The 72,089-nt window shown below is 39.5% G+C and overlaps 1 protein-coding gene across 2 annotated transcripts; it reads right to left on the bottom strand.

The window, feature by feature from the left end:
• Window positions 1-15,036: 15,036 nt before the first annotated feature.
• LOC105035459 (histidine--tRNA ligase, cytoplasmic) lies at window positions 15,037-67,558 on the bottom strand. Of its 2 annotated transcripts, XM_010911024.4 has the most exons (7): window positions 65,959-67,535; window positions 64,990-65,169; window positions 25,542-25,799; window positions 25,165-25,299; window positions 24,281-24,562; window positions 17,400-17,540; window positions 15,037-15,879 (listed from the first exon to the last, which is right to left on the bottom strand). In XM_010911024.4, the coding sequence occupies exons 1-7, from the start codon at window positions 67,393-67,395 to the stop codon at window positions 15,577-15,579; spliced, it is 2,736 nt and encodes a 911-aa protein (XP_010909326.1). In that variant the 5' UTR covers window positions 67,396-67,535; the 3' UTR covers window positions 15,037-15,576. The 2 variants fall into 2 exon arrangements, with proteins under 2 accessions (XP_010909326.1, XP_029117793.1); XM_029261960.2 differs by lacking the exon at window positions 25,165-25,299 and having other exon boundaries at window positions 65,959-67,558.
• Window positions 67,559-72,089: the final 4,531 nt, after the last annotated feature.

Below are 72,089 nucleotides of genomic sequence, written 5' to 3'. Positions count from 1 at the left end.
TTCATGCCCACAGCTCATCTGAGATGTCATTTGACTGAAAGATTGAATTACATAGTAACTTACCATTGAAAGATATTTTGATAATTTTTTATCAAAATTTTAAATCTTTCAGATAGTCATAACATATTGCTAGACATTAATCTTGACTTGTAGACTCATCAAAATTAAAAGAGTTTAATTCTAAAATTAATTAAGAAGAGTCCTAGTTGATTGGGACTCTTTCGGTGACCTAATCTGATCGGATTAGAGTTACGTTGAAAGTCTTGGTCTACTGCTGGCTAGATTTGAAACTCAATGGGTCACACACTTTGAGATTTAATCTTGATCTGATTTAATTAGTTTGATATAAATTCTAAGGGTTAATTTTATATGCTAGCACATTATATTAATCCAAGTTCCTAAATTGGTTTAGATCAAGTGTTTGAGCTAACCTAGACCAGTTGTCTTTGACCTAATAGGATTGGGTCTATCTTGATTGGATTCTTATCCAACTTGAAATAGTTTCAAGTAGAGAAAGACTCCTCTATGCCCACTAGATGCCATGCCAAAAAATAAATGCCGTCCCACTCATTTTAGCATGTGAAGATGAAGAGTCCTTCTTCATGAAGACTCTTATCTTAACTCATTGCCTTAAATGATCAATCAAAATTCCTATGATTTGTTGCCAATTTAAGTTGGGATTTTTATGACACGTAGAAGAGGGAGAGTCCTTCTGTGTGAAGGCTCTCTTTCACCATAATTCCACATGGTGAATTTATTCACCACGTGAGAAAGTGGAGTGCCAAAGGTTGGTGCCCCTTGGTCCCATCTCACATCTCTTGGTCCCTTATATATATGGGATGTCCCATATGGCCCATGTGCTGGGATTTTTGATTGAAACTAGAGATAAGTGGTGGGTAAATCAGAGAAAAATTCTAGAAAAAATTTAAGAAAAAGGCAAAGAGAAATTGAGTGGCAAAAGTTGTAAGAAGGGTGATGAGAAAATTAGCAAGTCTTACTAGTGTGCCCTAGGGTTTGGTTTTTCCATATGTTGGAGCCAAAAATCAAATCCTAAGTTATGAGACATCTGAAGAGTGTCTTCTTGGCATGATCCTAATGGCAAGTTTGGAGGCGACTGGGCTTTGACGTGATCGTTCCTTGAGTTTGAAGCCAGCAGTATTTTTTAGAAGACAAGGCTGCGGTGGTACACCGGTTAGGAAGGATCTTGGCCAACTTTCATGTGGATCACCATTTAGGACTTCTACTTTGGAGTCTCATAGAGATCACCAATGTGCCATATTGTCATTTTAGTGAAAGTAAAAATTCTATCCCTTTTTGCAAGCTTGTTTTGTTTTGATCGACATCGACAAGGTGATTCTAGGATTTGGGTTTCGGTTTGATAGGTTTGGTTTTAAATTTTTAAAACTTATTTTTTGCTACGTGGTCGGAACCCAATATTAGTGCTGTGTAAGTCGTTGGGCTTATCTTCTTGTCGTCAGTCGGATTCCAACCTTGAGGTCAAGAAATACTGATCCGGGGGTTGGATAAAAGTCGATGACATAACGTCCCTTAGCCTTTGCCTCTTTGATCTCTCTCTAAACTCCAAGATAGTTTTGTTGGGTCATCAATAAGTGCTCAATTATAATCCAAGGAGGTAAAGTTGGATCGGATGGCAGATAACCACCGCAATATTTAACCCCCCACTTCAGGTGAAGGAAGTGGTTAGTTCCATGGTTGGTCATCGGTTACTGATCCGACCTTCCTCCTCAGAGTATTGATTCTGCAGTATCTAGTGGAGGAAACTTGGGGCTTCATTGATATGTCGCTTCACCATTCTCGTCATAATTATGAAGGAAGGGAGTTCAAGGTATCGCAACATAATGGTTCAAAAGAGAATTGGGGAATGCTTCCAGGCTCATCAATGTCTGCCACATGTCAGACATCGTAGGCCCTGTATTGCGCCTTATGGATCGACCCATGTGGTTCACTCTAAGAGTCATGTGATGAAGAGTTGTGCAATTTGATGGCCTTAATGTGCATGATTTTTAATGCTTGTAGTCCCCAAAATAGTTTTCTGATGAAAGGAGCCCTCGGGGCACCTTTCTCCGAAAGGCCTAACTTCTAGAGCCATTGGGGTGAAACATTTGGCATGCCACCTGGACAGTGAAGGGATACGTCCCCACCCCTAAAAATGTAGGGAAGGAGCTGTTGTTTGTGCTCCAGTCTATTTTCCTCAGTTCTCATGATGTCATCATTGCGGTCTCCCACTAGGGGCACCACGATCGTTGGCATCTACTGCACCATGAGGGATTTTCCCCCACCCTCTAGTCACCTGCAAGGTGTCCGGAAGAGATGAGCCTACTGATGTTCTAACATGGCATGGGAGGGATCAGGTAGGGTTGAAAATGGGCCAGACTGGGTCCGGCCAGACCCCTATCTGAGCCCAGTCCAAAATATTCTTTTAGGCTTTAGGTCAGGCTTAAGCCTACAAATCGCACCCAAGCCAAGCCCAAGCCCGATCCAAACTCAATCAGGCCGACCCAAATTACTTTAAGGAAGATCATCGAATGCATCATTAAAAAAAGTGCTAGAATTCTCTAGACGAACTGCACTACAGAATCATGATTCATGATGACAAACCATGGAGCATACTATGGTACAAACAATCAAGAACCCCTTTATGAATTGTTTTTTTTCATATTTAGACTAGAGTTCCACGAGATTTGAAAGAAAGAAAAAACAAAAGAAAATTATAACACGATAATGATGCTGGAGCATTATGGGTTCGTAAGGATCCGAGGATGGAAAGAAAGGTAGATATATTTTTTTTGAGTTTTAGCCTTCAAAACATCGAGAATGTTGGTGGATAGGCCATCACCAGCCCCATCTCCCACATATTATTCATCACCACGAGTCCCATCCCCACCCCACACAAAAATGAAATAAAAAGTATCCAAAAATCCACCATCTTTGTCGCCTCTCATATCATATGATCATCCCCAATTGCTAGCCTTATCCTCCCCTCTTATCTGCTCTACCATGGTCGGCAGTGCCACCATGACCTCTTTGATCAAGAGAGGTTCTTTGATCTTACCCTCCTCCACGTCCAGACTCTTGGATCTGGCCTTGAAGGCTATGTAGATCAAGACCACCATAGGAGTAGCAAGGAGGACAGAGAGGATGGCCGCAAAGATGCGAGACACAACAGCACCGTGGTTGCTGGTGAGGTCGTAGGCAACGAAGTAGACCGCGATGACCACTGCCATTGTGTTTATCGCCCTGAAGTACTTAGTCTTGGTCTTGTCCTCCACCGTTGGTGCACCAGTGGAGGACTCATGGAGGAAGAACATGGTGGTGGTGCAAATAGTGGTGTGGACCATGCCAAGTACGAGGAGGAAGGTTATCGGATCGTTGTCGAAGAGGGTGGATAAGAGGTCGGTGAAGATGGCGGTGCTTAGACCCATGTAGCCCTTCAAGATCCCTAACATCGGCCCTTGACTCCAATAGGAAGAGGGATTTTAGTCACCCTAATATTCGGATGGACATGGACTAATTAACAGGCCAAATTAATAAGGGAAGAGGGATTTTAATTACCTTGATGTTCACCTTGATGGAAAGAGGGATTTTATTCAAATTCATGAGTCTTGACTCATCCTAAGTGGCTAAACCCACTTGAGTAGGAATCAGACTCAGACCGAATATTCGGGCTATTAATTAGACCAAAATTTGGGCTCAGGCCCGATCCAAGCTCATCCTAAGTGGCTAAACCCACTTGAGTAGGAATCAGACTCGGGTCAAATATTCGGGCTATTAATTAGACTAAAATTTGGGCTCAAGCTCGAGCTCGAGCTTGGATCGGGCCTGAGCCAAGCTAAAGATATATTCGAGCCCATACAAGTGGGCTCTATAATTAGGCCCAAGTCTAGCCTAAATTATTTTGAGCCTAGTCCAAAATCCGATCCAATGTCAGGCCAGCCCAAGCCCAGTTCCAACCCTAGTATCAAGAAATCATCACCACTCTGGCTATGAACCATGACCGACCTTAGCCTGAGGAAGCTATTGAAGTATGAACATCCTTTGCTAGAGCTAATTGTTGATTTTCTATTATTAAACTCCTTTGCCCTGGTGCAGGCTCGATCAAGGATGCAGCAACCTACATCAATCGATGGTCAAGACGTGGAGTGAGCAACCTTTTAGGGTCCTTCTCAGTATTATGCTCTATAGAAAGATCTTAAACCTTTTTAGGGGACAATCTTTGACCTCCTAAGTAGGCTTCCTGGTCTGTCAAGGAATATCTGGGAGATGGATGGGTCCCTTGGGGGATGGGAAGCCGATGATGCCATCCCCAATATCCTTTGATACGAACTAATGACCACTAAGGAAATTTTCTTAAGATGGATGTCGCCAGGGGCTCTATTGAACAAGGTCCAACCTTGCCACCAAGCCTACGCCCAAGGACGTTGACCGAACTTGTAGTTTTTACCTTCTTTCTCATTGTAACAAGCTTTCTTTGAATGAAACAGATTTGTAATGAACTTTCTTTGAATGAAATAAAATAATTTTTTTTACCATCTTATGTGCTGAACAACCTTAGTTTTTCATTCATTTATCCCATGTGATCATTGGCTCAGTCAACCAACCGAGCTAATAGCGAAGTAGGAATTCTCAATTCAGGCCTAGGTTCGAGGCCATTATGTCTAAAGTTACAGTACCCAAGGTCAATCCTATTGTGATATCACCTCGCTCTGATACCAATTGTTGTGTAAGATCCGATACCACTCATTGAAGTAAGAAAAAAAATAATAAAATAAAAAATACACAATCAAGTATGTGGAATAGTCCAAGTGCTGCCTCCATAGGGCATGCAAGCTTCACTATGAGAAAGAAACAATACAAGAGGAGAACATCCACTCTCAACTCTCTGTATATCAACTTCTCTCAACTGCTCTGTCTGATGCTCTACTCTGCCCTTGATCCCCTATCGGTGCTCTGTAGTGTCTGCTCTGCCCGCTACATGCACTCAACGCCCATCGAACTCCTCTCGACTGCTGTCTGAGCCTCCAACGGTTGATGCCTCTTCTCTTTGCTTGCCAGACTCCTCACGGCTGCACTCTGTGACTACATGACCCTCTGGGCTGCACTCTCTACCAACTGCCTCAGCCCCTCTCAACTGTCTCAATGTCTCTATTCACCCACAGTGCTGTTTAAAGTCCCAAAACCACGTTCAGATTGGAATCAGAGTCTTAATCGAAGTCCACAATTCATCCTGATCGTTCGATCTTCATCGCGACTCACTCTAGCCGCTCGATCATGCCTCTGCTGCACCCTGTCGTGCTTGATCAAGTCCTCCCAGGTGTCCGATCGAGACTGCAAATGATGACGATCGTCCAATCATGCACCAAACCTCAAGAAATATGGAGAAACCACCTTCAGTCCATGGTGGATCGTAAGAAGCACCTGAGAAACACTCTCGCAATCCATGGCTCCAACCATGGACCATCGGTCTGTGATGGACCGTCGGTTCGCGATGGATTGAGGTACCCAGCACCCACTCACTGGCTGGGCCAACCAGCGTGCGCCCGTGCGCATCCGCATTGGGCCGCACACCCATTGCCGGCCCACATGCTGCCGCATGCGTTCGCTCCTCCGCTAGCCTCCGCCGGCCCATGGTCCCATCTGCCATCTGTGGGCCCTACTAGCCCACCTCCTCACCTTTTTTCGTACGTAGTTTCTTCGTCTGGGCTCTGTTTGGACTGTACTTGGGCTCATTGGACTCCATTCGTCATCATGGACTTTGTTATGGGCTCCTTATAGCTTGAATCTTGAGGTATTTTCCTCAACAAATCTAAAGTTGCAATATCCAAAGGTAGTTCGAAGCTGGTACTTTGCAATAAATTTTACCTCTACCAAGTCAATAACGTTCTCTCCCTGACGACCAATGTATGCTTGGAAGGACACTGATGAGGGTTTGTCTAAGGTCGATGCAAAGTTGTTTTATGGCAATATCCTTGTAAGTTGCTATTGTCATCCTTGGCCTCCACTCGACTCGTCCGAGGATGAGGAGCGTCAGTTGGTTAGGTCTCAAGAGTTTTTAGTATCTATCCAAGGTCAAGAATCTTAGTAATTCTTCTCGATAATTATCCAAGGTTGAGAATCTAAGTAGTAATTCTTCTCAGTAATTATCTAAAGTTGAGAATTCGAGTAGTTATCTCAATGCACAAGATGATCTCACCATTTTGGGGAAAAGAGTAATCTCATCATTATTTTGACCTTGATTTTTGGTATATCTTCAACGAGTTGTCTTTTCAATTGTGCAACATTTATTATTATCTTGAAAAGGAATACTTGGATGTTTTGTCATTTTGTAAGCTGATGCATAGTCGTTGATAGCACCAAAAATAACTCTACTCACTACGTAGGTAGGATGAGTCGAGATCGTATCCTCAGGGACCTTGGGCTAAGTTGAAATTGTAAAATAAAAGAAAGAAGCGTTGTTTTGATTTAAAAAATAAATTATCTTAAAATTGATGTAATTAAAAAATAAAGAGCTCGGGAGTTTTGAATTAATTTTGCACTAGTAGAGTTGTATCTCTTTTTTTTTAATTAAATAGATGCGATTAATCTTAGGAAAAATACCTATCTTTCTTCAACACACCCCGTACCCATAGATCACAGTGCATCTTCGAAAAGTACTAGTAAACAACTCTTCTTTCTTCGACACGTCCCGTACCCGTAGATCACGACGCATCTCCGAAAAGTAAAAGTTGGTCCTAATATTAATCTAACAGGAAAGCATAAATAAAAGCATATGAAAGAGAGCAAATAAAGAACTCATGACGATTTAAATGAAAAGTATAATCTTTATTGCATATAAAGAAATACAAGAAAGTTTAGAACAATAAACCCACTCTATGTCATTATAAAATTTCTTCTCCACTCTCGAGACTGCTAGCCTAGCTGCTCATGGAGTAGTCCCTTTCTCTTCCTCTATGCAATGCTCTAGAAGGATTTCTGGGATGATCCTCAAATGGGAGTACAATAGCCTTTTTATAGATGTTACGAGGGAGGAGTTTTATATGGTTTTCAGATGTGGGACTAAAGAAAATACTAAGGACTAAAAGATGGATGGATGAGATGGAAAGATCACAAGCAGATAAAGAAAATACAAATTCTTCCTCTTGAAGTATTTCCAAGTATTATATTTTTTCCTTTAATTTTTAGATCCATCTGCTATCATGAGCGTCCGTCTGTTCGTCACTGTGTCCGCCAGCACAAACTCCCCGCGAATCCGCATTGCCGCGCGCCCGCACTGCCGTGCGCCCGTTAGCTGTTAGGCTTTTTGATTACAAAAAAAAAAATTATTTCTTTAAAATGATGCCTATATCCTTTTTGGGTTCCTTGCATAGTATCTTCATTTTCTATAATACCGTATGCATCCTTCTTTTATTTTAATTTTATTTTAAGTCTAATTTTCTTCAAACTTGAGTCTTTTTGATCTGCGAATCGGACTCTTTGTATCGGCGATCCCTTTCCTGTAAAACATAAAAAGAAGCATCAAATTTTTAATAAATAAAATAAATTAAATATAATTTTTTACTTTAAATGATTTAAATTAAGTGTTTATCATAAGCCATGCAATAATAATATCAAGTAGAACAAAGCATCATACCACTTTTATTTTGACCAACTAAGTGATCTGCACGATTGCTCTCGAATTGACTGCAATCCTCCATGTGTCAGAATATTATTGGCATTAGACTATTCCCATGGATTAGCCTTATCTGGCATCATCACAGGATCGGTGCGATGAAGAGTCGAAAAACCCATCGGTGTAGATTTGTGCAATATGTCGACATTCGATGGAGAAGAAGGAAATCAGGGTTTCAATCATAGCCATTCAAGTAGAGTATATATAGTGGTCTCCCTTTTTCCGCCTTACTCTTTTTTTTTCTCTGTGAAAGTCCTTTTGTTGCAGTCGAGAAGGAGCTTCCATTCTTCCATTTCTTCCAATCCCATCATTCCTACAACTCTTTCCTAGGTGTTTTTTTATCTTCTAGAGAGTATTTTCTCTTTCTCCCTTCTTTTTTCATTTTTACACTTCTCCTTTGCAATTTCCCCTTCATTTCCCCCTTATCTTTGCTTGTTTCTTGCCTCTCTACTCCATTTTCCTTTTCCTTTCATTTCTTTCTCTTTTGTTCTAATCTCAAGCCTTGAGAATGGGTTCGAAGGTGAGAGCTGCCTGAAGGATCAGGGCTCTCAATCCCCTCACCAGAGGGATATACCTCAAGATCTTCCTCAATCTTCAACCAAAGCAGGTTCTTCATCCCAGCATATAGACTCCCGTGCTCAGAGGTTGGAAAGTCCAATCTTTGAGCAGGTCTTAGGTCCTAAAAAAGAATATATGCTAACTGAATCTGATGTAGAGTGACTCTGGGATCAGTATCACATCCCAAGTCAATATTAGTTATCAATCCTTGATCTAAAAGGTTGGGTGATTGGTAGGCTCGATGTCGAGATACCTCTTCAGCATTAGTTGCTAACCAAACAGAATTTGTAGAATATCGAACTGAGTCCGGTTAACTCCCTGGGTATCAGTTTAGTTCTATCTCTTTTTATTTTTCTTATTGCATCTGCCCTTTTGTGTTTTGTGACTAACTTTCTTGCTTAGCTTTGTAGTCATAAGGCCCTCCATCGAGATGATTTAGGATGCCGCAAAGAAGAGGTTGAAGTCCTCCCGAGGAGATTCTTCTTGGGGGACTTCAATCTCTAAGAAGCAGAGGAGTGAAGTCAGGAGCCTTCCAGCACATGGGACAACTCCTAAACTGACTAGAGTCACTTCACCTCCATCGGTTCTAAGGTCTGGGGCTTCAAGCTTAGTTCCAACCAATGTCGAGGGTGATTTTGTGGTTGTCATAGCTGCTCCCACCAAAGTAGTTGTGCCAACACCTACTCCACTAGCATCTTCAAAACTAGGCTCATCCCAAACTCTTGCTTTGCCTCTCTAGCATTCATCCACACTGAAGTTTTCTATTACACCTGTTGGTCCATCATTGGGCGAGATTCTAGGAAAGATGCCCCAAACTTCTACAGAGCCTACCAATCACACTCCTTGGGATTCATCCGAGGAAGGTTTTATCACTTTGGGAATGAGAGTCCGGACCAATGACTCTACTCTCTACAATGATCAACTCACTCAGGAGTTAATGAAGATAACCCTATTGCTAGCCGACTGGTTGGAAAGAAAAGCTCATCCTTTGGATGAGATTATGTCTTTTGATTGTGCATTGCTTTTTGGAGTAAGTTTGCTTCACTTTTCCCCTTTTCTTTTTGTCAACATCCTGATCTCTTAACTTAGTCATTCTTCTTCACTCTTTTTCAATTGATGCATGACATAACAATAATTAATGAAGATATTCCAATTGAACACTTTCCATTTATGATCAAAGGAGAAGATTATTCTTTTTACCAAACATATGCGGATCAAATCATGATTTTATAATAAGAACAAGAAATCTTTCTCGATCAATCCCTTTGCCCCTCATTCTTCGAGAATCAGAAAGATCTCTTTCGAGTTTGAATTTGTTCATTTGGAATCTGGGCTCTTCTATCTTCTACTTAATTTTTTTTATTTACTTTTTTTTTGCTTTATTCTTTATATCATTTCGATTTTCTTTCCCTCTTTTTTCTTTTTATTCCTTTCCATCATTCCTTAAGTCCCATAGGTTTGTTGATCCTGTAGAATTTGACCCATTTTCTCATAAGTAAATCTTTTGTCTCATGGTAGCCTGCTCCAGCCCCCTAACGAAATTTTCGTTATTGGGTTAGCCATACACTTCACATATTTCTAGCGATTCACATGGCATCATTAAATGATACAAGTCTTGGATAAGAATCTACAACACACTAGAATGCCCTTGTTGACGATCTTTTATTCCGACAGCATCTAAGGTTCCTCGAACAATGTGATATCTCACACTGTGTAAATCCTTAATCCTTCCTCCTCTTACTAATACTACAGAATGTTCTTGTAAATTATGACCAATACCAGGTATATAAGCAGTGATTTCAAATCCAGAGGTTAATCATACTCTGACAACTTTATGTAAGATAAAATTTGATTTTTTGGAGGTGATAGTGAAAAAGTTGACAGATAAGTCACCATTACTGTCACTCTACAGAACCGTACATAAGATTTTTACCTCATATGGCTCCTTGTTCAATTCTTTCAAAGTAATTGTATCCTTTTCTTCGTTCAAGAATCTCCTCCCTTCTTCTACTCCGTCCCGAAGAGTAACTAAGGACTAACCAATTTCAGCCAACTTAGTCACTCTTTGGAGGAAAGGGCCCAGGCTATTAAAGCTTGGGCCGAAGTCACCAAATGACTCCTTAAGGCTATAGAGGAGCAAGAGGTGAAGAAGACTAAAGAAAGGGCTTAGCTTGATGTCGAGCTCACTACCAGTCGGAAGAGAATAGCTATGCTCGAGGTCCAGCTAGTGAAGGAAAAGAAGACCATTGTCGAGCTTGAGAAAGAGCTCGATCTCTGTGAGCCAATTATTACAGCCCTAAAGGAAAAGTGGGTCAAAGCTAAGGAAGCTACCAAGACTACCAAGGAGAGGGCAGCTACTACTAAAGCCTCTACTTAGGTGCTGTTGCTCGAGCGATCTCTGACTTCAAGAATTCTTAAGATTTTTATTGAGAAAGTCACTAAGGGATTAGTGGAGGCTCATCAAATTGGCTTCAAAGATTACAATGCTCAAGTTGCTCAGCTGTATCCCGAAGTTGACTTGAGCAAACTTGGAGCCAAAGATGAAGTAGAAGAGGAACATGGGGCAACTTCAGAGCAACTACAGGTGGAGCCTGAGGCCTTTAGGGATGCTGAAGAACTCTCAACTATCCCTTATGCCGAGGTGGTTGCTTCTGCCATTATTGAGGCTTAGTCTTTTATACTTTTCCTCTACTTTTCTTTTGGACTTTGTAATGACAAGAGCTTATATTGAAACTTTCATTAATGAAAAGCTTACCTTTTGATCGAAATATTCTTCTTTCTTCAATTTTCTTCACTGATCACTTTCTTACATAGCCGACCTCTTATTTCTTTTGCAGGCATCCAATCGATTACGATCAACTCAGAGCCTCTATGGAAAAGAAGGTTTGGGAAGCTGATACTTGGGCAAGGGCTATCGAGGAAGAGGCGGTCGAAGAGATAAGGAGAATAGTAGAAGAAGTTAAAGGGACGATCAAGAAGATAGCTTAGATTGAGATCGAGCTCCTAGCTATTATAGAAAATCCAATCTTTTTCGCATATCCAATTGAAATGGCAAAATCAGCAGAAAAGAAGCTCGGGAAGAACTTCGAAGATGTGATCAAGTAAAGAGGTCAGCAATGAAAGAGCTCACTAAGGCCTTCGAGGATATGATTAAGGTGGACAGGTCGATCGTGGAGGAACTCAAGGAGAAGGTTAGGCTGGTCGAGGAGCATGCCATCGTAGAGAGGACCAAAACACTAGGTGAAGCCATAGAAACTTCTTTATGGGCTTACGACCTTGATTTCTATGAGTGCAAGGCCGTAGTCTGGCAACTTTCTTCCATGGCCAACATCAACCTTTTGACTCCTTGGATGTTAGCGAGGGCAGCCGATTTCCAATGAAGCTCCTCCAAGAGTTGAAGATGTCACCACCTTTGAAGTCTAGGCCCACATCTTTGTGTTTTCACTGTCCTTATTTTTGCTTTTTTTTGTTTCTGGTATTCCTCCAAGCTTGTAAGAATAGCTTAATTCAACAATGAAGGTTTCACTTTCGCTTTCATTTGAAGCTTGTTAGAAATTTCTGGTTGAGTCAAATTATTTCTAAGTCATGTGGCTGACATTTCTTCGAATAGCTTTTACAATTATAGAGATTTGTAGTCAAGTAGATATCAAGATCAATTCACAAAAAATTCAGTATCAAAGTTGGGCTTATCAATTTTTCACAATAGAAATTGAACATATTTCTTTAGTCGGGTATCGACCGACTATCATTTCTAATATTGTGATAAGATATCAACTGATTATTATTTTTAATATTATAGTAGATATCAATCGACCTATTTAATCAGTTTTTCACCAAATATTATGCCATATCTTATTGGTCGAGTTATTGTTGCTCAATTAGGCAACCTTTTCCATAGTCGATTTCCATTGAAAAAAAGCTATGCATAAATAAAATATTTCATTACATAATTAATTTAAAACAAAACTTATTGGTGATATATCCATAGATTTTTGGCATTCCAAGTATGAAAAATTTGAGAGCTATCAAGATTTTCAAGCTGGTATGCTCCCAGTCTGAGTACATCCTTGATACTATAAGGACCTTCCCAATTTGAAAATAATTTTTTTGCTTCATCGATTTGAAAATTTTAGCTTATCTTAAGATGAGATCTCCTTGGCAAAAAACATTAGCTTTAACCTGAGCATTGTAGTAATAAGTCACCCATCATCAATATTTCACCATTCTCAACTAAGCTCATTTCAAATTTTCTTTAATCAAGTCGAGGTCAATGCATCGCCGTTCTGAATTACTTGGCTCTTCATAATATTCCACTCTTGTTGATGGAAAGTCAATTTCTACAGTACTATTACTTCTATTCTAAATGCTAGGTTGAACGAAGTCTCTCCAGTTGGGATCTAAGTAGTTCGATAAGCCCATAAGACATTATACAACTCCACCTAGTCCTTTAGCTTGATTCAACCTTATTTTTAGACCCTGTAGAATGGTTCTATTCATTACCTCAGCTTTTTTGTTTAATTATGGCTTCTTTGTTTAATTATGGATGCCTACCAAGGTAAGCATGTGGGTAATATGAAGTTCTTCACAAAATTTTTTGAATTTCGGATTGTCGAATTGTCGTTCCTTATCAATGACAATAACTCATGACAATCCAAATCGATAAATGATTGATTTCTAAAAGAAATCTCTGACCTTCTTCTCGATAATTTGAGCAAAAGGCTCTACCTCTATTTATTTGGTGAAGTAATCAATTGCCACGATGAGAAACTTTCGTTGTCTAGTTGCCTATGGAAATGGACCGAGAATATCAATTCTTCACTGAGCAAAAGGCCATGGTGCTATGATCGGAGTTGATTGACTTACAGGATACCATTGGATATTTGCATATCTTTAGCATTAATCACATTTTTGAACTAAATCCATTGCATTCGGCTGCATAGTAGGTCAATAATATCCTGATCATAGTATTTTATAGGCCAATGATCTAGCCTCCAGATGATTCCCGCAGATATCTTGATGCAGTTCTTGAAGAACACAATCGGGCTCGAAAAGCCAAAGATATTTAAGTAAAGGCAAAAAAAACTATAATTTTCTTTCTAAGAACACATAACGAGATGCCACTCATTTTAATTATCGTGCTTCTGAAAGGTTGTCAGGAAGAACTCCATTCGCTAAATAATCGATGATAGGATCAATCCAACTTATTTCCCACTCGATTGGTAGAACTTTTTCCACATTGTTGATGCATGGTTTCACAAGATTATACATACCTTCTCTAGCCCATCATATCCTGAGGTGGTGAGATGGGATAGAGCATCTGCTTAGGTATTCTTTTATCAAGGAATGTGAATAATCTTAAAATAATCAAAGACCGATTTCAAGACTTATAGCTTTTGAAGATACCTTGATATAATAAGATCCCAGGCCTCGAATTCACTCTGGACTTATCCAATCACCAGCTGTAAGTCGATAAAAGCTTTTAATCTTCTTATCCCAAGTTCTTTAGCCACCTATAAACCTATACACTAAGATTGTTAGTCATGGATATCAGTTGTAGATAGTGCCCACATGCCAAAAATTATTGGGAGAGTTCAAGAGTCACCCACATAACTGAGTAGGCTAGCGACCTGAGATTGAAATAAAGCTGAAGCCCTATATTGAGTGTATCAGCACCCGCATAAAGCGTTGCGCTTAACTCCTTGTCGTTGATTGGATCCCAACCTTAAGATCGATAAATGCCAATCTACGGATTAGAAATCAATGACATAACATCGCTTAGCCCAACCTCTTGAATCTCTCCATAGTTTCTAAAGTAGTCTCGTCGGATCACCAATAAATACTCGATTACAATCGGCGAAGGTAAGATTTGGTTGGATGGAAGATAACCTCCACATCCATTCCTACACATAGGATTTTAATATAATAGATCATCCAGCCCGTTCCTTATCCCTATTTAACCTGCCCAACCTAGCCTGATCCAAGCAAGGCCATCATTAATCTGACCCTACCTAAAACCCAATTCAAGTTATCTTGGGGTTGTGTTGGGCTGAACAAATTCCAAGATGAGGCCAAGTTGAGCTAGGATTGAGACAGATTCATTGGGTTAGGACAGCACTCAACCTGACCCAACCCATCTGAGCTAGAGTCGTATCCAAGATTACTCTTTGAATATGGTTATTTGGTAGGATAAACTTGAGCAAGTATTTTTTTTTTAGTTGGATTACTACAGTTTATTCATGAACCTACTAACAGAGCTGAGCACCACAACAGGTTTCTAAAATAAGCAATTTGCATGTCATTAGCATAAGCTATTAACACCATCATTACATTGGTCCAATTGTTGATTTCTAATCAATATGATATTTATATTTATCAGAAACTGCCCAAGAGACCAGTTTATGGCTCCAAGGTTATACAAGAATATAATTTCCATTTCAGTAATTAATTTGAGTCCAATACTATTATATGGATAGTAAAAGATTTGAACACAACATCGTATGATTTCCCCTTTCCCCCTCTAGTGCCATCATTCCATGTCATGAAACATTCCTGGAAATTGTTGATGGGTCCACGTCTGTTGGCTAAATATCTATATGACATCACAAAGGGAGAGAATTAGCCAACCACATGGCTGGCTTTAATGTCCACAACCCACCGCAACCATAAAGTGAGGGAGTGGGGCATCAAAGAAGAGACCCTGTACTTGAGAGAGAGAGGCCCTGTATATCAAAACTTCAAAAGAAAGATGGAGAAAAACAAAATGCAGGAATGTATCCGCCAGCAACTTAATATTGCCTTAGAAGGATCTAATCTACCAGCATGCTATTATTGAACAGCATAAGATATCCTCACATACAGATTGCGACTCAAGAATGCGCTTCAACAATACCAAGGGGCGAGCAAAGTAAATGTCACTTTTAGCTCTAATAGAAACTTCATTCCAGATAAATGAAAACTTCTACCTTTAAATGCCTGTTACCTGGTCGACGGTAAAAAGAAACGAGATGACTGATGCCACCCCATACAAGGGAAAAACCCGAAAGGCACAATGAACGATAAAGTTGGAAAACAGAACCTGTCACCAATATAAAGCAATTTAGATATCTCAGGCTCAGGATAAAATGACCAGCTGACTATCGAACAAATTTGCCTGTCCGCTACCAACTCATAGGTTTGCCAAGGTTTAGCTTTTGCTCTGCCATGACACCAGCCTGCTTGAATTCAGTCATGTCTTTCCTCTTGGTGTTGTTATGGAATCGAGTTGGATCCATGCATTAAGTGAGCACATATTCAGTACTTTAGAACTTGAATGTATGCTATTGCTGGCACTTCTAAACAATGTGGAGCCTTCTTTGAAGCTCTTCAACAACTTTTTTCCTTGGAACCTCCTCCTCTTGGTTGGCTTCGATGTTCTTCAATTTAACAACACCCTTGTTTAGTTCTGATTCACCAACAATCACCATCCATGGGATGCCAGATTGCTTCGCACGATTAATATGATTCATCACCCTTTTGGTGAGCCCAAATTCTGCTTTTATTTTGGCATCCCATAGTTCACTCACTAGCCCTGCAGCCAAGATGAGATCCTTCCCTAGAATGGCCACCAAAACCTGTGTCTCAGTAGCACGAATCACCTGCAAAACAACGTACAGATAATTGAACCAGCAAATATACATGGCATATCAACATGAAGATATGCACTGTTAAATCTGACAAAGGAACTATTTAACTTTTGGATACTGCCTACCAATAACATTCAAGAGAATTAGATAAAATTAAGATTGTTCTTAGTAAGATAAGGGGTGTCAGCCAAGCTAATTTTACCTGGAATGGTATATAACAGGTCTATCTTATTCGGGTCAAACTGGACGTACCCAAAGGATAACAATTCTATCAGGAAGCTGGAATAAACTCTTCTCCAGTTTATCCCACCTCCAGTTATCTACTTCATTTTTGGCACTTCTTATAATAGTGTTGGTCAAATCTGTTAGACTAAGTGATCCCTTACCGTCTTTTACCTCAAGAAAGGACTCCAACAAAACAGAATTCTGGTTTCTTTTAGGAATAATTATACCAAGTTACCAACATGGCACAGGAATAGATGTACACCAGGGTTAGTTATTCCTCAAACCAAATGAGGTCTGACACAAAGAAGACTTGATGGTGTTCTCACAACTCATAAAGAACGGTACATATGCCACAAAGGTTCATAAAAAGTAAATCATATTCACAACAAGATAGATGCTTACGATTGTTTTAGCTATATCTTTATGAATCCTTCATTGATTTGTTCCAACTAAAGGCAATCTTTTCTTGTCTATACAATTTCCATTTGAATTTTCTCAGATCTTCCCCTCCACTTATCCACAAATATAAGCTCCTCTTTTTTATGGGAGCATATTACAATACCATCTCAACTTTGTCTCTTCTTTTTGGGTCAATCATAAGCTTATGTACTGAACTCCTAATAATGGTATTTGTTCCACATAAAACATTTTGGGTAGCCGTCACTCAAACAAAAAGGACCGGAGTGGGGCTAAAGGTGTTATGGCTACTGAGTCAGAATGGATCTAGAGCAGGTAAAGCCAAATCTAAGGCCAAGAAAACACACACCCATCTCTACAATCACCTTTTCAAAACATATGATGCAATCATTACAAATTCAGGATTCATACAATTAAGTACAAAACAAAGCCAAACTTAATTAACCTGCATGATCTCAGTGTGACCAAAACATCAGATCTCAACATGACCTTGGTAGCAGTTATACAGAAGACGTAACTTATTTAATTTGATTAGTGTTTGCAAAGCCACTTTCACTATCAAATTAGCTTATCTCAAGTAATTCCTGCCTTCAGATATTCATCTATATGCACTCATCTTTATTAAAACAAGGAACCCATAGGAGGGTTGATCCCAAGGAATCAAAAGCAAAAGCAAAACGATTCTTTCTTAAATGGCATGGGTAGAGAAAGTGCTTTTGTATGCACAATAGAATGACCACACTCAAGCATAATCTGTTATTGCATATTATGTATAGGTTTTAGATGCGCATTTAGGACAACTAAAAAGGTACCGTGTATATAAAATGACTTATTACCTCCTACAAAAACTGATAAGCTAAGCATTTATAAGAAAATATAATAACCACTACCTGGTTTCTATCTTTTTCAAGTTGCTCCATTATTGCAAAGACCCTTTCAATCCCCAGGCTAACACCAACTGCAGGGACCTGCTTTCCACTGAACATCCCTACTAGGTTGTCATATCGGCCCCCAGCAGCAATTGAACCAACCTAGAATGCACATTAGTTAGTGAAGGATTTGAATGCTTATTTTTTGGTACCATAAAAACAGATCATCTTGTAGAAAAATTAAATTTATGACTTAAACCATCAATTACAGAAAACTTTTCAGAATGACAACATATTACATCTGTGGAATAAGTTGGGAATAACAATTATAAGATCAACTTAATATAATAACTGAGAAATACTTCACTGTATGTATTTTGTACAAGATCCTTTAAAGTAGCATGTGGTCCGAAGACAGCAAGATATCCATTCGTGCAGAAGAACACAAAATACTCCTGTGTATTTGCAGTAGACCAATAGTTCAAGAATATTCCTCGCTGTCAATTTATAAAATACAAATCTAAGTTTTAAGAGGCCAAAAAGAGAATCAAATTTGTTCGGCTGATGTGCAAATAATATTTGTGCAGACATCTACAATTGACCAACAAAAAAAGGTCAAAACTAGAGGTGTGCAAAAAACCGGCCGAATTGTGAACCCAACCTGAACTGGTGTTTTCAGTTCAATATAAATTGGCATTTTTTCTAAAATCCGGTTTGGGGTTGGTTTGCGAAAGATTTGAACTGAAAAAATTGGATTTGATTTCAGTTCGAGTTTTCAAAAAAACCAATTCAAAACAAACCGAACCAACCTTTGTATGAAACTGGCCTAGGTTCTCCCATATAAACCAGCCCCGGCTTTAGAAAAAATCACACATCCTCTCTCTCTCATAGTTCCCATCCCCTGCTCTCTCTTGCTTCCTTGAGATCGGATTCCGAACCCTAGCCCACCCTGAACTCTCCCAAATCCTGAAATTTCCCTCCTAAAATCCACAAATTCCACTTCCAAATCTGTCCCCTCCCATCTCTCCCTCCCCTCTCCAGCCATAATTCGATCTTCCCCCTTTCTTTCCCCCAAGATTTCTCACGGTCAGTCTCCCAACTGAATCCAAGGCAAAATGTCATCACTGAGCCAAGAGCTAGTGTTCCTCATACTCCAATTCCTGGATGAGAAGTTTCAAGGAATCTCCAGCTTGTTTTTCTTTCTCACAGTTGGCTGGTGGTTTTCTTCTTCTTTGGAAGTAATGGCCGTGAAGTTGTTCTTCTCTCTCTCTTTCTTCTTTTCATTCTTCTCTCTGGATTTTGTTCTTCATGGTATTCGGTCCAATGAATAAAAAAGCGCACGCCTAAGGCACTAGGCGCATGGTGCGTGATGCCTAGCGCTTAATAAGCCAGGCGAGGCGATTTGCCTCAGACGCACTTGAGGCGCCCTAGGCATGCACCTAGCTGGTTCATGTAAGGCGCTCAATAAGCGCGCCTAAGTGAATTCAATCCCAATAGGACTTTTCAGCTATTAGGTTAAAAATTTTAGTGAAACAAGGAATGTACAGGTGGTTAGGTTAAGAGCTTTAATTATCTAGGGACTCTAGAGTGGGCTGCCACTGCCTCTTCATTTAACTAAAAAACAAACTCAAAAACCAAAGTGTCTAGCTCTATTTAAATTTTAAACTACTCTTAATCAAAAAGAAGTTCACATCTTATAAAATTCTCCTTTAGTAAGGAAACCAGAGAAACAAAGTGTTTAACCAGTGAACGTGAAAAACACAACTGCACAAGGACTCTCAAACTCTCTCCCTGCTTGCTGTCTGGTACTTCCTAATCCGATCCCTCCCTCTCTCCCTCTATCTCATCCACTCTCATGCCATGCCTATTCTTGTCTCTCTCTTTTATTTTTCTTTTCCTGTCATGCTCATGCTCATGTAACTGTTCATTTACATGCAGCATGGCTTCTGAAAACATTAGAAAAGATCCAGGATGGAAATATGGCTATTTGACATATCCTAAAAACAAAAACAATGTCACCTGTAACTTTTGCAGCAAAGAAGATAAAGGTGGAATCTACAGGCTGAAACAACATTTACTTGGAGGTTTTAGGAATATCATAGCATGCCGAAAATGCTTTAAACATGTGAAAGTAGAAATTAGAGAGTTTATGCAAAAGAAAAAAGACGAAAAGGATGATTTAAATTTGCTGCCTGACCATGATGATGTTATTTTGGAAGATGAGGAAAAAGAAACCCCATGATTGATCCTCATGAAAAGAGAATTGCAGATGTGAGAAACAAGGGCAAGACAACATGGTCCTATAGATGCTTTTTGCAATATCAGAAGAGAAGGAACAAGTGGAAAGAAAGAAAAGGGAAAGCAGACCACTATCAATGATGCATATAAGAAAGAGCTGAGAGAAAAAGCCTATGCAGACCTAGCAAGATGGATGTATGAAGCTGCAATTCCCTTTGAGGCTGTGAAACTAGATAGTTTCAGAGTTGCAGTTGAGTCCATTGGATGATATGGGGTGGGCATGAAACCTCCAACTGCTTATGAAGTTTGGATTCCTCTCATAAAAAAAGAGGTAGCTCACATTGATGAGATAATGAAGAGTCATAAAGAGAAATGGGCAAGAACTGGATGTATTATCATGTCTGATGGTTGGCAAGATAGGAGTCAAAGAACATTGATAAACTTTTTGGTCAATTGTTCAAAAGAAAGTATGTTTATTGAATCTGTTGATGCATCTAACTACATGAAGACTGTAGAAAACTTATTCAAATTACTTGATAGGATGGTCCAAAATGTTGGAGTTGAGAATGTCGTACAAGTAATAACTGACAATGCAGCAAGTTATGGATTGGCTGGTAAGTTTGCTGAAAGTATTTTTCTTTATAATTATCCTATTACTATATTTATATTAGTCATTTGTTAATAATAAGTTTGATATTGAAACTTGTGTTATTAGGATGACTTTTGAAGGCAAGGTAACCCACATTATATTGGACACCTTGCACTGCCCATTGTGTGGATTTGATGCTAGAAGACATTGGAAAGCTTCCTTCCATTGCAACAACTATCAAAAGGGCAATTGAATTGACTGGGTACATTTATAACCGTTCTAGTGTCTTGAATATGATGAGAAAGTACATCGGCCAAAGAACTTGCTAAGACCAGCAAAAACTAAGCTTGCTACTTCATTCCTCACACTATCAAGCATACACAGGCAACATGACAATTTAAGAAAAATGTTTACATTTGCAGAATGATCAACTAGTAAATAGGCAAAGGAGCAAGTGAGAAAAAAGGCATGTCTTCATTTTGTAATGATATTCTTTATGCCCTTAAAGTGTCAAGTCCCCTTGTTTGTGTGCTTTGTTTAGTTGATTCTGAAAAACAACCTGCTATGGGCTACATATATGAGGCCATGGATCGGGCTAAGGAAGCAGTTGCAAAGTCATTCCACTATAAGGAGGATAAATATAGTGAGGTCTTTAAGATCATTGATACTAGGTGAAATTGCCAACTACATCAGCCTTTACATACAACAGACATTACTTGAATCCTGAGTATTATTATGATAACCACCAAATTGAGCAAGATGAAGAGGTAAAGGATGGGCTGTATAAATGCATTGCATGGCTGGTTCCAAATCTTGGTGATCAAGATAAGATTGGTGAAGAGCTTTCAAAGTACCAAAATGCTGAAGGCTTATTTAGTATCCCTATGGCAATTAGGCATAGGAAGACAAAGGCATCAAGTAAATTCTTAGTCATTAATTTAGTAGTAAAGGCTTAGCTAACATTCTTATTTGATTAAATAATTGTTAATTATTATTTGCACCTGATTGGTGGTCTTCATATGGAGCTTCAACTCCTAAATTACAACAGTTTGCTATAAGAATTCTTAGCCTTACATGCAGCTCATCATGATGTGCGAAATTGGAGTGTTTTTGAACATGCAAGTACCTACGAATTGTTAGCTTAGTTTGGACTTTATAAGCAGACAACCAATTTTAATGTAACTTCAACCCGTTTTGTAGGTTCATAGCAAAAAGAGAAATAGGCTTGCACAATCCCGCTTGAATGATTTGGTATATATTAAGTACAACAGGACTTTGATGAGGATATTTAAGCTGTGAGATACACTTGATCTTATTTCATTAAAAGACATAGATGAAAGTAATGAGTAGTTGACTGGAAGGACTGAAGAAGAATCTGCTGAGGATCAATCTGTTTTTGATGGTGAAGACTTGACATGGGTAGATGTTGCTAGAGCTTCTAGAGTAGAAGAGGAAAGATTTAACCTGAGGTCAAGAGGAGGCAGGGCAGGGGAGAGGGCAGCAGAACCAAGTTCTAGCTCATGCTTCATGTGAGAGAGAAGCTGAAATGGATGCGGGAGATGATGAGGGATACAAATCTGGTGATGGGGAAGATGCTTAAGGGCCACTGGACTATGATGAGGATGAGGATGAATATCAAGACCAATGAGTCAATGACTGATTATGTTTTATTAGAATCTTAGACATATTTATTAAAGCTGAGTTGACATTATGGTGTTTTTTTAGTTTACTTATCTTTAGTTGTTTGAGGTTCAACTTTTCTTTTGTTGTTTGAGTTGATATTATGGTGTTTGGATTGTTGTTTGAGGTTCATTATTACGGTGTTTTGGATTGTTGTTTGAGATTCATTAGTTTATATAATACTAGTATTTTGTGTTATAGATGCTGTTATATAATTTTATATGTTTTTTGCTTTAATTGGTGCCTAGATTCACTCAGGCACGCACTTGAGCCTTGCGCCTAATGCCTAAGCGCCAACAGCCCTTTGTGCTTTAGTGGACCTAAGGCTTTAAAATACACTAATTTGGTCTTAAGCCGGGAGGCCTCAATGATCTTGGACAAGGGTTCTGCTACATTGTCGAGCGGGAAAATGGCTACTTCTAAAAGGTGAGAAAATATTGGATGGTCTTCTATGGTTCTTGTGAAGACAATCATTTGCAATCATTTTGATCTAGTTGTAGAGATTAGTTAATCTAAGCCTCTTGTTCCTCTTCCTGTTCTCTGCTTTCCTAATTCCTTTTTTTTTAAGATTTAGTTTTCTTCTATTTTTCTTTTTTTGGTTCTTGTCAAATGGAAGCTACATAAGGCCTTCCTTCCCATATTCAAGTGGGCTCAGGCTCCCATTTAGCCCATCTCATTTAACTTAAGCCCATTCGATAGAAGCCCATCTACTGCAGCCTACCCATATAAACCAGCCAACCCAAACTGAACCAAATTTTTTGGGTCAATATGAACAATTTTTTTAAGATGGTTGTTTTAGTCCAAGTTTTGATTTTATAAAGCCAATTTAAATCGATTAGGTTTCAACAATAGCCCTAACCTGACCCGATCCAAACTGCAAGCAACCCTAGTCAGCATATATCATTACATGTATCAACATGTACGATACTGCAACTTTTGAACAACGACGAGTACTAATTATGTGCATAAAATTTTATTTTAATGATCTCAATCCTTAAATTTGTACGCAAACCTTTCCCAATTTAGCAGTAAAAGACAGCAAAATTACATTCAATAGATAAGAATAATTGATTTTATCAGGCAGTAGGCCTCAAACCAAAAGAACTGACTTAAAAATCATTAATCATGAAAGAGAAACATGTGGACCACATGACAACAAGATATGAATTTGTACACAGGAACCCAAGAAACTAAGCGTATTTGCGGTTGACCAATAGTTCAGATGTCTTATGGAATACAAATCTAAGATTTACGAGGCAAAAAAGAGAACCAAATTTGTTTAGTTGATGTGTAAATAATATTCATGCCAAAGGTAGATATACAAAATTGACAAACAAAAAAGGTCAGCACATATCATTACAATTATCCACATGAACGATATTGCAACTTTTGAACAATGATGAGGACTTCTGATGTGCAAACAATTTTATTTTTGATGATTTAAATCCTTAAAATTTGCATGCGAATCTGCTTTCCCAGTAAATGTCTAGAACATTACATGTCATAGATGGGAATAATTGATTTTATGAGACAGCAGGCCTCAAACCAAAAGAACTGACTTAAAAATCAATTATCATGCAATAGAAGAAAACCATACTGCACTATTGTTTGCGCAGATGCAGCCAAATATGTCCTTCAATGTACTGCAGTCTCTAAAACTTGAGTAAGACAACTTTTAGTAAGGAAACAGCGATTCACTACTACATGACTGGCATGCATTCCCAACTTCAGAAAACTAGCATACCTTCATGACACTGTGTGAGGCCACTCCAATTGAGATGGAAACACAAGATATTATGTATGTATACTATGGTATATATAAAAGATCCTCTTATTGAAAACATGGCCATAAAAATACAGATACTTGTGTTACGTGGAGCCAAAAAGACTTCCTCCTGTGTTAGATGTGACGTCACAGAAGTTTAAAGCCATTGGAAATTTATTTATTGTTTTATGCATTTCAAATAAAAATAACACATTCATCTTTTAAGAAAAAAAGAAAAAAGAAAGAATGAACAAAAGAAAGAAAAGAGTTATAACAACTATATGATTAACAATCAATCCCAAAGACAGAATTAGTTAACATTTTTTCCGATAGTCCCAGATGACTCTAGTCACATTGTATGAAGAGATAGACCTCATTCTAAGTTAATCGTATATTAATATAACATGCTCTATGACAACTATTTCTGTTCATGTGGATCAGATGAAAACTAGTGGCCAAATTTTTCAATACTATTTCCATGTATAAAAGTAAGAACAACCCTAACCAGGAAATTCAGAGTAAATGGTAAACGATCCAAAGATTTATAAGATGTGCTGCCGCACATGGTGATAAATATAATAGTAGAAATCAACATAAAATTGTGCCACGGTGCTAAAACTATATGTTTACCTGTGTGGCACCTTGAAAAACTGCTTCATATATAACTCCAGTATAATAATCAAGGCCTCTTGCAAGACTCAGGTCAAAAACCACTTTGCCCAAGCACTTTGATTTTTCAAGAGCTTTGAATAAAATCTCCAATTCATTTAATGCAAGGACAGAGCCACTATTCTCCAAAAACTGGCTGCCATCTTTCTTCAGTTCTGACAATATTTCAAGTGGTGGCCCTCTTTTCTTCACAAAAGTGCCAATCTTCTCTGCTGTTTCAAGAGCTAAACCTTTCTCTTCCACCTACAAGACATGAATTTTAATTAGATCAAGGATTATGACGAAGGAATTCGGACCCAGTCCACCCTGGTGCATCCCGCTGGTAATGTACTAGATCAGTGACAGATCAGGTCCTTGGAATCTCCCAGAACCCCCATCTCTCCTGAAGCAGGACTCGTCAGGTGACTAGATTGCCTGTTAGCAACCGGACATCTGGAACCAGACTAAAGAAAAAGAGAGCCTGATGGCTCTATGCTTAGTCAGCTCTCGTTCATGCAAAGAAAGGAAAAGAGAAAGGACAGGAAGGGAGGCAAGAAAGAGAAGAGGACGAAGATAAAGAGAGAAAGGAGAGGAAGGGAGAGGAAGAAGGAAGATTTTAAAAACTATTAAAACCAACAAAAGAAATTCTAAAAAAATGGGCGGTTCCACCCAGGGCCGGACAAGACTGAGACAACCCCAACACAGGACTTAATCCTTGATTTTGACCAAACTCAAAAGCAAGAGAAGAAATGAACCTCACAAGACAAAAAAAGAAAGCAAGGAATTAAAACATAAAAGGAAGATCAAGGAGACTATGTACATCAACAATTTTCTCTCTTCAAAATCATACATAATGCTGTCCTCACCATTTCCGTTTTTATCTGTTCAAACGATTGTTTGTCCAATTTATCAATACTTGAGCAAACTGTTCTGAATTTTTCAGAAGATACACCACAAATTTCAAGCATTCCATCCAATAACTTTCGATGATTCAGTTTTATCTGCAATAATGAAAAAAAATATACTCCTTGTGACGATTCGTTATGAATTGCAGGAAAACTCACTGTCAGACACCACAATAGAGGACGACAGAGAGATTCTTTTACTTTAAAAAAAAAAAAGATCCTATTTCTAATCATTGAACAATACAACAATTTACCATTATGAAAATTAAGAAAAGATGACAATGCATTAGATAAAGAAAGTGATATAGTTGATACCAGCAACACAGGTTATAATATACCTCATAGGTGCCAATATCTAACTGATCCAACAGCTCAGTCAAAACTCTAATAACCTCAAAATCAGGTTCCATTGGCTCATAGTGACCAGCAATATCAAAGTCACATTGGTAGAATTCACGATATCTCCCCTTTGATGGGTTATCTCTTCTATATACCTTAGCTATCTGATACCTTTTTAATGAACTAATATTATTCATGGCCAGATATCGGGCAAGGGGGACCGTCAGATCATATCTCAAAGAGCAAAGCTCACCACCCTGCGATAGAATTACAAAAGAAAAGTAAATGCCATTTCATATTAAATGTGCAACAATAAATGATAAGAAGGGGAGAAAGGTATGAGAAAAGATTCTCAATACTTGAAGAACAAACTGCAGACCAATATCTCAAAAGAGGTTTAATGAGTAAGGGTCTGAGGGACTTCTATTCAAAAAGGAAAATCCAATATCCTACACCTTCTATTTACAATGATAACGTTGAATGAAATAATTCTCAATAATCTACAAATATAAGATAAATTAAACTTATCTCAACATCTCATGTAAATACATGTCCTCTAACCAGCATTAAGTTCTGAGAGTAGCTGAAATGCAATTGGCCCTAATTCTATTAAACATGAATGTCAAAAAAGCAAAATCTTTTTGCATAAGGTCAATTGTTTAGTCATTACATTAAGTATCACACAATGGCCTCCAATAGTTATGATGCTACATGAACACCAAATCAAGACATAGAAGGACACAGCTATCAATCCTCTGCCGAACCAACAAGCATGAGTCCTCGTTTAAGGCATGAATTACACTCATGCACTCACCACAAGATTCATGGAGCTGTAAATACAAACCAATAACAAATGTCTAATAATTGGTACACTAGCTACTTCTTTATGCAATGAACTCTATAGTAGCATTTGGTGACCCAAATGGGATCACCATGGTGATCTAAGATCACCAATGATCCGAATCTTGTGGTAATCTAATCCCAGCGATCTAAGATTACCGCGTTTAATAGGCCATGGTCCAGTGATTAAAGATCCCCAGGTATCTACGAGTAATATATTTGGTATTCCATGAAAATCCAAGATCATTGACCATATAATACCAAAACTATCCATGATATATTCCATAAAAATATATTTATTAATCACATAAAATGGAATAAAATATTAATATATTTATTAATATATTAATAATTAATATATTCTATAAAAATATATTATTAGTCCTATAAATTATTAATCCTATAACATATATTAATTGTTATTATCAAATTAATATTTTTATTTATATTTATAATATACTATTTATTAATAAGAATATTTATTTTGATTAGAAATATAAGGCAAATAGAAGCAATATATTAAATATTTCTATTATATAAATATAAAGTACAATGAGATATTTCTACTCTGATTTAAAATTATCATTGAATCATAATATAACAATAGTATGATTAATAATATATTACAACGTAATATATATCATAAATATAATATACAATATTAGATATTTAATATTGATATAATATATCAACAGTATATTGATATACCAATTTTTTTCACTAGAGTAAGGATATTTTTATCTTTAAATTTCAACCTACGATCACTGTCCGGGCGTGATCTTCAATTTCCAACCTCAAGGACGGATATCCTTTCACTGATTTGGACGGTCATTTGAGTAGGAGTCATTCAAGATCACTATCCCATAGGATCACCATGGTGCAATCAAATACGAAGATCTCATCATCTCCACCCACATTACCCTTGATCTTGAGTGGATCATCTCATACCAAATACCCTCTATAGGTGATCCACATCCATTCTAGCTTAATGATGATATTATGCATATACACATACTTATCATTTGATTCTAATAGTATTGTCAAGGTTTGAAAGGTCAAAATGAATTCAAAATTGGAGTTGGCAATTCAACCATACGAGAAAATGCATGTGTGGACATGGTCGTCCTGGTAATTTTGTTTAATTCACATAGTAGTTAATGGCAGAGACTATTTAGCGTTTTATAAAGAAAAAAGAACATGAACACTGAATAATACTCTTTTATCCTCCCATTATCACAAAACATGAGAGAGGGAACACCAGAGAGAGAGAGATGAACAGTAGGCAGATGTTGGTGGACTTAGTCAAACCTTTTATCACTCCTATTTTTCCTTTTATTTTTTTCCCCATTTACCCATCTTTAACAAATTCTCCTACACGTTCTCTTAACTTCCTCTCCTCCCTAGCCAGACACATTGAGACTTCCCATTTTCCATTTTGGAAACTCTACTTCATTTTTACTATTTCTCTCTGTTCGTTGCTCCTTGTGCTTTTCTAATCTCAAAATTAAGACGCCTCCTCAGAATCTGTATACCTTTCTTTCTTCCTTCCTTCATGGTGCCGCCAATTTTTCTTTCTTTTGTTTTGATTCTCTAAAACTGATGATGGGATAGGCATGTCCTATGATGGGATAGGCATGTCCTCCCACACCTCAGAGTGAAGACTAAAGGTACAACAAGTATGTCCTCTCCTGCCTGCCAGAGTCTAGAGATTTTCATCACAAGAGGTTGTTCATAATTGTATGATCCATGGTTCTTGAAATTATGAGTTATTGACACCTAATGAAGTAAAGATGGTCTAAAGATGATCTTCTGCTTTGGCAAAGGCTAAATTCCTTTTTAAGATAATAATTAAATGTCTATCAAGACTTTGATGTTGATAGAAATCAACAGACCTTGCACAAAGCCAGGATGAATAGAGGCTTGATCTTGGAAAGTCTAATAATAAGAGGAAATTTTGAGGCATTGATGTAGCGCATCAAGCCATTATTTTATCTTATTCGTCGAGTCGTTATTTTTTTTTATCTTATTTGTCGTGATGATTCAATCCAGCTTAATTATTTTGAGAAAGATTGGATAGGTAGACCCAAACCCGAACCAAATCCTTTTCTTTATTTTTTAGCCAAATAGGGATGCCAAATCTAGATTTGTGGGAAAAAGAAAAAGGAGAAAGAAAAAAAGGGGAAAGAAAAGAAAAGAGAGAAAAATAAAGAGGAGGAGAGAGAATGATATTTTTAACCAATCAAAAAAAGAAGAATAGAAAAAGGAAGAAAGGAAAAAAATATTATAAATATGAGCTCTTGAGGCTTGAGAAGGAGAGCAGATAAACATAAAGACTTCATAGAAACCCTAAATCCCCCTCTCTACATATAGCTTCTCTCTTCCTTCTGATCCATAATCGCTTCTTCCTCACGTCCAAATCGATCTCTCCCTCCTTTCTACTTCTTTTAGATCCTCTTTGTCTTTCATCCTTCCCATACTAGAGTTTGTCTTTTACGATGCCGCAAGCCTTGGTGGTCGTGGGTAACCCACATCTGATAAACCTGTTGCAACCTTGAATCTCGCCGACCTTCACCTTCTCATCCAAGATAATCGCCATTATCTCGTCATCATCGCAACCTTTTACCTTCTTCACCTTCTCTCAAAACCTATCTACTTTCTTTTTAATAATTAAGCTTGGAAAGATTCATTTTCTGGAGATTTTTTTTCGGACTTTTATATATACTTGGTATTGATGTATTGATCTGAGTTGTTGGTCTTTCATTTTTAATTCTTATGGATACTATTAATCTATTTGTGGATTAAGTTACTGAGATTTACTTTACTTCCTGCACTGGACTTTCATTAAGTTGTTGCAGCTATATCAAGTGATCTCAGAGCAAGTTCTGATCCAAAAGTTTTCATTCACATGCATTATTAGAACCATACATCATTGCATGCACATTGTATGAACCTGTCCCATCTGCACTTCATTGTTGTCTCGAAAGATTTAAAAAAAAAAAAGAAGAGTGTTCAAAATCCATCTCTTGCATCTTGTTGGCTATCCATAACTTTCTCAAGTCATTAACATCTCATTGTAGGGCCATTAGCATATCAAAATGGCGAACAATCACTTAGAAAACCCTAGGGCTTGGAGAGAGGCATATGAAAGACAACAAGGGGCCATGAGAAATATGCAAAACCAACTAATTCAAAACAACAAATGTTAGAAACCATGAACATAACTCATTAATACGAAGGGATGGAGCCACCAATTCTGAGAGAGATCCTGATGTAGAAGACATGCCTCCTAAGAGAAACTGGCCAAACCAATGTCAACAAAATACCACACGTTAGGATCAGGGTATTAACATAGATGTCAGTGAGTTTGAGTGTAAGTTAGAACCTGAAGAGTTCCTAAATTATGTCAACAAGTTAGAACAATTCTATGAGTGGAAAGAGTTTTTCAAGGACAAAAAAGTCAAGTTTGTCTCTCTTAAGTTGGAAGGTCGTGTCTTAGTTTGATGAAGTCTAAAATGATAGGGTTAGAAAAGGCAAGGAGAAAATCGCCTCTTGAGAAAAAATGAAAGAGAAGCTTGAGAAAAAATTTCTAGCCGATTATCGACAAACCTTATTCCAAAAACTTCACAATCTTAGGCAGCAGTCTAAAATGATGCAAGAATACACTAAGGAATTTTATATCTTGCAAGCCCACAATGACCTTAAGAGGGATGAAGAATAGCGAATAGCTCGCTATCTTATCGGACTTCGCCCTTAAATTCAAGATGAATTAACCTTTTGCAATTTTTTACAGATCGATGCGGCCTACACTCACGCACTTAAGACCGAGTCTAAGTTGAAAAGGTAAATATTTCAACAGAAAAACCTAAGTGAGAGGACTGTTGTAGGAACCAAATCAGCCCCAAACAATGACATCCAACTGCCTCCACAACCTATTGTTGATACCAAGGATAAAGGGATTTTAGGTCCTAATCTCTCGGGATCCGGTATTACTTGTTACAGGTGTAGGCAAATGGGTCATAAATCGTCAGTGTTCTTTGAGATAGTTTCAGCCTAAGACGAATTTAATGGAAAATGTCGATGAGAGTGAACAAGAAGAAAAGGTAGAAATGCAAGAGAAAGATACTTATTGAAGACAGCAAGGTCCTCGATGAGACTGCTGAAGTTATTGAAGCAAACCTAATGATCAATCGAATCCTAGTAGTACCCAAAACTACCAAGGATGATTAGAGATGACGTAGTCTTCTTCAAACTCTGCAGTGCTGGAGAAAAATTCTGCTTTATCATAATTGATGGTGGGAGCATGGAGAATTTTATCTCCCAAGAGATAATTGACAGGCTTCAGTTAAAAACTGATAAGCTTGCACAACCTTATCAAATTTCCTGATTTAAGGATAGAGACGAGGTTCCAATAACACGACAAAGTCTCGTTAAGTTTTTCATTGAAAAGACTTATACTGATGAGATTTGATGCGACATAGTGCCTGTTGGTGCTGATTTCCATCTGACACTGGAGCGACTGGAACTGGTGGCGAGCTGGACTGCCAGGGGCGAGAACCACAAGAAAAGCCCTGGTCGGAGGTTGCTTCTGTGGGGACCCTCCGACGCTCAAGTCAGAACTCTAATCCAACAAAAGGAGCGTGAGAGGCAGAGTTTGCGTACTCCTTTTTTGGGGTCCCCTTTTAGGCCTCCTTTTATAGGCAAAGGCGGGAGCTTCTAAAGGACGATCCTGTCGTCGTTGTCTCGGGGTCACGGCCAACTATCGCCTGACAGCCATTAGTAGGCCCACGGGGGCTTTGATGGGATTGAGAGGATATTCAAAGGAGGATCGGTTGACCATAGATAGACCATCCTTCGATTGACCTCCAAGAAGAGAGACATAAATGGGAGGTAGAGGGGGACCATTCCTGATCCTCCCAGTCGCTTAAATCTGCCACATCTTGTCGGGGGCCACGACGGCGGACCTTACCGCACGTGTAATTAATGACTTCAAAATGGCTTAATCTAGCGTAGCTTATTATCGCGGCACGAGCTGACCGCTCAGAATATGGCTCTCGGATGACGTGACTCGATGTGACTCGATGGGACTACATGACGGCCACACTCGACCTTCGATTACTCGATTGATATCTGTGCCTTGGGATCCTGACCCACAAGCGAAAACCGTAGTCAGCGGAAGAATGAGAACCCGAAATTAAGACTGGACTTGGTGTGGGTCAGAGGAAGAGGACACATAAGTCGACTGAGTGAATCCATTGTGTTGCCGCCTAGTCGGCCTGCGGCAACCAGTTGCAGAGAGGGGAGCTCGCCATAAGCCAACCAATGAAGTCTCAATTGCTTAGACAGTGGAGCACCGACCAATCATTCGGGAGCCGAGAGCTAATCGATCGCAAGGGCAGCCGATGAGGGGTCGGTGGCGATAAGGGAGCTTAGTTCGCTGGGCCTAGACTTCTTGGGTCTTGGGCTTCTTCATATTATTGTTCGGATAGAATTTTTTCCAACACGTCCCTGCTCCCGAGCCCGAGCTTTGGTCGGGTGAAAGGAGTAATCCTACATGTCGATCGAGAAGGTGAAGAGCCATTCCACCGATGGGGCGTGCGTGCGATTTTCAAGGTGCACCCATGCCTCTATGCTCGCATTAAACACACGTCGCCCCAAAATTCGAGAGAAGGGAGATGAAGTGGCTCGACCATTCCGTTCACGCTCAAATTAAATGCATGCTGGTTGAGGCGGTGCTCGTGGCCAATCCCCGACCTACTAGATGTATGTCCTAAAAGTCAGATTGACTGACACATGTACACACTCTAGGAACATAATTTTGTAATTATAATTTTGAAATGAATAAAATCTGAATTATTTTTCATTCATGCTGTATTTAAATTGCACCCATGAATCGTCCATTGAGTTAATGGGTATAATGACACATTCTCAAGAGTTGAAAATTTGAGACGTGTAATTATTAGTTAACTCAAATTATTTTTCGATCGTAAGATCATCACGAGGATGGTGTTTGATCCGAATAAATCGGTGCATGGATCGTTTTTCTTCTGGATAGACGAGTCTCGAGTCGATAGTGTGGGGATACTGGAGTGAGAGTGCAGATGCTTGATAGAGATTAAGGATACTAAGTGTGACCAACACGAGAAGTCACTAGAATGGCTGCCTATAGGGATGGCAACGGGTTGGGTATGGGTCAAGTCTTCTAGCAATATCCATACCTGTCCCGTCATTAAAAAATCCATACCCATACCCGCCCCGTATCCATCTCGGATCAGATCGGGTCGGGTAAAATGAAGGACTCGAGTTAGGTCGGGTCAGGTCAGATATACCCGCTTTTCTCGAATCAGGTCGGGTTGGGTCGGATTGGATCGGACTGGGCTGGCAGGGTTAGGCTAGGCTTATATTTGTTAAGTTGAAAGGAATGATCTTTCTATTAAATAAAAAATATTTAATTATTTCAATTATTCTACAAATAGTATCATATATTTGACTATCTATAATTATTACAAATATTAAAAAAAATAAAAGATAAGTTCAAGTTGACATTAAAACACTAACGTCCAAAAAGCACTAAAACAAACATCTAGCATCCAAAAAGCACCGAAACAAGCATCTTGCATTGAACAATTAAAGACAATCTACTATTTTACTTAAAGGCAAGTCCCACAAATAAAACATCAAAAATACATAATAGGAACAATAATTGAAATAGAAAAACAAATATATTGTTTTCTAAGAAGTCATCTCCCCCTTACAATAAAAAAGATAATTAACTAAAAAGAGAACCAAGTGCTTGCACAAAACTTTCTCCACTTCATCAATCTTTCTCATGGTTCATCACCAAATTTTCTTCTTCATTATCATCATAATCATCAAGGATTGTCTGAATTATACTACCTCGTGGTGGTACAGATGAACCTAAAAAAATATAAAAAAATAAACTCCATTATTCAATAATGTATAGAGTATAATACATAACTTAATGAATAAAAAAGATATTTTACTTACGTTTAAATTCAGTCCATAACCAATTTTGAGCACACATCAATACCTCCAATGTTTTAAAATGAAGTGTACTATGGTGTGGGCTTAGCAATCCACCACTTGTGCTAAAAGCCGACTCTGAAGTAACTGTTGATATAGGAATGGCTAAAATATCCCTAGCAATCAACCGCAGAGTAGGATACTTGAGTCCTTGATTTTCCACCATACTAAAATATCAAAATCCACAGTTCTTGGAAGCACACCATCCTCAATGTAGTGATCCAACTCTACTTTCACATTTTCGATCTTATTCTCACTACTAACAAATAAATCAAATAAATCAAAATCAGAAAGAAAGTCATTTTCCATTGATTGAGTAGCCTCTACCATAGCAGATAAAGTACCAGAAGAATGAGCATTAGGAGCCATCCCATTATACTCATTAACTCATAGCAAATATTTTTAATCCTTGCAATTTCATGAAAAGCTTTATCCCCATTGATTTGGGTGAACATCCACTCCAATAATTTCATTTTGAATCTTGGATCTAAGATAGCCGCCACTCTCATAACACCATGAATGACATTCCAATAACTATTAAACTTGTCTAACATGATGCCATATTTCTAATCAGCTCATTTGGAGACTTAAGCCATCCAGATAATGCTATTTTTACCTCACATACCTTTGTAAAATAAGTATTAACTTCGGATAAGTAGTCCCAGAAAATATCTCGGTTACATTATAAAATAACTCTTAACTTCTCACAAATCTTTTTTTGCTACCTCCCACTCTTCGACTTGGCATGCAAGTATAAGATGAATCACGTTGTTTCAAGCGAAAAAATACATCCTTATACAATAATGCAGTAGAAAGCATCAAACATGCAGAGTTCCACCATGTTTTGCAATCAAGAACCAACTCTTTGCTACATGAAATACACAATTGCCTTATTGTTTCTTCAAATTTGTCTTCTTTTTGTTGATCCAGTCCAAAATACTACACTATCACGTATCTTCTCAATACATTCTTCAATAATTCTCAAACCATCTTGAACAATCAAATTTAAAATATGTACGGCACAACGCATATGCATAAATGAACCACACAATATAAGTGAACTACTTTGAAGTTTTTTCAAAAGAATTCTGATCATGGCATCATTGGTACTACAATTATCAACAGTCAAAGTAGATAACTTTCTATCAATATTCCATTCTCACAAGCAATCAAGAAGAACATCAGAAAGAACTTTTGTATGTGGGGAAGGAACATAGATAAACCTATAAGAAAAAATTAAACAAAATATAAATAAATCGCTTAAATGAAATTGCATATATGTAAATGCAAATTGCATTTTGAAAGGAGAATGTGCCTTAAAATTTGATTTTATAATATCCAACAATCATCAATGAAGTATGCCATGACAACCATGAAACCTCTCTTTCTGTTGCTTAAAGTCCACATATCAGTTGTGATGGCAACCCTACTTTGAATCTTCTCCAATGATGCTAATACCTTTGACTTCTCATAATCATAAATTTTGAAAATATCCCTCTTGATTGTGTTTCTCGAAATCATTTTAAATAATAGTTGAAGAGAATATGAATATCTTCTAAACCCAATATAGTCAACTAAACTAAGCAGGAACTCATGCAAGATGATCATGTTTGCAAGCTCCTTTCTAGTTGCATCTTGGTCAAAATGATAACTGCTTGAGCCCTGTTTACCATCTATCTTATTTTGCTCATTCACCAAAAATTTTTGCCTCATATCCTTAATATTCTTATATTTTAGCCCTGAACATCTTTTTAAGTGTTCATGCAAATGAGATGTTCCATATCTGCTCCCTCCTAGAAGATGTTTTTAAAAATGACTGCATTGTGCTTTGTCTTTTCCATCAACTTTCATCTTCTTAAAATGATTCCACACATCAAATGTCAACTTTCTTTTTCTACTTTCATCAATATCAATAATCTCACAAACAGGTTCGTTACTAGTTGGCATAGAACTGCTATTTGCTTGTGATGTTGATATCGAAGCCATCTTTCTTGGAGATTGGTTACTCCCAAGTGGTGGTGGAAGGTAGCAACTGTTTTCTTGTGAAGACATTTGAATCTAAAAAGTACGAAAAAAATATAAATAAAAAATTTAGATCATCATAGAAATTGTCAGGCAAACAAAACTAATAAATAAAAAAATTATGTTGGCACGCTTACTAATACAAAATTGATAGAAGGATTACGATGATAATACACCAATCGGATGGCAACATATCTATCTAATTATACCGAAATTATTTCATGGATTGCCTATAGACTACTATATTGAAATTTCCAACTGACTTTTCATACATTTTATTTTTTGATTCATATAGATGTATTTTTTTCTAGATTGATATAAATAAAGTCTGATTTTATCCACAAAAAAAAAAAGAAAAAAGATAACTAGTACTACCCACAGATTTATCATCCCTTGTTTAAGGTGAAGCTCCATGGAATAATACGTGACAATCATATGAATAGTGAAGGACAGTACCAGTGGACCCTTTTTGTAGCCTTGGAGAGAAAAGAATATATATTATAAAATTCTATAAAGTTGAGCATCTTTAGCACGGCTTTTGTTTCCCTGATAAACTTTGTATGGCCTTCACTATCACTCTTTTTCCATTTGTAGGAGTTTAAAAAAAAAAAGAACTGATCTTTGATCTCCATACGGAATACTTTTTGATTAAACATCCTGAGGGATGCCGTGCAGCACAAGAGAGACAATTACTCCGCATTCATAAACAATCATTTAGATTTCACAAGCAAAGCTTGGTTCTGAATTGATGACACAACACAAAGCAAAACAATAAAGGCAGCCGATCCGTTGGGCTCATGCCGTAGGAAAGGCCAACAAAGACCAAAAAAACATAAACCTACCCTAAACCTAACCCTAACCTTAGAAAATATAAACCCTAATCTTAGATTGAGGAAGAAAGAATCACCAGGATGAGGAGTGGCTGACGTCGAGCAGATGGAAGAGTGCAGTCTAGAGAGGGATGATTAGATGGAGCAGAAGCTTGCACACGAAAGGATCGACCAGTGCGTCGTCGAACAGAAGCACAGAGACGAATAGAAGCACAGCATTGGTCGAAGTGATGATCCTTATTCCTCGAGGCATCACTACGTTGGATGGATGGGAGATGGGGAGGAATGAAGAGGAACGGAGAAGAGGCATGGGGGTGGTTGGGATGGTGTGGCGCCAGGTGGGTTGGAAAATGATTGAAAAAAAAAAGTGACCTATGGCCGTGCGGATTACTGGATTAAGGCCTTAGGGGGCAGTGGGCTTAAGCCTTTTATAGTATCGAGTCGGGTTCGAGACGGGGCATACCATTACTCATACCCGATCCAAACCCGCTTCGAATATTTTTTTTAAAATCCATACCCGCCCCGCCTCTTAATCGGATCGGGTAAAACCCGTCCCATTCGAATCGAGTATCCATCGGATCGGAAAAAGTTGCCATCTCTGGCTGCCCACTCGTCGGTGACTTGCTCAAAGTTGCAATAGTGTAGATAGTTCTTTAACCTGCGGTGCCTCGGCTGTTTACAGTGGGGTTGTAGTTTGACTGCACCATAACTCGATCTCCTAGCCATTCGGAACCTTGAGGTATATGTTGGCTACAGTAGATCTATTGCAGAAATGGGGTGTGCATTAAAATGAGATCTGTCGATCCTGATAGATAAAGAGAGATCCTATACAGTTCATAAGACTGAGTCCTAAAATCCACGATCATAATAAATGAATGATAAAAGGAGTTTCCATAAGATTTCACATGGACTCAAATCGATTGAATCTGACATATGACCGACAAACGGATTTGACAAGTTATCCTTGACCTGCATTTTATCAGGACTCACGACAGAAGAACCGAACTACACGATAACCGCACCTAGAGATTCATCATTCAATTCTGCTGGGTTGCCACCATATACTGCTAGGTGTCACTGGTGGATCGTGAAACTAATTAAGAATCATTTTTATGATTAATGATTCTTAATTGACTGAATTGGAAAGAGTTCCAATCCTTCGAAAAGAATTTCGATGATATTACTGATAGAGATCACAACATATCTCACTATCAGACAGAATTGAATCTATGAGATCACACAAACAAGGATTTTGGTCTAGGATTGCACAATTGGACTAAGTGTAGTCTGATTGGATTAGGATTAATTAAGTCCAAGCTTTGGATTTAAGAAAACCATGCTAGCATCTAGTTAAACCCATTCTCTCCTACTCGATTTGGGTTTATCCAAATTAGAGCAAACTCGTTTGGACACCAAGAGTTGAAATCCTAGAAGCCACCCATGTAAGAACTAAAGAATATTGGCGCCCCACATTTTTCGTAAAACACCGAGAGAGAAAAGATGGGACACTCCTAATGGATAAGATTAAAAGAAACGCCACTTGTGGATAAGGAAGAGAGCTTCATCCTAATTTGAATTTGAAGAGTTCAAATTTAATTTGAGATGATAAGGATAAGAATGAGGTGGTTTTATCTGAATTCAAATTTGGATTTGAATTTGGATTCGAATTTGAAATGTTTGAATCATGGTTCGCCGTACCGGGCCGAACCGCCCGATACGGGGCGTACCGAGCCGGACCGATCCCTTACCGATCCGATTCGGACCTGTTTTTCGAAAAAGGACCCCGAACCGCACTCAACCACTCGGTTCGGTGTAGTTCGGGCCCATACCGCCCGGAATCGGGTGGTACGGCTCGATTCTGGATCGGTTCGGGGTGAACCAAACCGTACCGCCCAGAAAAAGGCGGGAGGGGGGAAGGTGGGGGCCTTTTCACGTGATTGGGGAGAGGGAGGGGGAGAGAAATGGATGTGGCCCACTTCACATGGGAGGAGGGCCCGATGCTTTAATAAGCACCAGACCTTCGGTGTTCTTTGAGAGTTCTCAAAGAACAACCATGGAACAACCATGGCCGTGGGCAACTTAATCGTTGAGACCTCCAAAAATTAAAAAAGAAGACAAAATTTTATGAAATTGAAATGATTTGAGAAGAGGCTGATCTTTGGCCGGAGGTAAGATAATCTGTTATTTTGTTAGTAAATATTTTTTTTTGTTTTTGTTGTTAGAAATAGGATAAAAATGAGATAAAATAAAAATAGAAGAAATCATGCCAAAATCTTATGATTTTGGTATGATTTAATTATATATAATAGATCTTTGAAAGATCTACACGATGACACCAAAATTGTTAATTTTCATTAATTATATATTTTTTAAATATTTTTAAATATTTATTTATTTAAAAATAAAAAATATAAATTTTAAAAAAAATTAGAGTTTGGGAATCATGTTTAGAATGATTCAAGCTACTTAAATCTAATTTCAAATTTTTTTTCAAATATTTGAAATTAAAAAATTATTTTTTTAATTATTTAAATTATAAAATTTAATTATAAAATAAAAAATATATAAAAATAATGTTATATTTTAGTTAATTTAAAAATATTATTTGAAGCATATAACATATTTATTTTGAATTTATAAGTTTTAAAATAATTATTATAATTATTTTAAAATTATATATAATTATTTTAATTATCATTAAACTATCGTGTTTTGTTATACTTGCATATATTTTAATTATATATATACTGTAGATGATCTTGCACGTGGAGTAGGATTCATGGATGTATCTGGATCATCCTCGCATTATGGATCCTATTATCCACAGCCACCTTATGATCCATATGCATATGGTGCATCCGAAGCATCATCTTCTAGTGGTTACTACCCTATGCAACCTGAAACATCTTACGGATCAGATTTTGCTATTGGTATATTTGGATGGACTCCACAACCGTACCATCATCTCGAGGATACTTCTCAGAGTCAGAATTTTAGCAAGAGATTTGAGATGTCTTACAATTCAGAGAGGATGCCTTATGGGATGATGAATATTCGAGAGTACGATGCAGCTTAGCTAGAGGGTTGGACTGATATCTCTTCAGACTATGTTGATGATCTAGACATCTACGAGCATCACAGACACTCGACAAGAAATTAAATGCAGAGTACATCTTAAGATTCGTATATCAGTTATTGCGCTTTGTACTTAAATATTTAGATACATTTTAATACGTATTTTATATATTTTTTATTTAGTTTTAAGATGACATAGTTAAAATATAATGTAAATAAATATATGTTTGAAATTTTGGATCAAGAATCTTTGTACCGCAATCTAACTCCAAATTGAACCCAAATATGTCAATAATATGCAATATAATGCCATATTGACGTTGTATTTATCAATTATTAACTTCAAAAATCCAAAAAAAAAAATTAAAATTAAAAAAAATATTATGTACCGGTACCGGACTGGTACACCTAAGCGTACCGTGTGTCGGTATGGTACGGTACCGTACCGGCCCGGTACAGTGAACCTTGGTTTGAATTCAAGTCTGGGAAGATTGAATTGGGCGACAACTACCTTATCTATGTCTATATGCCTATTTGAGTTTTCTCGATGATTTTGTACGACAAAATTAGGAAAAATTCATGATGGGTGGTGCCTTAACAGAGTCCTACTTTAAGGCATTTGATCTGATCAAATGTCTATAAAAGAATCCTTGTCAAACGGTTTGACAATTTTTCTTATTAGAAAAAAAATCCCAGAGCCCTCCTCTGATATCCATGCCTCATCTCCCTCTTCTCTCTGATCTCTCATCATCTACCACATCCAAAGGTGTTGGACGGACTATCTGATGGTATCGATGTATCGAGTTCCATCCGATACATGCAAAGGAACAAAAAAGCTACGATCAAATATTGATCGGAACCCTGCCGATCTGACTGAAGGCCGATCCAAGAGCTTGCAGATTCGTCTAGGAATAGACGAATCAAAGATGGAGAGCGCGAGCCCGAGTGGATACCTATAGAGACTGGGCACCTACGTGGCTTAACAACAAACCTCGAAAATCCACGGATCATCAGACTGTGGAGTTCATCTACCCGCACAAGGTGATGATGCAATCATCAATTAATATCATCTAAAATTGTTTTAAATTTATGATTTTCTTAATCTAGATGCATGATCGATCTGGCTACAATCGAAATCGGATCTCGATCTGATCGCACATCGGATAAAAAAAAAATTTCAAATCCGCTGCACCCTGTTCTGATCAATCGGACGTGCAATCAATCCTTCAACTGATATCAAAGCTAGATTGTTGGGATCATGCATCTCAAATTAGAATCATATCTAAATCAGATTAGTTCTGAAGTGTTTAGATCTGAATTAAAACCACTTAGATCTGATTTATACATGAATCTGAAATTAGATTAGATCTAGATTTCAACTTTTCGATATGATCATCATGTTTCAAATTAGATCTAAATTTTATACTCTTATTAGGACTGATTTTTATGTTTAATCTGAAAGCTATAATTAGATCTGAAACTTAAGATTAAAAATTAATAACCTAATTAAGTGCATAGAATTTAACATAATTGTTATGTTGTATGAGATGCATGGTTTAACTTTTTGATATGATCAGCATGTTTTAAATTAGATCTGATTTTTATGCTTTAATTAGGACAGATTTTTATGTTTAATCTGAAAGCTATGATTAGATCTGAAACTTAAGATTAAAAGATTAAAAATCAATGATCTAATGAAGTGCATAGAATTTAATATAATTGTTACGTTGCATAAAATGCATAGATCTAGTTTTATGTCTTAATGCCTGGTACTAGAAAAGAATACATCACAAGACCGTCCGGTCATAAGAGAGAGCAGAGATTTAAATCTCTCTTGTTCAATCGATAGATTCTCTTATGGCGTGTAGGGATGCCACTGTGACGTCCCATGAAGAAAAACAACGAAAAGAAGAAAACTTACTTTTCTGCAAAATCCTAGATCCAAAAATTCTAGAATTTTTTATATGTGATACAAATTTAAATTGTTTAGATCTGAAATTGTTTCAATATCTAAACTAAACCCATGTTCATAATGCACTTAATTGAGAATTAAGATATGAAATTAAGAGATCCAACAATTGAGAATTCAAGATCCATTTCATTGCATAAAACATGGGGTTATGGTGTAGGTAGCTCAATTAGGTCTAGTTTTGAGCGGTTGATCAAGCCGAATCAAAAGTTGACTAAAATTGGGTCAAGTGTGATCATGACCAACCCAATAGTTATAGTTTGGTCAGATCGATGAACAGCCATATGTTATCGATCAAATAAAGACCTAATTTGGCTCAGTGGTTCGAATCCGAATCTAGGCTGATCTATTCGATTCTAATTGATCAATTGATGCCTAAAACAAGTCTCGACCGTGATTTTTAATTGGGATCATGCTTATCTGATCATGAACAAATGGTGTCTAAGGCAAGCATCTGCAACCTTCCCAACGATCACACTTACCTAACCAACTTGGTCGATTTAGTTTTGAATTAGGTTGCTTAATGATTCGAGCTAGCCCATGCCACTAGGTTAGTCATAACTGTTATGATTAATTAAGGATGAGACCTAAATTAAAAACCTCTTCAATGATACTAAATCGAAGGATCTTCCACAGTTGTAGAGTGTCGTGCCCTCTTCGATGTTGATTGTTCTTGACTGAATACAGTGATTCAGTTGTATCAAAGGAGAAGCAAGCACTTTATTTATAACAGGACGGAGATGAGGTTGGATCCAAGATCTGTCAAGTGAGGGTCCAATAATAGCTTCACTCGCGCTTAATGCTAATCTAACTTAACTAAGAAATGAGATCAAGATCTGTCAAATGAAGTCTTAGAGACCAAGTCTGCTGTAATTTGCTTGAGAAGTATTGGACAAAAATTGTCCATCTATTGGTTGACCCATTTACCAAGATCTGTCAGATGACGTAGTGTGCCAATCAGTGGGACTGCAGTACCCACCAAGAACCTTAACTCGTGAAGGGATTTCCGCTTCCTAACCCGATAAGTGTTAGGATCCGAAGAAATAGCCGGAGCTCCGCAAGAATAGTGGGAGCTAAGTTTATTTTTAAAATAAATTTTTTAAAACAAACTAAAATTAATTACAAAAATCTAACTAGAAACTTCTTCTCTCTGTAGAAATTTATTTGCTTCTAATAATCTAATCCGCATCTTAGAAATCAATCGATTGTTAAATTCCAAACATAAGGATTGGCTAAGAGACTTGAAAGGTGTTTTGAATTCCGAAAAGCTAGATTGTGCCTTAGACCAAAAAATACCGATTGGGACCTTGAAGAGTTCAAAGGACACATCTTTAGAAGGTATGTTGGACTTGCTCGTGATTAAGACTAACCTCACGGTTTTTTCTACTACCAGTTGGGTAATAGACTCTGGTTCTAGCGTCCATTTGTGCACTTCAATACAGGATCTTAAAGAATATAAAAGATTAAAATTAGGAGAGATGACCCTACGAGTAGGCAACGGAGCAAGAGTTACTGCTGCTGCCGTAGGGACTTATCTTTTTTGATTACCATCTGATTTTTGTCTAGAATTGAAAGACTGTTACCGTGTACCTAATGCAAGCAAAAATTTGATTTCTGTTTCACGCTTAGCACAAGATAATTATGAAATTAATTTCAATAAAGATCCTTGTACCATTTATTTTGGAAATAAAATGATCACACATGGTCACTTAATTAACAGTCTCTACCATTTGCATGTTGATGCAAATGAGTCAATTAATTTATCCGAATAAACAGTGAGTGCCGTTGGATCTAAGAAATTCAAAGATAAGATTAACCTAAAGTATATGTGGCACCTTAGGTTAGGTCATATCAAAGAAAAAAGAACTGACAGACTGGTGAAAGATGGTCTTTTAGACTCGTTCTCGGATGAGTCGATTCCAATCTGAGTCCTGCCTTTAGGAAAAGATGATCAAGCTACTCTTTATAAGACATAGGGAAAGGACCACTTAAGTGCTAGCTCTGGTACATAGTGATGTGTGCGGCCCATTTGATGTGCCGACCAAAGGAGATTATCTCTACTTCATCACCTTTACCATTATTTTTCACAGTACAGGTATGTATTTCTTATAAGATACAAATCTAAAGCCTTTGAAAGATTCAAGAAATTCAGATCTAAAGTAGAGAAGCAAACTGAAAAATCACTTAAGATACTTCGATCAGATCGAGGAGAAAAATATCTGAGTGAAAAATTTCTCAATTATCTCAAAAAAATGACAGTCTCTCAATGAACTCCATCTGAAATACCTCAGCTCAACAAAATTTCAGAACGAAGAAATCGGATCCTATTGAATATGGTTCGATCCATGATGAGCTTTACCGACCTCTCTTTACTTTTTTAAGAATGTCCTAATGACTGCCAATTACTTAATTAATAGGATTTTCTCTAAATCCGTTCCTACCACATCGCATGAGATGTAGCATAGTAAGAAGCTAAATTTTGGTTATCTCAAAATTTAGAGATGTTCAGCCTATGTCAAACGACAACAGACGGACAAGTCAGAGACTAGGTCTATGAGAGACCGTTTCGTAGGAGACCCAAAAGAATCTTTGAGGTACTATTTTTACCTTCTGGAGAATCACAATATGATTGTGAGCCAGCATGCCAAATTCTTGAAAAGAGATTTTATCCAAGATGGAGATAGTGGGAAGAAAATTCAATTCGAAGAGTGTCTCTGAAGAGCAGCGAGTCATAGAACCTAAAGAACCCGTTCCACCTCATAGATCCAATAGGATCACACGTCCTCCTGAAAGATACATGGTATACTGAAAGAGGATGTATAGAAAATATTCCTTATGGGTGATATGGATCACATTGATGATCTTAAAATCTATGACGAGACGATGTCAGACATTAACTTCGAAAAATATTTGAAAGCAATGAAATCAGAGATTGACTCAATGCACACCAACCAGATCTGGATCTTAGGAGATCCACCAGAAAGAATAGTTTCTATTGAGTGTAAATGAATTTTTAAGAGAAAGATTGATTCGGATGGAAAGATGGAGACCTTTAAAGCTAGGTTTGTGGCTAAAGGTTATAGCCAACGCAAAAGCATTGACTATCAAAAACCTTTTCATCGGTAGTCATGCTGAAATCCATTCGAACACTGCTTCCTGTTGCAACAGCTTATGATTATGAGATTTGGTAGGTGGATGTAAAAGCTGCCTTCCTGAATGAATATCTTGAGAAAGATATCTATATGAAGCAGTCTTTGAGTTTCATGTCCAATGATGGAGATCACAAGGTCTGCAAGCTGCATTCCATTTACGGACTAAAGCAAGCATCTTAGAGTTGGAATATTCGATTCAATGATGCGATCAAAAGATTTGATTTCATCAAAAACGAGGAGAAACCGTACGTGTTCAAGAAGATCAGTAAGAGAGCTGTCACATTCCTCATATTGTATGTGGATGACATCCTTCTAATTGAAAATGACATTCCTATGATGACTTCTATGAAACTTGAAAGATCTTGGAAAAGCATCATATATATTCTAGAAATAAAAATCTATAGAGATAGATCTAAAAGGATGCTTGATCTTTCACAGCAACTATACATAGAGAAAGTACTGAAGCAGCTCAGTATGAAGAATTCCAAGAGGGGTTTGTTACCCTTCAAATATGAAATTCATCTCTCCAAGAAGATGTGTCCTGCACACCTAAAGAGATTCAGCGTATGAGCAAGATCCCTCATACTTCTGCTATAGAGAGCCTCATTTACGTCATGCTATGTACTCTACCTGATATTGCTCTTGCTGTGTGTCACGAGCAAATATCAATCGAATCAAGATGAGGAGCACTGAATTGCGGTGAAAAATATCCTTAAGTACTTAAAGAAGGACTAAGAATCTCTTCTTGATCTTTAAAGGAGGAGACTTGCAGGTAAAGGGATACACAAACTCAGACTTTGTCTGACATTGATGATAGAAAGTCTACATCAAGTTTTGTGTTCCTGTGTAATGGTGGTGCGATTAGCTGAAAGAGTTCCAAGCAACCGATTATTACAGATTCCACTATGAAGATAGAATACATCGTCGCATCAGAGACTGCTAAAAATTTTGATTCAAGAAGTTCATTGCGAAGCTGGATGTGATGCCATCAGATGTCGTTCTACTTTTCTGCGACAATAATGGTGTCATAGCACTCGCTAAGGAATCGATATCTCACCAGAAGTCCAAGCACATCGAACGACGATTTCATCTGATTCATGAATATCTCAAGAAGTTCGTCGAGATGCAGAGAGTCGACTTCACAGAGAATATGGCTGACCCACTAACCAAGCCACTGAGCCAACAGAAGACTGAAACTCATCTTGAGAAGATGGGGCTTAGGTTCATGGCCAATTGACTTTAAGGTCAAGTGGAAGTTTATTAGATGTATGTCCTACAAGCCAAATTGACGGACACATGTACACTTTAGGGACAATTTTGCAATTGCAATTTCGAAATGAATAAAATTTTGATTATTTTTCATTCATGCTGTGTTCAAATTGTGTCTATGGATATAATGACACATTCTCAGAAGTGGAAAATTTGAGATACGTATAATTATTATTAACTCATAAATTGCTCCCGATCGTAGGATCATCACGGGGACGATGTTTGACCCGGATGGATCGATGCACGAATCGCTTTTTTTCATAGGTGACGAGTCTTGAGTCGACAGTGTGGAGACACTAAAACGAGAATACAGATGCTTAATAGAGATCAAAGATACTGAGCGAGACCAACACAAGAAGCCACTGGGATAGTTGTCCACTCGTCGATGACTTACTCAAAGTTGCAGTGATGGATAGTTCTTTGACCTGCGATGCCTCGACTGTTCATAATGGGGTTACTGTAGTTTGACCACATCATAACTTGATCTCTTAGTCATTCGGAGCTTTGAGGTGTATATTGACTACAGTAGGTCCATTGTAGAAATAAGGTGTGCATCAAAATGAGATCTATCAATCCCTGATAGATAGGAAGAGATCCTATGCAATTCATGAGACTGAGTCCTAAAATTCATGACCATGGTAGGTGAATGATAGAAAAAAATTTTTATAAGGTTCACATGGACTCGAGTCGATTAAATCTGACATATGACGGACAAACGGATTTGACGAGTTATCCTTGACCTACGTCTTGCCAGGACCCATGACAAAAGAACCGAACTACACGATAACTATACCTAAAGGTTCATCATTCAGTTTTGCTAGATTGCCACCATATACTGCTAGATGTCATTGGTGGATCGTGAGACTAATTAAGAATCATTTTGATGATCAATGATTCTTAATTGGCTGAATTGAAAAGAGTTCCGATCTTACGAAAAGAGTTTCGATGATGTTGCTGATAGAGATCAATATATATCTCACTACCAGACAGAATTGGACTTATAAGATCACACAAACAAGAGTTTTGATCTAAGATTGCATAATTGAGCTAAGTGTAGTCTGATTAGGTTTGGATTAATTAAGTCCTAGTTTGAATTTAAAGAAGCCATGCTAGTACATAGTTAAACCCATTCTCTCCTACTTGATTTGGATTCCCTATTGGATAGGGCTTAACCAAATTAGAGCAAGCTCATTTGGACAGCAAGAGTTGGAGTTCTAGAAGCCACCCACGTAAGAATTAAATTGGCGCCCCACATTTTTCTTCATGAAACATCGAGAGACAAAAGATGGGACGCTCCAAATGGATAAGATCAAAAAGGGCGCCACTTATGGATAAAGAAGAGAGCTTCATCTTAATTTGAATTTGAAGAGTTCAAATTTAATTTGAGATGACGAGGATAAGAATGAGGTGATTTTATCTGAATTCAAATTTGGATTTAAATTCGAATTTGAATTTCAAGTATTTGAATTTGAATCTGAAGTGTTTGAATTCGAATCTAGGAGGATTGAGTTGGGCGACAACTACCTTATCTATGTCCATGCCTATTTGAGTTTTCTCGATGATTTTGTGCGACAAAATGAGGAAAAATTCATGGTGGGTGGTACCTTAGCAGAGTCCTTCTGTTTTAAGGCATTTGCTCTAATCAAATGTCTATAAAAGGATCCCTATCAAACGATTTAACAATTTTCTTATTAGAAGAAAAATCCCAAAACCCTCCTCTGATATCCACGCATCATCTCCCTCTTCTCTCTGATCTCTCATCATCTCTCACAAGCAAAGATGTTGGGCGGACCATCTAGTGGTATCGAGGTATCGAGTTCCATCCGACATACGCAAAGAAACAAGAAGGCTGCGATCAAACCTTGATCGGAACCCTATCGAAGATTTGATTGAAGGCTGATCCAGGAGCTTGCAGATTCGTCTAGAAGTAGACGAATCGAAAATGAAGAGAGCATCCTAATCCGAGTCCGAGTGGATACCTATAGACGTTGGGCACGTGTGTGGCTCAACAGTGAGCCTCAAAAATCTACGGATCATCGGACTGCAGAGTTCATCTACCTGTGCAAGGTGATGATGCGATCATCAATTAATTTCATTTAAAATTATTTTAAATTTTTGATTTTCTTAATTTAGATGCATGATCGATCTAGCTACAAACGAGATTGGATCTCGATCTGAGCACGCGTTCGATCGAAAAAAAAAATTGAAGTCCGCTGCACCTTGTTCTGATCGATCGAGCATGTGGTCAATTCTTCACAGCCAACACATCCAGCGATTTAATAAGGGCAGTTACGGGGCGCTTAAATTCAGCTCCTCTTTTATAGGGGAGATCTCTCCCATTTCAGAGTGGAGATTCACTTCCTGTGTGCTATGGTGCGATGGAGCGATCCCCTTCACGGGCATGCAACGGGTGCCTTCTTCGCTAATGGGGGAGCCCACCCTTGCTGTCAGGGCTGCCACCGGTTGTTCAAGGATGGGGAGCCACTTTGTTGACTCCAACTTGGCTTGGGAGGTATTGAAAACGACCATCTTGCCCAGAGGAAGTGTGGATCCACGACCTTAAGGGATTACTCTGATGCCATGTTCAAAGAAGGTGTGGCTTCAATGACAGTCTCTCATGGTATTTCTACGAAGCACATGCTTCCAAATGGAAAGGCCACCAAACCGTGCAGTTCCTCCCAATAGGGCCCGTGGTCCTCACTGCTGGGAGGCCTCTTCCACAAGGTCCTCAGTGGCCTATTAAAGTGATCCAAAAGCGGCCTTCACTTGCTGTTGCCGATGCTCCACCTGCTCCTCAACCAGGTCGGGCTCCCATTTTAGGGGAGGATAAGGGCGGCGGTAGCCACCGATTGCCGGATGTGAGAGCGCTTCTTTCTCCTTCTCGTATGTTTCCTTCGAGGTCTCTGCCACGCACGGAGCGAAGGTCGCCATCATAAACACCTCCGCTGCTTCAAGAACTGCAGGGCCACGTGGGGGAGGCGGTGGCACACCCAAGCCTTGGTTTTCTTCTTCTTGATGAAGGAAAAGGAGGCCTTTCTTTGGACGAGGCATAGAGTCAGTGCTAGTCTCTATTGTATTGTTTGTTTTGTTTTTTTTTGGGGGGGAGGGGGATCCGATGCGTCGACTTTTATTATAAATTGAAGGGCAAGCTTAAATTTACCTTGCCATATATTTCGTACAAAATTTGTATCTCCGATTGATTAAGAGTTGCCTCATACGAAGCCGATCAAAGGCTCTCTTAGTCCAGCCGAACAAATGCCATCTTACTGTCTTCAATGACCAGCCGATCAAAGACCGTCTTATTGTCTTCAATGATTAGCCGATCAAAAGCCATCTTATTGTCTTCAATGACTGACCAATCAAAAACCATCTTCAATTTCCTGCAAATTGACGAGCAGGCAGAAATCTACTATTTTTAAAGAAAAGAATTCCATTGGGGAAAGTCATGCGATATATTACTAGTAGTAGATTCAAAGGTTCTCCGAATTCCATGGTCGGGAGAGCACCATTCCATCCAGCTGCTTTAGTCAATAGGTTCACGGTTTGATGACTTCGTCTACCTGATATGGACCCTCCCAATTTGGGGATAGCTTGCCTCATTCTCCAGGTTGTGATGCTTCCGCCTTGTGCAAGACTAGGTCGCTGACTCGAAAGAACTTGTTCCGAACTTTGGTATTGTAATACCAAGCGACCTTATGCTAGTAAGCCACCATTCGGATGCGTACTTTTTGTCGGATTTCTTCAAGCAGATCTAGATCAGCACGCAACCTCTCCGAGTTGGATAGCTCGTCAAAGTTCATAACTCGTGCAGACGGAACCCCAATTTCGACGGAGATTACTGCATCCGTCCTAAAAGCCAAGTTGAATGGAGTTTCTCCCATTGGAACCCTCAGGATCATCCTGTATACCCAAAGTACATGGACTTCGTCAGCCCAGGATCCTTTGGCTTTGTCAAACTTTGTCTTCAGTCCTCGCAGGATAATGCGATTTGTTACCTCAGCCTCACCATTAGCTTGAGGATGGACGACGGAGGTAAGGTGGTGCGATATCCCATGCTTCTCGCAAAACTCCTCAAATGCAGCCCCTGTGAACTGACATTCGTTATTAATGATCAGCACTCGAGGTAGGCCAAACTGGCATATGATCGATTTCCAGACGAAGTCCATCATTCTAGCTTCAGTGATGCGAGCCAATGTTCAGCTTCTACCCACTTGGCAAAATAATCCACAGCGACAAGCAGAAACTTGCGCTGACCCGGTGACTCTGGAAAGGGGCCGAAAATATCCATCCCCCATTGCGCAAAAGGCCAGGGGGCGCAGATGGGAGTGATCGACACCACAGGCAGTTGTTGTATGTTGGAGTTCCTTTGGCATTTATCGTATCGCATGACATAGTTCTCGAAATCCTTGTACATGATCGGCCAGTAGTAGCCCTATCGGAGAAGTTCGTAAGCCAGCGCTCTTTTGTCAATATGACTTTCGCAAATGCCTTCATGTACCTCCCTTAGCGCATATTCGACCTTCGATGGCCGCAAGCATTTGAGGGGCAAGAAAAAAGACCTTTTACACAGCCTCCCTTCGTGAAGATGTCAGGATTATTGATATCTTATTCTTCGGACTTCCTTCCGATCTGCTAGCAGAGTCCCATCTCTAAGGTAATTGATCAACAGATCCATCCAGCAAGATTCTTCATTCACTTGCATGGCTGTTGCCGGCTCCTGTATGCATGGTTTGTCTAATACCTCGAAGAAGGCTCTTCTCGATAACTCGAACGACGTAGACGTCGCCAACTTAGACAATAAGTCAGCACGAGTGTTCTCTGATCTAGAGATTTGTTGAATTTCAAAACTCCAGAACTTGGACATCAGATCTTTGATCCTCTAGAGGTACTTTACCGTATTCTCCTCACGGGCCTCGTAATTGCCTTAGATATGTCCAACGACCAGCTGAAAATCGCTGCGGGCCTTCAGATCCTGAATCCCCAACTCTTCGGCAATTCTAAGGCTTGCCGCCAAGGCTTCATATTCGGCTTCATTGTTTATTGCTGAAAATTCAAAGCACAAGACGTACTCGACAACAGTGCCTTCCAAGCATGAAAGAATGAATCCTGCCTCCGATCCAGCCGGATGGAAGGATCCATCCACATATAACATCCAGGCATCGGAGCCAATCTCGGGAGGATTTTCACGAGTTTGCTCTTGGGGCTCGATCTCTTCCTACTCATCTGACCCATCCGAAATAGTGCACTCGACCACAAAATTGGCTAGAAACTGCAATGACCGATGGCCACGATCGATACTAGATATCAAACTTGGAGAGTTCTATTGCCCATTTTGCAATTTGCCCTGACGTATCCGGCCGATAAAGGATGCTTTTTACAGGTTGATCCATCAAGAGGATAATAGAATGGGCTTGAAAGTATGGACGCAACTTTCGAGCGGCGATCAAAAGGACGTAGGCCAGCTTTTCCACCTTGGAGTACCGGATCTCCGCATCCCTTAAGATTCAACTTACATAGTAAATCGGCTTTTAAACCTTGTTCCAATCTTGGACCAACACTGCACTCATCGCGGTAGGCGAGACCACCAAATATAGGAATAACTCTCCATTCGAGGCAGGCTTGCCGAGTAATGGAGTGGAGCTGAGGTAGTTTTTTATATCAATGAAGGCCTTCTGACACCCCTCGGTCCACTGAAAATTCTTCAACTGCTTCAGGGTTTGGAAGGACACACCGCTCGACTGATCTCGAAACAAATCGGATCAAAATGGCAACCCTTCCCGTAAGGTGCTATACTTCCTTCATCATCCTTGGAGGAGTCACCTCCTGCACAGCCCTGATCTTCTCCGGATTGGCTTCAATTCTTTGACTGGAGACCATAAAGCCGAAGAATTTCCCTAAGGATACTCCGAAAGCACACTTTGCCAGGTTCAGCTTCATCTAGTATCTTCGAAGGGTGGCGAAGGCTTCTTTGAGACCGTCGATGTGGGTCCTCGTGGATTTATTTTTGATGAGCATATCATCCACATATACCTCCATGTTCCGCCCGATTTAGTCTTTGAAGATTTTGTTTACGAAGTGCTGATAAGTTGCACCTATATTTTTTAGACCAAAGAATATGATCCTGTAATAAAAAAGACCTCTGTTAGTAATAAAAGCCGTATTGTCCTCATCTCCAGGTGCCATCCAGATTTAATTATAGTTAGAGAAGGCATGCATGAAAAATAAGAGTTCGTGGCCCGACGTGACATCGACCAGCTAATCAATCTTTGATAGAAGATAACTATCCTTTGGACAGACTTTGTTCAAGTCGGTGAAGTCGATGCAAATATGCTATTTTCCATTCGCCTTCTTCACCATGACTACATTCGCGATTCATTTCGGATAGATCATCTTCTTGATGAAGCCTGCCTTAAGCAGCTTGTCTACCTCCTCGTCTATCGCCTTCTACCACTCGAGCGTGAAACTCCGCGCTTGCTTGATGGGTCAATGATGCAGATTCACATTCAGTCGATGCACCATCACCGAGGGGTCAATGCCCGACATATCCATTGATGTCCAGGTGAAGACATCAGCATTCTCCTGCAAAAAAGAGGTTAGCTGATCTTTTGTTACCTAATCTAGGTTCTACCCTATCTGAATAGTGTACTTTTGATTTTCATCTGTTAAGGAAATGGTTATAAGATCTTCAACTGATTTCCTGCACTCCTCAGCCAGTTCGTCACGGGTGTCCAGTCCCTCCATCGGATAGGATTCGACAGGCCGCCCTCCTTGGAGAGCGATGTTGTAGCAATGACGCACCAAGTCTTGGTCTCCGCAAACTTCTCTGACTCCATTTGCTGTCAGAAACTTCATCTTCAGGTAGTATGTGGAAACGACAGCTCGGAGTGCGTTCAATCCTGATCGACCGAGGATGGCGTTATAGGCCGAAAGTGCTCGGACAACTAGAAAATTAACCTGGATGGTAGATTGGACAGGGAACCGACCAACCTTTAGAGGTAGAGTGATGACTCCCTCGATGGAGAGCGTCCCCGATGAATCCAACGAGCGGAGAGTCCATCCTCCCTAGCCAATCATCCAGTATTCCCATCTTTGAGAAAGCATCATAAAACAAGATGTCGGCAGAGCTTTCATTATCGATTAGAACGCGGCGTACATCATAATTTACAATGTTTAAACTTCCAACAATCGCATCATTGTGCGGGAACTGTATTCCTTGGGCGTCCTCCTCGGTGAAAGTTATTAGCTCCCTTATCCTCTGCCTTTTCGTTGCCTCCTCATCCTCACCGAGTCCTCCAACTCCACACCCCCCAGTAATGGCGTTAATCATGCCGACTGGGGGTTGGTCTTCCTGTAGCCCTGTCTGTCGTGGTTGCTCCGCCGACTAAGGGGATCTCCACCATCTTTTTCGCTGGTCCCGCCTTCAGAGCATAACCGATCGAGACGACCATGCCTAATGAAGTCCTCGATCTCATCCTGGAGTTGGATGCACTCTTCTGTGTTCTAACTATGATCGCAGTGATACAGACAGTACTTGGTCAGGTCCCTCCTATACGAGAGTGTCCGAAGCTTCCTTGGCTGTGGGAGCCATCTCTTTATCTCCATTAGCACCTGAGTTCTCAATGCATTCAGCAAAGTGTAGTTTGTGTATCTCCTCGACGGTGAGACGCGCCGATCTCCTCTGAGGACTCCAAGGGCGGCAGTTTAGAGGGGCCCCATTTTTTTATTTCTGGAATGGAGACCCAAAACACTAACGGGTTCTCTCTCCCCACCTCGAAGAGCACTCCTTATTTTGTCCCCCTACCATAACAGAATCGACAGGTATTATCTTTGGCAAAGACCTCCGCACGAGCATACTTCTCTGCTCGAGCCAGCATGTCAGGATAAAATCCAAAGGGTGTCTTTACCAACAACTTGCTGAGATCGTTTTTCAGAAGTCCGTCCATCATTGCAGACATCGCGACTGACTGATCTAAATTACGAACCTCCAGGATCGTAGCGTTGAAGTGGCTAACAAAAGTCTGGATCGACTCTCTTTTTGTTTGATGGTGTGGAGGTAGTCGGATCGCTTCTGTTGCCATCAGTTACTGACGAAGTAGTCGATGAAAGACCGGCTCAACTCTTCAAAGAAATGGATGGAAGCCGATTTTAAGCTAGAATACCAATGCTGAGCCACCTCCCTTAGAGTAGAGGCGAAAGCTCGATAGAGAATAGCATCAGTCACTCCATGGAGGAGCATCACCGTCTTGAAAGTCTCGAGGTGATCGATGGAGTCGACGGTCCCGTCGTAGGTCTCAAACTGTAATCTTAAAGTGCCGAGGGAGCAGCTCCTGCATAATCCTTGGAACAAAAGGCAGCTCACTATTGAATCCGTCGTAAGGAGCCAAGTGGGTATTGTGGATCACATCAATCCACTTATTGATTTCTCGAAACCGCCTCTCAATAGCAAAGTCTCGGGCAGTGCAGGCCTTGGAATGTTGGAAAAATCGGCGATCAGGGGTTGAATCATGCCCTGATCGAGGACTCAGAGATCGCCGCCCTCCTAGCTCCTGAGTCTTGATGCGGCTCTAGTGGGTCTGCCTCCTATCCAAGCTCTGCAGAGGTGCCCACAGCTGTTCTAGTGGTGGTGGTGACTGTAAAGCCAGATTTGGTGGTGGCACCGCCAAAGGGGGCACAGGGATAGCCTGATCAGGCTGCGACACCACTAATGGAGGTGCCACCAAAATGGTTTGGACCCCCTCCTGACTCCTGAGTCTTGATGCGGATCTAGCGGGTCTGCCTCCTATCCGGGCTCTGTAGAGGCGCCCGCAGCTGTTCTAATCATGGTGGTGGCTGTGAAGTCAGATTTGATGGTGGCATCGCCAAAGGGGACGCGGGGATAGCCTGATCAGACTGCGACGCTGCTGATGGAGGCGCTAGGACGATTTGGACCACCTAGACAGCGGCCATCAGAGTTTGAACCTGCTGGAAGAGCAGGTTAAATTGGTCCGTCGTGACCAATGCTGACTGGGCCGATGGAGTCTCCATCATCGGTAGTTGCACCTAATTGTTGGCTTGGCTTTCCGCCAATCGAAAAACAGAGGTGTTGGTACAACGGGATGAGACTCTCTTTGGTGGCATGATGATCTCAACTCTCAATTTGCGCCCTCCAAATGGGTCAGAAAGGTCCTTTCTCTAACGCCAATCTATTAATGCTAATTTTCGTATGACATTGGAGTAGCTGAAGCTGGTGGTGAGCCCGACCGTCAGGGGCGAGAACTACAAGAAAAGCCCTGACCGGAGGTTGCTTCGACAGAAATCCTCCGACGCTCAACTCAGAAATTTAGTCCAACAAAAGCATGGGAGGCAGAGTTTGCGTACCCCTTTTTTGGAATTCCCTTTTAGGCCTCCTTTTATAGGCAGAGGAGGGAGCTTCTGAAGGACAGTCCTGCCGTCATTATCTTGAGATCATGGCCAACTATCGCCTAACAGCCATCAGTAGGCCCACAGGGGCTTTAATGGGATTGCGAGGATATTCAAAGGAGGATCAGCCAACCATAAATCGGCCGCCTTTCGGTTGACCTTCGAGGAGAGTCATAAATGGGAGATAGAGGGGGCCGTTCTGATCCTCCCAACTGCTTCAATCCATCACATCTTATCAGGGGCCACGGCGACAGACCCTAACGCGCATGCAGTGTAATTAATGGCTTCGAGATGGCTTAACCTAGCATAGCTTATTGTCGCAGCACATAGCTGACCGCTCAAGATATGGCTCCTGGATGATGTGACTTGATGTGACTCAATGGGACTGCATGGCGGCCATGGTCAACCTTCGATTGCTTGGCTGATGTCTGTGCCTTGAGATCCTGGCCCACGAGCAAGAACCGTAGTCAACGAAAGAATGAGAACCCGAAATTGAGACTGAATTGATGTGGGTCTGAGGAAGAGGACCCATAAGACAGCTAAGTGAATCCATTAAGTGTTGCCGCCTAATCGGCCCGAGGCAACCAATTACAGAAAGGGGAGCTCACCAGAAGCCAGCCAATAAAGTCTCGACCACTTAGACAGCAGGGCGCCAACCGATCTTTTGGGAGCTGAGAGCTAATCAGTCGCGAGGGTAGCCGATGGGGAGTTGACGGCGATAAGGGAGTTTAGTTCGCTGGGCCTAGACTTCCTGGGCTTGAGGCTTCTTCACATTATAGTCCAGACGGAATTTCCCCCAACAGTGCCCATGGATGTATGTCACTTGCTTTTAGAAAGATCTTGATAGTTTAACCGTAGCACCATACATAATGGGAAGGAGAATATATAGTCACGAAGGATAACAAAAAGATTAGGCTAATTCCATTCAACAGTATATCAATGCCAAAGCCTAAGTCCAACTTATCCCAAAAACCATCATCCATCAAGGGGCAATCCATGATGGTCTTGAACAAGTCTCAATTTGCCAAAAATCTTGCAAGATCTCCTATGGTTTATGCCTTAGTGATAAAAGAAACAGCTAAAATTTCTGAGATTTCCTCGACTATTCGACCACTATTAGACGAGTTTTCTAACATCATACTGAAGGAACTCTGTGATGGCCTATCTAAAACTACATGACATGTTAACTCAATTTTTGTGGTTGTAAATCGCTTCACTAAAATGACCCATTTCATTCCTTATAAAAAACGTCTGATACATCACATCTTGCAAAACTATTTTTTAATAAAATTATGCATCTGCATGGCATTCCTAGATCAATCACATTAGATAGGAATACTAAATTTGTAAGTCATTTTTGGAGAACTCTGATGGCCAGAGCAGGAAGTAGATTAAATTTTAATAGCCTATATCATCCACAAACTGATGAACGATTGAGGTGGTAAATCGATCTTTAGCCAATCTTTTAAGATGCATGGCAGGTGAAAGATCAAATCGTAGGGGCTTTTGGCCACCAATCCCAAAAAGGAAAGGAGGCGCTAGGGTTTCTAGCGCCCTCCTTGTGCTCGCCCTCCTTTTTTGTGCGCCCCTCTTGGCCGCCCAAGAGGAGTTCCACGCCTTATCTTTTATTTTTTAGAGGCTTCATCAAGGGTACTTCCAGATCCCAAAAGGTAGATTTCAGATATGATGGAAAAGGGGTTCAAATCACAAAAAAAAATCCTACCGACAGGATTTACAAAGCTGCTGAAATCCTGAAGGTTGTTTTTGTTTTGCTTGGTTGCTGGCCTTCAAGGACCTCCACGACCTAATCCTTACTATTTCCTGACGTCTACAACCTGAGGAAGTTGCTCCAACAACCTATTCTCCATTTTCTTGATCGAACACCCATTCCATATCCTGATAAAGTTAGTGCAGAAGCCAAATCCTACTTGAAACAGGTTCAAAAGGTGCAACAGCATGTTCACAAAAGATTACAAGATTCCACTGCCAAATATAAGGCAGCAATGGACCTACACCACCAAAGTATGAATTTTAGTGAGGGAGATAGTGTTTTGGTCTATTTCAAGGAGAGATTTTCCATCGAAAGTTATAGCAAGCTGGACAGAAAAAAGTTTAGATCGTTTAAAATTCTCAAAAAATTGAGAAAGAATGCCTACCTTATTGATCTGCTACCAGCAGTACCTATCTTTTCAGTTTTCAATGTGAGTGATTTGTTCGAGTACCATGGAGAAATACCTACTGCGAGTGTCAAGATGCTACCTCTCATTACAGATACCGAGATGACATTAAAGGACATGAGGAGATTTGGGACGTTCGTGAGACTTGGACACGTCAAAGTACACATCGCCGATATTTGGTCCATTGGCAAGGGCGTCCAATGACTAATAGCAGCTAAATATTAAAAATAGATTTGCGCCAGCTTCGAAAGGATCTATACCAAAGTTATCAGGAGGCTATCTCGACAGGATCGAGATCTCTTCCATCGGGGGAGAACTAATGCAGCGCATCAAGCCATTATTTTATATTATTCATCGAATCATTATTTTTTTATCTTATTTGTGGTGATGATTCCATCTAGCTTAATTATTTTAAGAAAGATTGGATAGATAGACCCAAATTCGAACCAAATCCTTTTATTTATTTTTTAGTTAAATAGGGATGCCAAATCTAGCTTTACAGCGACCACATAATTCTCCAATAGATTTTTCTCTTATTAAAGAAGAGGGAAAGAAAAGAAAAAGGAGAAAGAGAAAAAAAGAGAGGACAAGAAATAGGAGAAAGAGAAAAAAAAAGAGGAAAAGAAAAAAAGGGAAAGAGAAAAAGGGGAAAGAAAAGAAAAGAGAAAAAAAAAGAGGAAAGAGAAAAATGGTATTTTTGACCAATCGAAAAAAAAGAATAGAAAAAGGAAGAAAGAAGAAAAAGATTATGAATATAAGCTCTTGGGACTTAGGAAAGGGAGTAGAAAAAAATAAAGACCTCATAGAAACCCTAAATTTCCCTCTCTCTACATATAGCTTCCCTCTTCCTTCTACTCCATAGTCGCTTCTTCCTTGCGTCCGAATCGATCTCTCTCTCCTTTCTACTTCTTCTAGATCCTCATTGTCTTTCATCCTTCCCATGCTGGAGTTTATCTATTACGGTGCCGCAAGCCTTGATGGTCGTAGGTAACCCGCATCTAGTGAACCTATTGCAACCTTGAATCTCACCGACCTTCACCTTCTCATCCAAGATAATTGCCATTATCTCATCATCATCGCAATCTTTTACCTTCTTCACCTTCCCTCAAAACCTATCCATTTTCTTTTTAATAATTAAGCTTAAAAAGATTCATTTTCTAAATTATTTTTTTTTTGAAACTTTTATATGTATTTGGTATTGATGTATTGATCTCAATTGTTGGTCTTTCATTTTTAGTTCTTATGGATGCTATTAATCTATTTCTGGATTAAGTTGCTGAGATTTACTTTACTTCCTACGTTGGACTTTCATTAATTTGTTGCGGCTACATCAGGCATTCACAAAAAAATCATGGTTGAATGGGCCCAAATGTTAAATGGATGGAATGTTTAAACTCCTAATCAAATTTCAGATTAGGCCCCAGTAAAAGAAACATTTTTTTTCTTTTTTTTTGGTGTGGGATCTCTGACAATGGTAAGCAATAATAATAATGAATGATAACAATAAAATAATACTGTAATAATAATAATAATAATGATAATAAATAATGATAATGACTAATAAATAAATGAAGGCTTCAAGTCTCAGCTTTCTAAAAACGAAGTTTTATTTTTGAACTATGAAATATCAGATTTCTGAGTTCAAGTTTGAATAACCAAGCCTGATGTTTCAGATTAGATCCAGGTTTCTTAATATGCATGAAGATTCAAATAAAAGCCCTTTGAAAAATCTTACAAGGGAAGGTCCTGGGACTCTAATGAAATTATGTTCTATAAAGTGTTCTGAAGAGTTGATTGCCTTTGAAATTTAAGCTCTTGAAAATCATTTAGGAAGGCTAATGATGCTCTACATCAGTCATTCTAAAGAGGTCTATACCTAATTCCAACTATATTCAGACTTTAATGGCCTATATCCTTTGGCACATTTGGAAAGCTAGGAACTGTGATGTTCACTTGGGTGAGATGTCCCATCTGGATGCTGTAGCATGAAAAGCTAGTCTAGCTTCTAAGCATCTTCCATGATCAGAGACAGTAACCCAACTATCTTGGTCTCTGGGGTTCTCAAAGCCATGGGTTGCAGCCATGACGTCCACCTTTCTTAGGTCGCTGAAAAACCCCTTTAACCTGGACATGCAGTAGGTTCGGGCTTTGTAATCATGACCATGACTGGATGGTAGTGGCAATAGGTGCCATTCTTGTTGGCACCTCCAAGTACCAACCACAAAACTCACTGGTGCTTGGGTTGGCCTCATGACTGCTATCCATCATTTTCATATAAATCATATATAGCTAGAAGGAGACTGCTACAGTAATTGTCTTGACTAAATGCTTCTCTCTCTTCCATGCATCCATTCGTTCAAGACATCAAGCAGCTGCTCAATGATCTAGCAGTGCTCCGGGCTTCACATATTACCAGCGTATAATCACCACAATGCACAGGATTTTTTTATTTAAAAATATATAACCCCTAAAATATTTTATATTAATTACATATTTATTTAAAAATAACATACTTACTAATATTTAATTAATATAATTTATTTTATTAATAATTTTTATTAATTTTAATAAAATACAATTTTGTTAATAAATAAATATATTATTAAAATTTATTAATCTTCTAAATTATTATTAATAAAAAATATTATCATTACTAAAATAATTTTCATAAAAATTAGTATTATCAATTTTATTGTTTTTACTAGAATACTATTACTTTCAATTAATGTATTAAATATAATAGTCTAGACCGGTCACCCACATATCCTCCTAAGCCATCCAAGCCAGTAATATAAATTGTCAAACCTCAAAAGAAAAAATATGCTTTCACCTGATGCTAATTATGAAGGAATCAGATGAGTTTAATGCTACTCTTAACAACAAATTCACATCTTAACAGAATATGCTGGTGAAAGAATGGCTTATATATTGTCCATCTAGGTGCAACGCTAGATGGACGAAAGGATCCTCATTTTATTCCTCACAACTCTCTTCTACTCTTCAATACCGTCTAGCCTCCTCAATGGGTATAATTTTTCCCTCCTTGTTATGTCTAGCCTCCTCAATGGGTATAATTTTTTCCTCCTTGTTATCTCTATACGAAAGATCAAAGAAGAGCAGCACAAGAGTAGGAGAGCAAAGCAATAGGGGCTTGTTTTAAAAGAAACCATTTTCCTCTTCTGTCTCTACTAGAATTAGGAGTCTGCATTGTTTTAACGATGTGCACTCCTCTTGATATTATTAAACATCATTAATCTTCCAAAATATTATTAATAAAAATTATTATTTTTACTTCAACACATTTTTTTATTAAAATTATCAATATTATTAATTTTATTAATTTTACTGTTTTTATTAAAGTATTATTATTTTTAATTAAGTATTAAAATATAATTTTTTGGATCTACCATAGAAGAATCTTTCTAGTTTTGTAACCCCCCCCCCAAAAAAAAAAAAAAAAATCAAAACAGGTGGCACCGGCCACCACCACCATTATTACATTTCTGTTCATTCATTTTAAAATAAACTTTTTCAAAGAGAGACGCAAATGAGTGAAGTTGTTCATAAAAGCGGCACGCATGTATAAAATTTTAGACCAATGGAAAATGGCATTATGGTTCACATTAGATCAGGTAAAAAAGTTTGATTCATCGTTAATGTGACACATTACTACTTCAGCTCGCCAAAAAAAAAGAAAAAAGAAATCTAGATCTCAAAAAATTTGTGGCCCCCTTAATTGGCTCCAGCTGATCACCTCTGCACATGTCATCTGTCCAATCAGTGTACATGCAACTCCTTTCAGGTGATGGGAGTGCGACTCTATGACAAATCAGCCATTGAAATGCCCAACCTTTTCTTCTAAATTACAACACCTTCCATCAAGAAGAATTCCATATGGGATTAAATTCGATTCGTGTACAGTGGCGGACGGAGAGCTCTACCAACACAAAGCCTCCATTTTAACACACACACACACACGCGTGTGTGTGTGTGTGTTTGTTTTGTAGTCTATTCTGGGAGCTTTCTCTGACAAGCTCCTTTTCTTTAATCTTTCCTTCTGCTTTCTGTTAGTTTCTGCTGACAATATGGGTGTGATTTTCCCCTTTGTAATTTATAATCCACCCCATGTTTCTACCAAGAAAAAGAAGAAAGGGTTTCAAAATATCAAACTGGATTGGGTTCATTCCCATCTCAGCAAATTAGTTTCAGTTACTAGCCTATTTCAGAGCTTTGAACAAGTTCAGTTTCTATGCATGTTCATCAGTACCAATTGTCTAAACTCTAAACTAACCAACTTCGGAGGGTTCAACACTTTGAATTGTAAAAGGGTGATAGATTCTTGTGATAAGACAACATTAAGTTAGAAAATAAGACACAATGATTTGAAACCGTTTCAACCCCCAGCAGCAAGACAAGTTTCAAGCTCCGGCACTCGAAGATTCAAGTAAACCAATTTAACGGAAATGAAGCAAAAGATGAACGCATCAGTACGATATGAACACACTGAGCTAGTCTAACTAAAAGCCAATTTGGTAAATGTGAACTATTTAAACATGCTTCAATTCAACATCTGTAGCATGAAATATCACAAATGAACAGTCCTGAATCTGACTGCAAAAGTACCTAAGCCAAGAGAACTGGAGTGATGCTGAACTTTATTAAAACGGTCTAAAATAAATCTGGAATTAGCTGAACTTGTTTGAATATCGGACTGATTCTGAACATGATGAGATGCAAACTTCAACAAAGAAGCCCATTTTAAATTTAACCTGATCCAGTCTTAAGTCTTAACTGAGCCCTTGGTTGTTTGAACCTAAATCAATAAATGTAGTGACTTGGCCAAACACAATGGAACTTAAAAAGGATTCATTAAGCCTAATATAATCAGATAGAAAAGATCAGCCTAACTGAAATCAGTTGAGGTTGAAGCAGTAAATGATCAAAAGTTGGCTTGCTTTAATTATGCTTGAATTGCTTCAGCATTTTAGGTTGATTCTCAAATAAACTCACATTTGAGAAAACATTAATGAACCTTCATAAATAGATATCGAAGTCTATAGGCATGATTAAGTCTTAAACGGGTTCCAATTAATTAGCGCAAACAATCCAATCAGAAGTTTAAAGTAGCTTTGAAAGTTCCCTAAATGGGTTCAAACCTGTTACCTTGGTCTCAAAGAGAACTTCAAGTCAATGTTTTTAACTCTCAATACTGGAATCTGTACAGGTACCGTAGTTATACGGGTTGGCTGCATAACAACACTGTGATGCCATTGGAATCAACATGTGCACTCATATCATTTGTTGATACAAGGCAAACAAAGCCTCTGCATCATACTGATACCATACCAGCCAATGTGGATCAGTACTTAAACTTCAGTATAAATAATTTGGCAGAAAAATGTATCTAGTATAAACAGTTTAAACAGATAAATGTAACCTGGTCAAATCAGGTTTATTAGATTGGGTCATTAAGAAATTGGAACCACTAGTTGAAACCAAGTGGGAATAAATATATCCAACAAGGGAGTTGATTTAATTAATATGTTTGAGATTATCAAATGGGTCAACTTAAATGGACCAAGCAAGAGTGGTGGATACAATCTAAAAATGGTCTAGATCTAAACTAAACTCAAAGGTACCATGTATAAAGGTCAAGTACATTCTGAACATAAATGAGCTCAGATCATAAGTATAAGAGGACTCAAGGTATGATGAACAATAGTGACTTGGGCCTCTAGTAAGAGATTTCAGCCTTAAAAACTACATGGAATGCTGGAAGTACCGAAATGAACAAAGACTGGGCTCACATAAACAATCCCAAAAATATCTAAAAGAAAGTGTAAACCTAGAAGCACGTCAAGAAACTCCACCTATTCCAAGAAGGCTTATACCTAAGTTAGCAAAGTTGGGTTTAAACTTAACAAAGAGAGTCAACCAACTCAAACCTTAAGTTTAACAAATTCAACCCAGGTCCAAAACACAGATCCAAAATGCCTATAGAGTCTATTGATCCTTTTTTTTTTTTTTTGGTACAAGCGGGGGTTCAAATAAGTCTAGTTCGAGAACAGCTTAAGAAATCAGAAAAAAGAATATCCTTCAAGGCCCATGGGTAATCATTGCTCTGGCGCCATCTCTAGTCCCCAATGTGCTCAGTAACAAAGGATGCCACCCAGTCCACCGCACTGTTGGCCTCCCGAAACACATGCTGGCTAGACACCGCAATACACTTACGAGTGGCCCTCCAAATGTCACCGAGCAGATGGGTCTCATAGTGCCTGGTCCCCTCCTAAATCCAACTGATAACCGTCAGAGAATCCCCCTCAATGATGATCCTCCGTGCCCGCAGCTCTCGAACCGCATAGATGACACCAGCCCACGCAACATGAAACTCAGCACCAGGCACTGACACCTCATAAAGTGGTGAGCCCCCTGCAGCCAGCATCCTCGAATCTGGATCACGCATGACAAAACCCGAACCACCTCTGCCATCCATGATGCTGCAATCAAAGTTGACCTTAACAAATCTGGAGGATGGGGGCTCCCAAGAAATGAACAGTCCTCCGAGACACTGCAAGCGCAGCCAGGAAGTCCCAAAAACTCGGTCAGCTAAAATCAAATCAACAGAATCGAAGTGACGTTACTCGGTAGCTAAGCAGCAAGCTCTCTCCAGAACACGCCAAGCAGGCACAACCTCAACATCAAAAACAAGGCTACTCTAGGATAACCAGATCTGATATGCAATGTACACCAGCCGACAAGCTCCAGATGGCCCATCACCAGCACTCCATCGAATGGCCTCTAGAAAAGGAGGGAGCTAGGAGCCAGTGCTCGCACTCCACAGCTGGCTACCTACCATCCTCCAAATCAAGTTTGCTCTGAGATAGTGGAGGAGGGCGTGCTCCGTGGACTCCTCCAAGCCACAAATGGGGCAGCCAAGCAGAATCTCCAAACCTCTATCTCTAAGGAGAGTGCGCGTCGGAAGTCTATCCCATGCGACTTTCCAGCGAAAGAGTCTGACCCAATTTATTCAAGTTCAATCAAACCAAAGAGCTTCAACAGTCCCTAGGAAATTTGGAATGCTCAATATATGAAAACATAGTCCACACAAATTTGGACCTTGAAACCAAAACATGGAATTTTGCTCACTTGAATGCTCAAACCCAAGTAAAATCTAAAATGAAGTTAGCCTCCAACTCTAGTAAAATCAAATCTGGGTCAGTCCCCGGATCATAACTGGTGCTGCTGCAAAGCTTCGACAAGTATACCCATGTCCAAACTTTTTTCCTTCTTAATCCCTACTAGGCATTCACCTAAATGGTCTCATTTTGGTAGCCCAACTGATGATCATTTGACCTCTTGACTGCCCACCTTTCTAATTAAACGATTAAGCTAATCTTACAACTATCATGTAATAATTTATTAATCTTTTTGGTTAGAATTTGAATAAAGGAATCAATTTATCCACCTTAGATAAATGATTTTGATGTATCCTCATGTATATCTTCAAAGCTGTATCTGATGGTAACATAAGTGAAGAAATAGAGAAAGCTTGAGAAATTGATCACCCCTTAAATTAAATTGCAGACATACTTGAACTGCTTAGATAAAATATAACATGCAGCTAAAACTAAACCATAATAGCAAAATATAACTACACCAATGCCTGGTGATACCTGGTCGGCAAGGTCATAAATCAACTTTGAATCTTCCCCATATTTTCCCATGAGAGTCTCTCTTAATTCAAAGACAGGTGTGTCAAGGGCCACTGCTCCATGCATCTTAAAAACACCTGTGATAATTGAAAAAGCACGTTCTCGTATGGCCATTTGCTCTTTTCCAAAATCACGAGTGCCCTTTAGACAAGCAAAAGAGATCCTAGTTATTATACAGCATTGAGAGGTAATGTACAAGCACTGAAATCATAGGAAACATTAAATTGATGGGAAAATGATTCAATTTTAGGTTAATTCATGTGTACAATGAAAAACATCTGTACCTCTTTGACCATTTAGAATGATTTCAAAGACATAGCAGATTAAGTTCACAAAATGCATTTTATCTTGGGAAACCCCATCAATGGAAATTTATCACCCAAATTTGTTAAAAGAATTTTTTTCTATTTGTATATGACAGGATGTCTTTCTGTCATATTTCAATAGCAGTTTTATCAGCAACTTGATATCAATTACATTTCCTAATGTTTCAGAGAACTACATGTATCCTGGGTTGAGAGAAAAATGACAATGAAATTTAATGCAACTAATAATATACAACAAATAATTGAAAGATTTAGGCATCAGCATCATAAGTAGAGAAAGTGGTCTTTTCTTCAAAAAATCTAGCTAAACTAGAAAATTAAAGGCACTGCACATATAGAAGTCATTAATTTCTGCCTAACATGTTGTAAAGATTGTAATGGGATTCAAAGATTGCAATCTTTGGATGAATTCTATGTACACATTCGAACTCTTATGCTCATTCAGGGTAGATAGGTGGGAACCAAAATACTTTGTTGCTGATGCCATACATCAGACATAGATGATGAGACAAAAATCAAATAAAGGAATTATGAAAATCAAATAATATAACCATTTTAGTAGTCTAAAGAATACTAACACCTTGATATGATCTGTAGTTCTCACCTTTGGAATTTTAGGAAGTCTTCTGACTTCATTGCTCTCAATTATTTCCTTCACCTTTGCAAGCAATGTATCAAGACCAGCATCCTTGGGATCAAAACAAAAAGAAAGCTCTTGTGCCCACTCAACCACAATCTTAACATCTTCAATGGATGTCTCATTCTTATCCATGATTCGGTCTTTAAGGAGCTGCCTTACAACAGAAGTTCCCTTCCCTGAGGTCTTCTTTTTCTTCTCCCTCTTCTTCTTGCCCTTTGCAGTTTCTCCATTCGGTTTGATGCTGGTCGAACAACAAGTTTGTTTTTTCTCAATTGAGTCATCATCCCTTTCAGTTGCAAACAATGCCAATGCCGCCTCCCAAGCAAGAACCTCCCTAAATTTAACCAAAAACTCATATACATGATGAAAAACTCCAATATAATCCAATCCAGAAGCAGCTTTTTCTGTAATGGATTGGAACTGCTCTCTCAGCCAATCAGAACCAGGGCAAACATTCTCAAAAACTTCGGCCACCTTTGACCTTAGATCATCATCACTAATTGATTCAATAGTCAATTTTGCCCTACCCAAGCTACACTCGCTCATTGACTGAATAGACACTGCCAATGGCAAAACTGAAGTCGCCAAAGCCTTCTCTTTTCCATAATTTCCAGCATTCATTACCTTCTGGACCTTAACACCGGAGTTCAACTCAACCCGGATTCTTCCATGCAGCGACCTTACAGCTTCTCTGAAGCTACCATGGATGGCGGGGATCTCAGTGAAGGGTCCTGAATCATTCTGTCCTACAAGCTTCGACCCAAACAGCAACACTTTCATGTCGCCAGCTACATCCATCTCAGCCTTGATGGAGAAGCCATCGCCAGATACTGGCAAATCGAATGCAGCAACATCAGCCCTAGCAGCCTCGCAAGACAAGGCCGCCACAGCATCAGCCACATTCACCAGAGCCGACGAGCAGCAGTCCAATATGGCACAGATTCCAATCGAAGCAGCGAAAGAGCCCTCAAAGACACCGGTTTCCCTTTCCCCAAGTCCGATTTCATCAAGATTCTTCCCGTTCAACCGGGATAGCGAGTCCAGAAACCTGACCGGCGAGCCGAAATCTAGGGTTTCGGGGCTGGATGTTAGGTTTAGGGTTTCTTCGATCAGGACGGGGAGGGTGGGCCGTATGGCGGCGTCGGAGAGGACGAGCTTGTTGAGGAGAATGGCGAGGGCCGCGAGCGACTCCTCTGGGGCTAGGTACCTAGGGTTTGAAGGAGGCAGGTTTGGGGGTAGCGGAGACGGCTTCTTCGATAGGGATAGCTTCTCGAGGGCGGAGGAGTCGATGGTTACCTTTGAAAGTCGGCGAGAGACGGCGTAGACGGCGGCGGGAGAGAGGGAGGAGCCCTTGCCACCGATCGTGACGACGCCGGAGCTCTCGGATGGGAGAGATGCCATGGAAAAAGATTGGAGGGCTCGAGAAGGGCAGCAATGGGGGAAGAAGAGGGTGCACGACGCCGATTGACGAAGCAACAGACAGAAGATGTCGGGTGGCCCGCAAAACCCTAGGTTAAAGTTATAAAAGTCGGTTTAAGTTCCTGGCTTCACGGTCCAAAATCAATAATGAAATTTCCATTATCTTTGTCGCTTAAAATATTTAAAAATTAAAAAGTATGTATTCCATATAATAAAAATGGATGATTTTAATTTTTTTTTTGGATGATTTACTCCTAACTGTAACCATGTCACCCTGACTTATTTTCTTATAGTCTACCTTTGCCTTCCACAACCCCCCGGCCACCCTCTCCCCCACCGCCCCACACCCCCCCCCCCCCCTCCTCACCAACACTACCCCAAACTAAGTTCAAGTGAACCAAACAGGAGATCTGATTGAAGACTTCCCTGCAAACTTATAAGTACAACGGAACATGGAGCAAAACCGATAGATTTAGAAGAAAAATACAAACCAAAATGAGTACATATAATTTGACATGTATTCCCCGTAGTCAATCCAATGTAAGCAGCATCTAGCAACAGTAAATATAGAGAAGTGGGAGATTGAGCCAAAATAATGTCCACCCATACATACAACAGAAGACTTTAAAATGGATAGGAAAACTGAAAAAACCAAGGAGGCATGATAAGTGGAACCAGTCATTCCAATTATAAGAAACACCTAACAAAATAGAGCAAACAAAGACATCGAGAGTATTATATGTAACTATAGATGTAGAGCATCAGCGAATGATGTCACCGAACTCTCAGCACCGGAAACTGAGTGTAAGCCAACTCAGCTAACGAACAACGCAAAGTGTAAGCTGAATGGCTGAGCAGATATAAAAAAACTCAAATAGTAGAGGAGAGAGACCTCTTGAAAACCGCATTGGGAACAAAATGAGCAGTTGCTACTCCACATGATATGATAATAAAGATGAGAAGGTAGATCGGACATAATGCTATACTATCGTAGAACATCTCCAGGAGAGAATAAAAAGAAGCCAACAGACCGCAGAAAGCATAACTAAAAAAATGAGAGAAATTAATATAACCGCTAAAGAGAACCAGAAAAAGCCTAAATGAAGCTCCCTTGTAACCAACTACCAAGATAAAGGAACAATATATGGAAGCAATGTATCGGGACCTTATATCTGTTGGAACAATATTTAAAAATCAAATATGATTTAAAAAGACTAATACAAATTTTAATTATAAAAATTATTATTATGGTGATTACCGTGAGCGCCTCGAATCAGCGCTATATCATAAGATATTTCAAATTCTTGGATGATCAACACGATCACTGACCATCGTATGAGCTGAAGAGTCCATCTCCATGCTAAGCTGAGGCACTCCTGAGGTCTAACCTATGTATGAGATACTCAGCCGATTTATCTCTTCAACGTGCACGATAGCTGTCTATCCCGAATAGATAGGATTTGGTATAACCATCTCCCCTAATCTTGCTGGAGCGATTAAGAGCTGAATTATCTCATCCAGTTTGGCATGTCCAACAGTCCAACAATCTCGGAATCATACGATCTCACAACTAACAATCCAGCTGTCCGGCATCCTTCTATATAAACAATCAGAGCCTCGAAGACCCAGGTAAATCCAATCAAATTTTTCTTAGAGAATCTGTTGTTGCTCTTTTATTCTCTGCTTTTCTGACTTGAGCATCGGAGGATTTTTGCTGGAGCCATAACCTTCGATTTGAAACTTGTCTTACAGGTTACTCCAGTACCAGCATCCCTGTATGAGGACTAGGTGTCCGTCTTCCAACCTCGATCGATTTCAACAGCAAGAGAAAGGGCTACATTCGCATTAATGGCTCTAAGACGGACATCTTTCTAGCTTTTCAATGCCACCGCTTCTCGACAGACGGTCAGCCAAGCTGACAATCAAGTTCAACTGCTGGCGTCGGAAATCCTTTCGTCGGTTCAACCGATCGTCTCTCCACCAGTTCAATAGGCCCAACCGGCATCAGTCACGGTCGATCAATTCGATCAGCTCTTCCAGCAAGTTCAACATCTGACGACCACAATCCAAGTGATCCAAACTTTTCTCACACCTTTTCAAGTGGCGCCACAGCCTTCTCAGGCTGTTCCTGCACCCCCTACAGTGGTGCGTCATATAATTCCCTCGATGGTGCCGTCTGTGCCTTCAGCACCCCCACAAAATCTTGCTTTGACTGTGGCTCCGCAGCCACCACCTCAACTAGAGCTGTAGGTACCTCCTCGAAGTTCGAAGAAGAGGTTGACTCATCAAAATTGCCTTAGGGCCCAGCAGCCGACCAAGCGACGATCTCCAAGCCCACAGTTGGACCATGACTCAACCCATGGATGCCGATCTCCTCTGCACTCTGAGACTGGTACTGTCCGTGAAGTTGATTTTAAAAGATGATTTTAGGAGCTCGACCAGCAGTTGGTCCAGAAAATAAAAAAAATCCTCAACAATAATGGCTCCTCTGTGCTGTCCTACGAAGGATATAACAGCCAGCTGCCTTTCCCCTGAGGATTGTGCAGAAACCACTCCCCTTGCACTTCAAACTGCCTCAACTGGAGGTCTACGACAGGACCATTGACCCCATCGATCATGTGGAACCTTCAAGGCAGCCATACTCCTTCGGGAGCATCGGATGCAATTCTCTGTCAAGCATTCCCTCCAACCCTTAAGGGAGCCGCTCGACAGTGATATTCAAGTTTAAAGCCAGCGTCTATCCATTCTTTTGAGAACTTGTGTCCATCTTTCGTCGGTCATTTCATTAGCAGTCGATGATAGCAAAGGCGGTCCAACTACCTCCGTACTATCAAGCAAAAGTAAAGTGAGTCAATCCGTTCTTTTATAAATAGATTCAATGTGACGATCCTGGAGGTCCAAAATCTGGATCAATCAACCGCGATGGCCGCAATGATGAGCGATCTACTGAAAAATGACTTGAAAAAGTCATTAATTAAGACTTATCCTCAGGATCTCCCAAATATGCTTGTCCGTACAGAAAAGTATGCCCGCATAGAAGAGGCCTTGATCAATGATACTCTTGCCGATTCAGTCGCGATGGGATCCAATAAGGAGCGCCATCCAAGATGAGAGGAGAAAAGACATTAGCACTCCCGGTCCCCACCCCTGAGGTGGAATAATGGGGATCGAAATCGTCGATCCGAAAATCCTCCAAGAAGGGTTCAGCAACCATCACCTTCTGGGCAGTACAATAACTACACGCCCCTGACTATTCCTCAGAGAGAGGTGTTACAAGTGGGGCTTGAGTTACCTGAGCCTCGACTGATGAGAACAAGATCAGAACACCATCGAGATCTGAATAAATACTGCTTTTACCATCGTGACCATGGTCACGATACTGAAAACTGCCACCAGTTTCACGATGAGATCGAGAGGCTTGTCAAACAGGAGTGGCTGAATCATTTTGTCCAGAAAATGACCCCTCAACATCAAGCTCCAAGAGTTCAGCAGCCACCCCCTTTGCCTCAGCAACCTCTCCCTCTGTCTCAGCCACAGCAAGCACCAATGCGGCAGGAGCTGCAGCAGATCGAAGGGTGAGTATGGAAGAAGAGCGACCCATCCGAGGAAAAATCCACATGATTACTAGGGGGTTGTTTGAATCAGAAAAATCCCTCGGCTTACAATGCCATCCTCAGTCGTCCTAGTCTATGGACTTTGAAAGCTGTTGTCTCAAGCTACCATCTGATGGTGAAGTTTTCGACTAAGCACAGAGTGGGACAGATCCGAGACAACAAAGCCATGGCTCGTGAATGCTTTGCCGCCAAGCTGAGAAGCAGAGAATCAATCGAATCCGATAGAGATCCAGTCCGAGCTCCCAATAAGCTTGGATGCTAGGGAGGACCTAATTGACGGACGCCCCCAACCTATCGAGGACCTTTTAGATACCCCACTGAGGAAGGAAAATCTGAGCCAGATGGTGAAAATCGGCTCATGACTAGATGAGGTAACCAAATACCGGCTAATTAATCTTTTGCAGGAGAATACAGATCTTTTCGCCTGATCTGCTGCAGACATGCCAGCATCGATTCTGAGGTGATATCCTATTACCTAAAGGTGGACCCAATCTGTTGGTCGTAAAGTAAAAGAAGCGAAATTTTATCCCGGAGTGAGCCTCAGCATATATTACTAATGATGTAACAATACTTTCCATGAAAATAAAATTTGCAGGGCCATCAACTTACGATGGGGCACCCGAGTCCTCCAAGAATTGCCTCCTCCTTTTACATAAGATCCTGAACTATAACTATAGTTAACTAACGTGAGGACTAACTTATCAAACCCTCGAGAAGACCTCGATGACTTTGAGGTGGGGCTAACTTATCAGATCCCTACAGAGTTCGAGTCGCACAAGAAGCGGAGGGGAGATCCTTGAGGAAATCTCTGGAGGGATAACTAATCAAACCCTCAGAATGCCACCGAGAGTATAAGATGTTGTAGGCACAAGCTTGCCGCTGGCACATACTATCTCTTGCACGAAGATGAGAAGTGCAAGATGCCGTAGGCACAAGCTCGTCAGTGGTACACACTACCTCTCACGTGAAGAATAGAGAAGTGTGAGATGCCGTAAGCACAAGATTGTCATAGACACACAATGCCACTCATGAGGACTAACTTACCAGACCCTCGAGAAGACC

The sequence above is a fragment of the Elaeis guineensis genome, chromosome 4 (genome assembly GCF_000442705.2).
Source record: "Elaeis guineensis isolate ETL-2024a chromosome 4, EG11, whole genome shotgun sequence".
NCBI lineage: Eukaryota > Viridiplantae > Streptophyta > Magnoliopsida > Arecales > Arecaceae > Elaeis > Elaeis guineensis.
This window is presented reverse-complemented; position numbering and strand designations above follow the sequence as displayed.

Coding starts and splice junctions, on each gene's coding strand:
- LOC105035459 (XM_010911024.4), bottom strand. CDS start 67,395: ATGGCATCTCTCCCATCCGAGAGCTCCGGCGTCGTCACGATCGGTGGC. Junction 65,170..65,958: donor GACTTCCTAAAATTCCAAAG/GTGAGAACTACA, acceptor GCTTGTCTAAAG/GGCACTCGTGATTTTGGAAA. Junction 24,563..25,164: donor AACAGATAAAAACGGAAATG/GTGAGGACAGCA, acceptor CATGTCTTGTAG/GTGGAAGAGAAAGGTTTAGC.